Consider the following 72,089-nt stretch of genomic DNA (forward strand, 5'->3'; position numbering starts at 1 on the left):
ACAGCCCCAGCATTTTTAACCTGTCAGCGTATGAAAAATTTTCCATACCTTTTATCAACTTAGTCGCCCTCCTCTGCACTCCCTCGAGTACCGCCATGTCCTTCTTGAGGTACGGCGACCAGTATTCAACACAGTACTCCAGGTGCGGGCGCACCATTGCGCGATACAACGGCATGATGACTTCCTTCGTCCGGGTTGTGATACCCTTTTTGATGATGCCCAGCATTCTGTTTGCTTTCTTTGAGGCTGTCGCACATTGCGCCGATGGTTTCAGTGATGTGTCGACCATCACCCCCAGGTCCCTTTCCAGGTTACTCACCCCTAGCAGTGTTCCCCCCATTTTGTAGCTGAACATCGGGTTCTTTTTCCCTACATGCATGACCTTGCATTTCTCTACGTTAAAACTCATTTGCCACTTTTTTGCCCAGTCTTCCAGTCTCGTTAGGTCCCTTTGCAGGTCTTCACAGTCTTCCGTGTTTCTAACCCTGCTGCAGAGTTTGGTGTCATCAGCAAATTTGATAACCTCACATTTTATCCCTGTCTCCAGATCGTTAATAAATATATTGAACAGTAGAGGTCCCAGCACCGACCCCTGTGGAACTACGCTCGTGACCCATTGCCAATCTGAGTATTGGCCCTTTACTCCAACCCTCTGTTTCCTGCCCGCTAGCCAGTGTTTGATCCATCGGTAGATATCCCCTTGCACCCCGTGGTTCCACAGCTTTTTAAGTAGCCGTTCGTGTACCTTGTCGAAGGCTTTTTGGAAGTCAAGGTAAATGATGTCTATGGATTCCCCCTTATCCATCTGACTGTTTATTCCCTCAAAGAAGTACAGCAAGTTCGTGAGGCATGACCTTCCCTTGCAGAAGCCATGCTGGCTCGCCTTTAGTTGTCCATTGTTTTCTATGTGTTCGCAGATTGTGTCCTTTACCATTGCTTCCATCATCTTTCCTGGAACCGAGGTCAAGCTCACAGGCCTGTAGTTTCCCGGGTCACCCCTTGATCCCTTCTTAAAGATGGGCGTGACATTTGCTATTTTCCAGTTCTCTGGGATCTCCCCAGTTTTTAGGGAGAGGTTACATATTTGGCGAAGTGTCTCTGCTATTTCGTTTCTCAGTTCTTTTAGTACCCTTGGGTGGATGCCGTCCGGGCCTGGTGATTTGTCGCTCTTTAGTCTGTCTATCTGTCTGAGGACATCCTCTTTGCTTACCTCTAGTTGTACCAGCCTTTCGTCGTGTTCTCCGTTTATAATCACCTCGGGTTCTGGGATATTGGATGTGTCCTCTCTGGTGAAGACTGACGAGAAGAATTTGTTTAACCTTTCAGCTATCTCTTTTTCCTCCTTTATCGCTCCTTTCCTGTCTCCGTCGTCCAGTGGTCCCACTTCCTCTCTGGCTGGTTGTTTCCCTTTCACATACCTGAAGAAGGGTTTGAAGTTTCTTGCTTCTCCTGCCAGTCTTTCCTCATATTCTCTCTTTGCCTTCCTGACCTCTCGATGAAATTATTTCTGGTGTCTTTTGTGCTCTTCCTGGTTTTCCTTTGTTGGTTCCTTTTTCCATTTCTTGAAGGATGATTTCTTGTCACCTATCGCCTTTTTAACTGCAGTTGTTATCCATGCTGGGTTTCTAGTTCGATTTTTTTTTGCACCCTTTCCTAAACTTTGGGACGCACAGGTCTTGTGCCTCGAGCACTGTGCCTTTAAGCAGTGTCCAGGCTTCCTTTACAGTCTTCACCTTCCCTGAGCTGCTGCTGAGCTTTTTTCCTACCATTTTCCTCATGTCCTTGTAGTTTCCTTTTCTGAAGTTGAGTGCTGTCGTTGTGGTTCTTTTCACCTTTGATGTTCCCATGTTCAATTTGTACTGGATCATGTTGTGGTCGCTGTTCCCTAATGGAGCTAGTACCACCACTTCCTTTGCGGGTCCCTCTAGCCCGTTGAGGATTAGGTCTAGAGTGGCATCCCCTCGCGTTGGTTCCGTGACCAGCTGCTCCATGAAACAGTCCCTTATCGCCTCTAGGAATTTGGTTTCTCTCGTGCAATTTGAGTGCCCAATGTCCCAGTCTATTCCCGGATAGTTGAAGTCCCCCATAACCACCACCCTTCCACTTTTGCACACCTCCCTCAGTTCGGCCTCCAGGTCCAGGTCGTTTGCTTCTGGCTGTCCTGGTGGGCGATAGTACAGTCCCAATTTGATGTCAGCTCCTTCCCCTCCTGTCAGCTTAACCCATAGTGACTCCAGACTGTCTGCCCTTATTGTTGTTTCTGTTCTGGATGAGGGAATGGAGTCCTTTATATACAGTGCTATTCCTCCCCCCTTCTTGTGTGCCCTATCCTTCCTGTAGAGTTTGTACCCTAGTAGGGCCACATCCCATTTGTTGTCCTCTGACCACCATGTCTCTGTGATTCCTATTATGTCTATGTCCTTATTTCCGGCTATAACTTCTAGCTCTCCCATTTTGGTCCTTAGGCTCCTAGCATTTGTATATAGGCAATTTAAGTCCCAGTTTGTTACCTTTTCTTTTGGATCTACTCTTGATTTGTTGCTCCTGCTGGTCTCCTCACGTGTTGCCTCCTGTGGTGTGTCTATCCCGTCCTCTGCCCGCTTCTTTGTTCTTTGATAGCCCTCTGGATCCGGCTGTTTCTTCCTTGTCTTGCTCTTTAGCTCTAATTGCCTCTCGGGTCCCTGTGCTGCATCTTTGGGTTTATGTCCATAAAGTGTCCATTTTGTCTCTAGTCCATTATCGCCAATTCCTGTTTCAGTATCCTTGCTTGATACTGTGGTCCGATGTGTCGAGGTCAGATCGACTATTGGCTTTCCCCTTGTTGTCAGTTTAAAGTCATGTCTATGCAGGTCTGGATGTTACGTGCCAGCATCCTTGTCCCAGCCGTGCTCAAGTGCAGTCCGTCTCTCCTGTAGAGCTTGTTTTTCCCCAGGAAGGTTGACCAGTTCCGTACAAAGAGGAAACCCTCCTCGTCACACCATCGCCTCAGCCATCCATTTGTTGCTTGCAGCTCGGTCTGCCTCCTCGCATCTGCCCTTGGTACTGGCAGGATCTCTGAAAAGGCTATCTTCCCTGTCCTCAGCTTCAGCTTCCTCCCCAGGATCTTAAACTGCTCGGTCAGTGAAGTCATGTTGAAATTCCTTCTGCAGACGTCATTTGTCCCGATGTGGATTATCACTGCTGTTTCCTCTGTCTCAGCTCCCTCCATGATTCTCTCGATTCTGTCGGAGATGTCCTTTGTCCTCGCCCCTGAGAGACATGTCACCAGGCGATCCGTTCTGCCTCCCGCTATGTGACTGTCCACCTCTCTCAGGATTGAGTCTCCCACCACGATAGCAGATTTTCCTCTCCTCAGCTTCCTCCTGGGTCTCAGGTCTGTGTCGATGATTGGGTCCTCCAATCCTTCTTTCTCCTGATTGGTTCCTCCGCAAGGTTCCTCTCCCTCGGCTCCTGGTGGGTCCTGGTGGGTCCCGGTGGCTCCTAGCGGGTCCTGTCCTCCATCTGTTTGTTCCCTTCTGAGGAGCGGGTGATCCTGTGTTTCTACCATCTTGCAGGCCTCCTCGATGAATCTTTCGAGCTCTCTGACCTGTTCGTTGATGTGGTTTTCTCTGGTGGTGTCCTCAGCTGGTTCAAATTCCCTTGGTTCCTCTATGGAGCGGAGTCCCTCTAGCTCCTGTACTTTGATCTGCAGTCTCCCGACCTCCATTTTTAGGCTAGCCAGTTCCTGACATCGACTGCATATGTAGGCCTGCCTCCCGGAAGGGAGGTAGTCATACATGTGACAATCAATGCAGTATACTGGAAAGCTTCGCTGTCCTTCTGCTGTCTCCATTTTTCCTTCCCTGTGATTAAAGTTGGTGCACAGGAGTGTGCCCGACGTGTCTCTAGGTGGAGAAGTAAAGAGAGAAAAAATAATGAGTATAGAAGAAAGGGTATATATATATATATTTTTTTTTTTTTTTTTTATTTAAGAAGATTGAATTGAATTTGCTGCTGAGAAGCCTGGACTCCTGGCTCCTTCTCTCGGCTCCTTCGTAAAGGCGCTCTCGCTAAGGCGAGCGCCTTTACCGCGCGCAGAATGGCTGCGCACCGTTGGCACGCCCCCTTTTAAGGGGGAGTCTGGGCTTGCCGACGCTGCTGTGACGCTGGGGGGTAGGCGGAGCTTCCTCTCGCCGCTACCCCACACTGTCCGCCTGCCTTCCGACTTGCCTGCCCTCTCCAACGCTGCTCCTCTCTCCTCTCCGCTCGCCTCCCGGTGCCTACAACCACCCGCACCAGCTAGCTAAAGGAAAGAAAAAAAAAACCACTTAAATAACTTTCAAATGCAGTATATAAATACCTAAAATAAATAGTACGCTCATTTTACAGGAGATCCAACCACCACCTAAGTGATCCCATGCTAACTTTTTTCAAGTTATCCCCACAAAGGCGAACACTAGCACATGATCTGAAAAAGACATACTTGAAAATGCCTTATTTCCTGGGTACACTAGAAACAGGCTTAGCATGCTGGAAAGCAAGTGACTCTTACAAGTGAGTTTACTCATATCAATTTCTGCAAACCTGGGAAGGGGTAAAACGCAGAGGACCTCAACCACACGCCCTTAAAAATCTCCATTTATTGGCAGCTGAGGTTTCGGATTTCATGTCTGCAGGTCCGCGTTTTAGCCGCTCATTCCACCGCTGTAACTGTTGCCGTTTCTGACCCCCACGGATCTGTGCTGACAGTCTTATTAATAATAATTAATTTGAGGCTAAGGGAGGTCTGCGTTTTACCCCAGAGCTACGGCAGGAAAATGTATTTTTGCTTGGTTCAACTCGGTCTTGAATGCAGATCAACAGGGCCCAAGACAGCTGCCCTAACCTCTGGGCTACTTTCGTAGCTTGTGAAATAATAACGTTTTGCCACTTTTAGTCTCAGCATAGGGAGGGAGATGCATTAGGGTGCATCAGAGCTAAAGTGTCATGGAGGTCTGTCAGAGAGCCATGACCTATGCTGAGACTAAAAGTGACAAAACTTTATTATTTCACAGGCTACGAAAGTAGCCCAGAGGTTAGGGCAGCTGTCTTGGGCCCTGTTGATCTGCATTCAAGTCCGAGTTGAACCAAGCAAAAATACATTTTCCTGCCGCAGCTATGGGGGTAAAAGGCAGACCTCCCTTAGCTGAAGTGTTTCCTCAAATTAATTATTAATAAGACTGTCAGCACAGATCCGTGGGGTCAGAAACGGCAAGTTACAGCGGTGGAATGAGGGGCTAAAATGCGGACCTGCAGACATGAAATCTGAAACCTCGGCTGTCAATAATAAGTGAAGATTTTTTAAGGACGTGTGGTTGAGATCCGCGAGGTTCGTGTTTTACCCCTTCCCTGCAAGTCTCTCTCGCTGCTGTCTGCGCCAACGTTTTGTGTGAGACACAGTGAAACTGATCTGAACATCATCCTCCAGACTAGAGCTTCCAATTAGAGAATGACACGGGGACCGTTTACTGCGGTAAACCATGGTCACCGCAGTAAATCAGCAGTAATGGGGACATTTGCAACTGGTTTACCGCAGGAATGGGGACAAGACCTTTCACCGCCCCGTGGAAGCGGTGAAAAGTCTTGCTCTTGTGGTAAAAATAATTGCACCCATGTCAGACTTGGCATCTCCTCCCCAGCTCCTCCTATTTTACTTTCAGGAGCCAGCCATGCCACGATTAAGACAGAAGGAACCCAAAACCAAAGCCTGAGACCAATATAATTTGAAGAATAAAATTACCAGACAACAAAAGGTAGAAAAAAAAAATTATTTTATATTTTGTGATTAGAATAATTCAGATTTGAAATATGTATCACTTGCAGTCCAGTTACACACGACAACTTATATAGTGCCAGAGGGATATCAGATTACCCTCTGAGCAGCATAGCTCTGAAGGGTTACTTCCTCATCTTACCCGTGGGCACGTCTATTTTTTCTTCACTTTTATATATTAATCTTTCATTTTATAGATAATTTTCTTTTTCTTCACTTTTATATATTAATTTTTCATTTTAGAAATATTTTTTTTCAATAAATAGGTTATTTATTGAAAATAGCCTCCCCACTGCCTTGAAAAAGAGAGCGAAACGCGTTGGCTGAGGGGATTTCCAGCAATGGCTGAAAGCTAAGTTTAAGTGAATGATTTATAAAATAACCTATTTATTGAAAAAATATTTATTAAAATGAAAAATTAATATATAAAAGTGAAGAAAAAATAGACATGCCCACGGGTAAGATGAGGAAGTAACCCTTCAGAGCTATGCTGCTCAGAGGGTAATCTGATATCCCTCTGGCACTATTTAAGTTATCGTGTGTGACTGGACTACAAGTGATATTGAACTGATTAAAGATATTAAGAATAATAGATATTGTTTAAAGGAGAGCTGGTATGAGACATAACTGGGGGCTGCAAAGTCCAGGCTGTGCTTCTTTAGCTTCCAGCTGGCTTAGGGCTCTCTCTGACCAGGGAGCAGTTGCCCTAGTTGCACTCCCCTAACACTATTCTTGCCATGTGTGACTACAGTATTTTGTTAGCTTGATTTTTCTATGTAGCATTCTGTAGCAATTTGGTTTGTTCAGTTTTCACAATAGTGGAGGGGATATTTATGAAAGGGAGGGGAGACGGGGGTTTTGTTGATCCTTGCTCTGTATTATTTGTGTTTATAAAATGACAATTATACAGAATAGTATCTTTTTATACTTTAATAAAATAAGTTCAGTATAAAATCATAACTATTCGAAGCTTGTACGAGTGGGATCTGACAGTTTGCAGAATGGGGGCGGGGACGAAGCTCATGGGGCAGGGACGGGGACTGAGCTCATGGGAATGGGGCAGGGACGGGAACGGGGCAGGGATGGGACTGAGCTCATGGGGACGGGGCGGGAATGGTGATAAAATTTTTTCCCCCGGGTCATTCTCTACTGCCAATATTCTTTAGGGCATTGGTGTTCCCTTGAAGCTTCACAAAATATTGAATAATATCAGAGAAATGTAATGACAGCACACACAAGAGAAGCAGTATGAGTAGCTTTACTTCTGCTGCCTGGTGGGATCCAGGGACACGCATGTGGGAATGGTGCAGAGCACAGATCAAATCAACAGCCTAGGGATACTCATCCTTTTCGGAAGTGCTCATTCCGCTTTGGAGACAATGCTATGGACTAAATCAATAACTCAAGGCCACCGCTCCCACTCAGAAATGTGTGTGCCATCTGTAAGAGAGCGTGACGGTCCTGGATCGGAGCCACCGACGTCCTCGGCTGCAAAGGAATGCTGGGGAACCAGGAGGTGGGGATACGGAATAAGCCTATTCTTTGATCTGTGCAGCAGCTGGGCCCGGAGACACTGCCAGCTTGCATGCTCTGGATAGATGCGGTGGAGAGAAATACAGTTGATATAATTAAAGAATGTGTTTTGAGAGACGAGGCTAAGTAATGGTTTTGTAAGCAAGACCACAGGATGGGGCTTCTCCATCCTCTCCTGGGCATGAGCCCCACTATGAATGTTCACGAAAGAATTGTGTTCACCGAGGCTCCAGGGCGCACTCCTTGCAATGTTGTGCTCTGACAGAGACCAACCAGGATGAGCATGGGTTCAAATCCCACTAGCATGCCTTGTTAGCTTGCATAAATTCCTCTCTTCCATAGCCCCAGGCTTTACATGCAGGAAAAGCCTTAATAAAGTTATCCCCTTAGAGCAGTGGTTCGTAATAAGTTTCAAGTTTATTATAAATTTGTTGTACACGTAATGCCAAATACTTCAATGCGTATGACAGTTTAAAATTAGGGGACAAACAGTTTTTTTTTACAAATAAACGTACAGTGTATTCGTACAAAAAATTACTGGTACAAAAGGAAAGGAAGGTGAAAAAACAGCTTCGATCCCTTGAACGCAGGTGGAGAAAAAATAAGACCTTGAAAAATATAAAGAACACTCTAATCTATATAAACTAAAAATAAACCAGGCAAAAATGAAATACTATTCAGGTCTAATTTTGAAAGCAAAAAACGTCTCCGCGCTAAAATCAATTTCCAAAAAACAAAACCAAACAACTAATATCTTGCCCACTGCCCAAGAACTTGCTACTTATTTTACAGAGAAGATTAACAACATTAGGAAAAATCTTACTATAAATCTATACTCCGTATCGGTTCAGGATCAATCTGATTCAAGACTCTCACTATCTTCAAAATGCTCTCAGTTTAATCTACCAAATCTTCTAGAGATTGAATCTCTTATTAAAACCATTAATACTAAGGGCTCTCAAACGGATTCCATCCCCCCTTTTATTCTCAAGCGCTATTTTACCATTTTTGGTCCCTTCATTCTAACACTAATTCACGAAAGTCTTCAAAAAAGCGTAATGCCTGAAGCATGGAAAGAAGCAGTTATTCGACCCATTATTAAGGACCAAAAAATCAGTTCTGAGGAAAAAAATCTAATTATAGGCCAATCGCTAATATCCCCTTTCTGGCAAAATTGACTGTATTTAATCAAGTATCTGAGTTCATAGAAAAAAACGAACATTTTACATCCAAACCAAACGGGTTTTAGACAGTATCACTCTACGGAACATTCCTTGATTGGTTTATCCACTTCCATCCTTTACTTTCTTGACCATCACACATCCGTTCTTTTGATCTCTCTTGATCTCTCATCTGCGTTTGATACGATTGACCACAACCTTCTCTTAGATAGATTGCAATCTATAGGTATAACAGATCAGGTCCTCCTCTGGTTTCAATCTTATTTTGAAAATTGCACCTCAACTGTATCTTTCAATAATACAAATTCAGAAAGTTTTTCATTAACATATGGTATTCTGCAGAGGTCTATTCTTCCACCGTTATTGTTTAATATTTTCTTGCACCACTTATGACACTTTGCCAAGACATTGGCTTTACCGCATATGCTTACGTTGATGACATTCAGCTTTTACATCCATTTGACCCCTACAACCCCTCGGAAACATTAGCAATTAACAGGAAACTAGAGGAGATTCATCAATGGCTTGATTTGAACAGATTAGCCCTCAATATTAATAAATCAAACATCATGTTTTTCCCTTGGAAAGATAGCTCTAAAATTTCCTCTCCAATTTCTATTAAGGGTACCGCTTTACAACTGATAAGTAATATCAAAATTTTGGGGGTTGTTTTTGATGATAAACTAACTTACCATAACCACATTAGTAATATTGTCAAATCTACCTTTTACAGACTGTGTCAAATTTGTTCTCTATCCAAATTTTTATGCCCAAAGTCTCTCAATATTCTAATTCATTCCTTGGTTATCTCAAAAATTGATTACTGCAATGCTTTATTCAAGGGAATGGCCCAAAAAGAAATTAGACGCTTACAGATTGTTCAAAACGCCTCAATTAAACTTATAATGAAAGCAAGGAAATTTGATCATGTCACTCCTCTTCTTAAGAAAGCACACTGGCTTCCAGTTGCACATCGAATTCAATATAAACTAATCTCTAGTATATAAGACCTCTGCCTTCATTTATAAGTTATTAATTCCTTATACCCCATCCAGATCACTGAGATCTATCGACCAACATTTATTAGTTACACCCTCACTCAAAGTTATCAACACAGGGAGCATTTTATTTTTTCTGTTACAGCTCCTCAAACTTGGAACTCCCTTCCTATTTATTTAAGAGAAGAAAATAACTTAGATAAATTTAAAAGTAAACTTAAGAGCTTTCTTTTTAAAGATGCCTATGATGCTTAAGAGTCCGTACCTACCGCTATAAACTCTTACAAGGCTACTATTTTATTCCCCTCCTATTGTTCTCTACCATAATTGTTCCTCTTTCTATCATCAATATTGTATTTCCTTACCCATTCATTCCTTCTGTTTCTTCTGTTATTGTTTATATTGTTAGTTACTAATCTGTTATGTTTGCTTAGTGTCTACTTGTTTTTAATAACCCCAGTTTTAATCTGTAATTTGAAAGATTTGTTCGTCGCTTAGAAATTTGAGTAAGTGATTAATCAAATACACAATAAACCTGAAACTTGAACTACAATCTTTAAAGAAAATAGAGATACAATTAGGGAAAAAACATCTGGAGGGTAATAAAAATAATCTTAAAAGCATGGCTAAACCTAGAGGAGAAGGTAAAGGAGATTGCGACCTATACATAAAGTCTGATTAAAATTAGGTATTAGAGCATAAGCATTAATGATAGATGAATAATGCTATCTATGTCTCAAATGCATCCTTATGCAAGTAACTTTTTAAAGAGCTTTTAAATTTTTCTAGTGAAGATTCACCACGTAAGTAATTTGGTAGGTTGTTCCAGAGCTGGGATGCTATAACCGAAAAGATAGTAGATCTCCTAATACCTATTACTTTTAAAGAGGGGATAGTCAGCAGATGCTGTTCGGTTGATCTAAGTGTCCTAAATGAAGAATATGGTATCAGAAGACGATCCAGAAATATTGGTGCGTTAGTTTGTTGGATTTTAAAGGTTATCAGTGCGATTTTATAAATTATTCTATGCGAGATTGGTAACCAGCTCGCATAGAATTTTTGTAACAGAGGTATTTGGGGGAATTTCTAGGCAGTCGGGTTTTCAGGATATCCCTAATGGACATGCATGAGAGAGATTTGCATATAATGGAGGAGACAGGGATGCAAATATGCCTCATGCATATTCATTAAGGATATCCTGAAAACCCGACTGGCTGGGTTAAGAACCACTTCCTTAGAGCGTAAGCACTTCCTGGCAGGGACTAAGGGCTACATTCACTAAAGCCCCCTTTCCTGCCTGATCCTGTTCCGATCCGTTTCCTTGTCTTGCTGGGCGACCCATTCACTAAAGCAGGGGTAGGGAGCTCCGGTCCTCAAGAGCCGTATTCCAGTCGGGTTTTCAGGATTTCCCCAATGAATATGCATGAGATTTATTTGCATGCACTGCTTTCAATGCATATTCATTGGGGAAATCCTGAAAACCCGACTGGAATACGGCTCTCGAGGACTGGAGTTCCCCACCCCTGCACTAAAGGCTCCCCATGCAAATGACCTAATCGTAAACACGCCTACAACCGATCCCACAGATCGCTGAAGACCAATCGCGACGCATGCGCAGACCATCATTGATGGCTGTACATGCGATCGGTGCATGCGCTGCTCTCCTGCACCAGCGAGGTCAAAACAAAGGGGGGAAGGGTTGGGGAAGTACGGTAATCGCAGGCAAAGGCCATTGATTCAGTTGAGGCCAGAAGAGCTGCTGTATCACCCAGGTTGCAGGATTGGGGGACAAAAGGGAAGAAGATAGGGCAAGGCAGCTTAGATGCAAGGCTGGGTAAAGAGGAGACCCATGCAGATGCCCTAGCCAGAACACGAAACCCGCCCCAACTCTCCTGCTCTCTGCTGCCCTCCTCCGTGGTTTTAAAGCGGGGCTGCACAGCGTGGACAGGCGGCAGAGAGCAGGAGAGTCGGGGCGGTACTTTCCCCGCCCCCAGAGAAGCAGGCTTGCTGCTTAAACACACGAGGCAGGAAGGGTTTTCCTGGGCTACAGGGCTTGGTATTTCAGCACGGGAGAGCGCAGGAAAGGAGTGAGCGACCGGTGCTCATCAATCGCTTGGTTTTTGGATCGGCCAGCCCAGTTGGTGGGCCTGAAAAATCGCTGCCTTACTAGGTTTGCAAGCCATTTCCCTCATTTGCATGGGTGGAGCGGATCGGCCAGAAGGTTAGCCAATGCTTATCGAAATTTATTTTTTTTTAAGTTGATTTTAACTGATGTCTTATTTTAATATATTTTTTTTTTAACTCCCTGCCCTTTTGTACTTGCCATTAATGTTTCTTCCATTTACTATAGCTATTGTATTTCCTCCCTCTTTACCTTGTGTGTCCTTTGTTCGTTCGTCCACAATAACTTTGCATGTATTATTGTTCGCTTTGTAGTTTTTAGAAAGTATGTATTAACTGTAATATTGTTTGTCTAAAGGAAAAATTTTTTATTCTGTACAACGCTTTGTAGAATCGATAAAGCGTTTAATCAAATAATTAAATAAACAATAAACAATCGTCATTATATAGAGCTGTTAACACCTTAAAAATGCTAAGATTTATCAGACACAAATTGTTAACACTCCCAATATTGAATCCCTGCCTTCACTTTGTTCAAGGAGGGGCATTTTGAAGTTAATTTAGCACCCCCAATCCTTCTGAAAAGCTAGCTTCTATCCACACACACTTATGCTATGGAACTGTCAACAAAATCTTTTGGAAAAACGAGGTTTAATCTCCTGAGTATGTAAAATAGCTGAGGAACTTTGCTTGGTTGCCATTAACCAGATTTTTAATAATAATAATAATAATAATAATAATAACTTTATTTTTATATACTGCAGTACCACAAAAGTAAGAGGAAGAGACTGTATGCAGACTGCGATAATACAAAAAAACTTTTGAAATTACATTAGCATGTTAAGGTTAATCGCGTTTATCTGGGAGTGAACATAAGAACATAAGATTTGCCGCTGCTGGGTCAGACCAGTGGTCCATCGTGCCCAGCAGTCTGCTCACGCGACGTCCCTCTGAGACTAGCCCTACCTTCGTACGTTCTGATTCAGCAGGAACTTGTCTAACTTGGTCTTGAATCCCTGGAGGGTGTTTCCCCCTATTTGAATCCCTGGAGGGTGTTTTCCCCTATGACAGACTCCAGAAGAGCGTTCCAGCTTTCTACCACTCTCTGGGTGAAGAAGAACTTCCTTATGTTTGTACGGAATCTATCACCTTTTAGCTTTAGAGAGTGCCCTCTCGTTCTCCCTACTTTGGAGAGGGTGAACAACCTGTCTTTATCTACTTTGTCTTGAATCCCTGGAGGATGTTTTCCCCTATAACAGCCTCCGGAAGAACGTTCCAGTTTTCTACCACTCTCTGGGTGAAGAAGAACTTCCTTACGTTTCTATGGAATCTGACCCCTTTCAACTTTAGAGAGTGCCCTCTCGTTCTCCCTACCTTGGAGAGGGTGAACAACCTCTCCTTATCTACTAAGTCTATCCCTTTCAGTATCTTGAATGTTTTGATCATGTCCCCTCTCAGTCTCCTCTTTTCAAGGGAGAAGAGGCCCAGTTTCTCTAGCCTCACATTGTATGGAAACTTCTCCAGTCCCTTAATCATTTTTTGTCGTTCTTCTCTGGACCCTTTCGAGTAGTACTATGTCCTTTTTCATGTACGGCGACCAGTGTTGGACGCAGTATTCTAGGTGGGAGCGTACCATGGCTCGGAACAGCGGCATGATAACTTTCTCCGATCTGTTTGTGATCCCCTTCTTAATCATTCCTAGCATTCTGTTGGCCTTTTTCGCCGCACAGTGCATGGACGGTTTCATTGACTTGTCTACAAGTACTCCCCAAATCTCTTTCTTGGGGGCTCTCTCCACTGGCTCCATATGACCCGCCCCTTAGTGCCCCGCCTTGCTGTGGCCATCACAGGGAAGCCAATGACCAGGAAGCAGTTTTAGCCACCCGGTCTTCCTTGCACCCTCCATGGCTGCGCTATTCCTACAACCCTCGAAGTGACCCTGGACCCATTTCTACGATGAGCTTTAGAATGCTGCTCATTGTACTTTTCTGCTGCCCCCTAGTGTACAACCCTGGATTTTCATGAATGCTTAATCATTTCAGGGCTTGAAGAAACAAAGAACAGCAAGCACATTGCAGTTCTGTTTTCACGTTCTTAGAATTTCTATTTTCACTCATCTAAGAGGACTAAAATGCGACCACACTATGTTAGTGAGTCGAGATAACAGCTGGAACAAACTTCTGAAAACACAGCCCTCGGGGTTTGGCATTACATATTCACATATGCAGAAAAAAAAGCAAGCTCTGCTTTCTCCCGTTTTGTATTTCCATTATCGAACTGGTTCCTTGGCAGGTTATGATTTTTTTTTAAATTTTTTTATTGAAACAGTGCAAGAGTCGTATGTGAGATTTCAAAAACACACAAGAACCTTCTTCAGAGAACTGTTTTCATGGTTCGAAAGTTAGAGGAGCAAATGATTTCTTGTGTTGCTTTGGAAATGTAAATAATTTGGAATAATAAACGCACGTTGCCAGGCTCAGCTAGTTGCATCAAGCCTTGAAACTGAGCATGGATCACTCACTGTCCTAAACCGCAAATGTTTCGAACACTTTGGATTTTACAGTGTTTGAGCCTTGTGCAAAAGAGGACAGAACTAGAGGTCTGCACAAGAACGGGGATCGCGGGAATCCCACGGGTCCCGCGGGAATCCCCCCTAACCCACGGGACTCCCACGGGGAACCCCCTCTGGCCCACAGGACTCCCATGGGGACCCCCCTCTAGCCAATGGGACTCCCACGGGGATGGAAGGCTTTGGAAGCAGGGTTCGTCCATATAATATAATGGACACGTCAGCCATAGTAAAAGAGGGGGTTTATAAGTTAATTACCTGAACAGAAAACAAAAAAAGGGTTCCACCAAAGAGATTCCACAAGAAAAACAGCAGCGCAAACACAAAAGAAACTGTGGAATTGATGATCCTTCAGAAGTAATTGCTGCTTTTTATGGGGACGGACGGGGATGGAGGTAATTCCTTGCGGGGATGGGTGGGGACCGAGAGGATCCTGACGGAGACGGGTGGGGACGGAGAGGATCCTGGCGGAGATGGGTGGGGACGGAGAGGATCCTGGCGGGGATGGGTGGGGACGGAGAGGATCCTGGCGGGGACAGAGAGGATCCTGGCGGGGATGGGCGGGGACGGAGAGTATCCTGGCGGGGATGGGTGGGGACGTAGAGGATCCTGGTGGGGATGGGCGAGGATGGAGAGGATCCTGGCGGGGACGGGCGGTGATGGGTGGGATTTCTGTCCCCGTGCAACTCTCTAGACAGAACTTGCTGGAATGGGGCAGGGATAGGGACAGCGACAGCGACAAAACTCACGGGGATGGAACAGGGGAATTGAGTTTCCGTGGGGATGGGGAAAAATTTGTCCCCCTGTCATTCTCTATTTCCCATTTTGCTAGGGTTACCAGACATCTGGGTTTCCCCGGACATGTCCAGGGGTCCGGACGGCTTTTCAAAACCTGGCACTTAATCTGGCAAAAGTGCATCCGTGCATGTGCGGATATGACATGATGACATCACATGCAGGTGCGTGTGATGTCATTGCATCGCATCCACGCGTGCATGGATGCGCTGCCCGACGAGAAAAGGCAGCGGGTGCGGGGCTGAGGCGGGATTAGAGACGGGGCTATTCTGGGGCGGGATCAGGTGCATGATGGGGTGGGATGGGTGGGTCTAGGGATCCGGGTTTTCCAGACAGAAAATCTGGTAACCCTACATTTTGCAAGACAATGAGTGAACACTGAACAGCTGTCAAACTGTTGGCTTTCACAGCCTCTGTTTGGATCTCTAAGAACTCTCGCTAGAAGCAAGATCTACCTCAAAGAATAAAACAGCCCAGGAATAAATGGGTCACAGTAGGCTCAGGAAGACTGCGACATATAACACAGAAACATCCACCTTCACTAATATTACCTCTACAGAATTCCTTCGCTCCACTAGTGCACTGCGATACTCAAGAAAACAGAAGGGAGGTGGGACTTGAACCAATGAAGGAAACTCAAGAGAACAAGAGCACCCTAAGTACAAATAAAAAAGCCAAAAACAGAAAACTATTACTGTTGGGGGATTCCATCATCAGAGGCATTAACCTTGGAACACAGGGCGAGGAGACCAAAATAATGAAATGTCTTCCAGGATCCTCAGCTACCAGGAGTTCCAGGCAAATACTGACTATAATTAAGGAACAAACTAAGGATTTTAACACTGATGTTGTTATTTATCTGGGAACAAATGACCTGGCCAACAACTCCACACTTGCAGCACAGAAAGCTTTTCGGGAGCTTGGTGAGGGCGTGAAACCTTTTGTAAAGACTTTAGCTTTTTCTGAAATACTGCCTGCATATGGAAAAGGAGAGCAAAGAGTGAAAAACACAGAGGACTTTAATAGATGGCTCAGAGCCTGGTGTCATCAAGAAGGCTTCAGGTACATAGGAGGATGGGGAAATACATGGAAGGACAAGAAGCTATATTGCACTGATGGGCTACATATTACTACAGCAGGAAAAAGAAACCTTGCAGAGAAATTTAGACAATATTTTTCTAGGCATTTAAACTAGAAGGTGGGGGTGGTGTATGTACGAAGGACAATTATAGAGACCACCCCCGGCAAAAGAAAAGATGTGATAGTAGTAAAGGCTGCAACATAAGCAATATCAGCAACTCATTTCTTAGTATTGCAATGGAAAGTGAAACGACACAAAAATCCATACGAAAAAGGAGATTATTGCTGAAAAATAGCTGGAAAGCGATGACCACAAATGCTCGCAGTCTAAGCAACAAAGTTCATGATCTGCAAGCCCTGATATTAGAGGCAGATCTAGATATTGTTGCTATCACAGAGACATGGTTCAGTGAATCACATGGATGGGATGCAAACATACCGGGATATAATCTTTTTAGGAAGGACAGAGATGGTCATAAAGGTGGAGGAGTAGCTCTCTATGTAAAGATCAATATCCAAGCGACCGAAATGCAAGGGACCTGGGGAGAGGAAGAAGCGATATGGATTGCTCTGAAAAGAGAAGATGGAACTTCTATCTACGTGGGTATAGTCTACAGACCTCCGACTCAATCGCAGCAAATTGATAAGGATCTGATTGTGGATATCCAAAAGTTTGGAAGGAAAGAGGAGGTTCTGCTTTTGGGAGATTTCAACCTGCCGGATGCGGACTGGAATGTTCCGTCTGCGGAATCGGAAAGAAGTAGGGAGATTGTGGATGCCTTTCAAGAGGCTCTGCTCAGACAAATGGTGACGGAACCCACAAGGGAAAAAGCGATATTGGATCTGGTCCTCACAAATGGAGAGAGTATCTCTAATATTCGAGTGGGTGCTCACCTGGGTAGTAGCGATCATCAAACGGTTTGGTTTGATATAACGGCTAAAGTGGAGAGCGGCCGCACGATACTTAAAGTCCTAGATTTCAAACGTACGGACTTTAATGCAATGGGAAAGTACCTGAAGAAAGAGCTGTTAGGATGGGAGGACATAAGAGAAGTGGAAAGACAGTGGTCTAAGCTGAAAGGAGCGATAAAAATGGCTACGGACCTTTATGTGAAGAAAATCAATAAAAACAAGAGAAAAAGGAAGCCGATATGGTTCTCCAACCTAGTGGCTGAGAAAATAAAGGCGAAAGAGTTGGCGTTCATGAAATATAAAAAAACCCAAGAAGAGGAGAGCAGAAAGGACTACAGGGTGAAACTGAAAGAAGCCAAGAGAGAGATACGTTTGGCGAAGGCACAGGCGGAAGAACAAATGGCTAAAAATATAAAAAAGGGAGATAAAATTTTTTTCAGATATATTAGTGAAAGGAGGAAGATAAAAAATGGAATTGCTAGGCTAAAAGATGCTGGGAACAAATATGTGGAGAGTGATGAGGAGAAAGCAAATGTGCTAAACAAATACTTCTGTTCTGTGTTCACAGAAGAAAATCCTGGAGAAGGACCGAGATTGTCTGGCAAAGTTACACGAGAAAATGGAGTAGATTCTGCACCGTTCACAGAGGAGGGTGTTTATAAGCAACTTGAAAAACTGAATTTGGACAAAGCGATGGGACCAGACGGGATCCATCCCAGGATACTAAGGGAACTCAGAGAGGTTCTGGCGAGTCCTATTAAAGACTTGTTCAACAAATCTCTGGAGACGGGAGTGATTCCTGGGGATTGGAGGAGAGCGGATGTGGTCCCTATTCATAAAAGTGGTCACAGGGATGAAGCAGGAATACTCCCGTGGTTGGTGGTGACCGTCGATATTCAATTCTGAATCAATTCTGTTTCTTTACCCATGCCCTTTTTATTTTATTTATAAATTGTATTTAATCTTTTTTTTTTTTCCCTGTTGTGCTTGGTTGGCCAAAAGTTGCATTATTGTCTGGTGCAATTAATGTGTTTTTATTTACTCTGATTTGATTGCTATTTGTAAATCGCATTGGATTAATATTTTTGCAATTAAATCAAATTTTTAAATAAACTTGAAACTATGCAGTTTTTATTTTTGGCCTTCGTAAACTTAGCCAGCCTAGTTGATATTCAGAGCTGGCTGGTTAAGTTTATAGTGGCCAAAGATGGGACTGCTACTTGCGTTGCCCAGTTTGGCTCTAAACTTGCCCGGTTAGTACTGAGAAATGGTCAGTTATTCTGCAATATAGCCGGTTATCTCGTGCTGAATATTTGGATTTAGCTGGCTAAGTGCTCTTTAACTGGTCAGCAGCGTGAGGTTTTGCATTTAGGCGTGATTCCCAGGCATAAGTACTGTTCTATAAACCAGGCCTAACTTAAAGCATTGTTTATGGGATACAGGTTTTATTTAATACTAGCTGATGCCCCGGCGTTGCAAGGGTATTTAATTATAGCAATAACACTGTAAATGGATTCAAATAAAGATACTTTATAGTGGTGAATGAAAATATTTTTTTACAGCTTAATAAAAAGTAAAATATTCAAATTATAATGTGAAATATTTGACAAAATGAATACAATACAACTAACGCAAAACGTGATTATAAACAACATTTTTAGTTTCACCTCCTGGAGCAAGAACATATAAATTCTTGGGTGAAGAGACCCCCAGAACATATCACCCCAGGTAGTGAGGGATCTGCATACCAAGTTTCGTTCAAATCGGTCAAGCCGTTTTTGAATTACTGTGAAATTGGCAGCTTTTTACATTTTTTCCATTGACATGAATGGGTGAAATCTGATTTTATGTTTGTAGCTCCGCCCACGTGTGCAGGTGGGCCGCGAGACCCCCAGAACATATCACCCCAGGTAGTGAGGGATCAGCATACCAAGTTTTGTTCAAATCGGTCAAGCCGTATGTGAATTACTGTGAGAATGGCAGCTTTTTACATTTTTTCCATTGACATGAATGGGTGAAATCTGATTTTCTGTTTGTAGCTCCGTCCACGTGTGCAGGTGGGCCGCGAGACCCCCAGAACATATCACCCCAGGTAGTGAGGGATCTGCATACCAAGTTTCGTTCAAATCGGTCAAGCCGTTTTTGAATTACTGTGAAATTGGCAGCTTTTTACATTTTTTCCATTGACATGAATGGGTGAAATCTGATTTTATGTTTGTAGCTCCGCCCACGTGTGCAGGTGGGCCGCGAGACCCCCAGAACATATCACCCCAGGTAGTGAGGGATCAGCATACCAAGTTTTGTTCAAATCGGTCAAGCCGTATGTGAATTACTGTGAGAATGGCAGCTTTTTACATTTTTTCCATTGACATGAATGGGTGAAATCTGATTTTCTGTTTGTAGCTCCGTCCACGTGTGCAGGTGGGCCGCGAGACCCCCAGAACATATCACCCCAGGTAGTGAGGGATCTTCATACCAAGTTTCGTTCAAATTGGTCAAGCCGTTTGTGAATTACTGTGAGAATGGCAGCTTTTTACATTATTTCCATTGACATGAATGGGTGAAATCTGATTTTCTGTTTGTAGCTCCGCCCACGTGTGCAGGTGGGCCGCGAGACCCCCAGAACATATCACCCCAGGTAGTGAGGGATCAGCATACCAAGTTTCGTTCAAATCGGTCAAGCCGTTTGTGAATTACTGTGAGAATGGCAGCTTTTTCCATTTTTTCCATTGACATGAATGGGTGAAATCTGATTTTCTGTTTGTAGCTCCGTCCACGTGTGCAGGTGGGCTGCGAGACCCCCAGAACATATCACCCCAGGTAGTGAGGGATCAGCATACCAAGTTTCGTTCAAATCGGTCAAGCCGTTTGTGAATTACTGTGAGAATGGCAGCTTTTTACATTTTTTCCATTGACATGAATGGGTGAAATCTGATTTTCTGTTTGTAGCTCCGCCCACGTGTGCAGGTGGGCCGCGAGACCCCCAGAACATATCACCCCAGGTAGTGAGGGATCTGCATACCAAGTTTCGTTCAAATCGGTCAAGCCGTTTTTGAATTACTGTGAGATTGGCAGCTTTTTACATTTTTTCCATTGACATGAATGGGTGAAATCTGATTTTCTGTTTGTAGCTCCGCCCACGTGTGCAGGTGGGCTGCGAGACCCCCAGAACATATCACCCCAGGTAGTGAGGGATCAGCATACCAAGTTTCGTTCAAATCGGTCAAGCCGTTTGTGAATTACTGTGAGAATGGCAGCTTTTTACATTTTTTCCATTGACATGAATGGGTGAAATCTGATTTTCTGTTTGTAGCTCCGCCCACGTGTGCAGGTGGGCCACGAGACCCCCAGAACATATCACCCCAGGTAGTGAGGGATCAGCATACCAAGTTTCGTTCAAATCGTTCAAGCCGTTTGTGAATTACTGTGAGAATGGCAGCTTTTTACATTTTTTCCATTGACATGAATGGGTGAAATCTGATTTTCTGTTTGTAGCTCCGCCCACGTGTGCAGGTGGGCCGCGAGACCCCCAGAACATATCACCCCAGGTAGTGAGGGATCTGCATACCAAGTTTCGTTCAAATCGTTCAAGCTGTTTGTGAATTACTGTGAGAATGGCAGCTTTTTACATTTTTTCCATTGACATGAATGGGTGAAATCTGATTTTCTGTTTGTAGCTCCGCCCACGTGTGCAGGTGGGCCGCGAGACCCCCAGAACATATCACCCCAGGTAGTGAGGGATCTGCATACCAAGTTTCGTTCAAATCGGTCAAGCCGTTTGTGAATTACTGTGAGAATGGCAGCTTTTTACATTTTTTCCATTGACATGAATGGGTGAAATCTGATTTTCTGTTTGTAGCTCCGCCCACGTGTGCAGGTGGGCCGCGAGACCCCCAGAACATATCATCCCAGGTAGTGAGGGATCTGCATACCAAGTTTCGTTCAAATCGGTCAAGCCGTTTTTGCGTGATCGCGGCACATACACACACACACACATACATACACACATACATACCTTCGATTTTATATATATATAGATACCATAATTTCACCATACAGAGAATATAAGCAGTTTACGATATAATAAAGTTTGAAGTTTATTAAAAGTTTTGATTAGCTTGGGTCACTGTGGTAACTGCCCCGAAGCCCATGAGGATTTAAAGAGGGGGAGGGTGGAAAAGAACACCAATAAATAAATAGAAAACCCCCTCAAAAAACCTTCCCAGGAGACACAATAAATTAATTTGGCGCTCAGTGGGGGGTTTTCAGTGCCATTTCTTTTTAAGTATCATAGAATAGTTAAGCTCTGGAACGCGTTGCCAGAGGTTGTGGTAAGAGCAGATAGCATAACTGGTTTTAAGAAAGGTATGGACAAGTTCTTGGAGGAAAAGTCCACAGTCTGTTATTGAGAAAGACATGGGGGAAGCCTCTGCTTGCCCTGGACTAGTAGCATGGAATGTTGCTACTTTTTGGGATTCTAGAATCTTGCTATTCTTTGAGATTCTGTATGGAATGTTGCTACTCTTTGGGATTCCGGAATCTTGCTATTCTTTGAGATTCTGTATGGAATGTTGCTACTCTTTGGGATTCTAGAATCTTGTTACTCTCTGGGATTCCGGAATCTTGCTATTCTTTGAGATTCTGTATGGAATGTTGCTACTCTTTGGGATTCTAGAATCTTGCTATTCTTTGAGATTCTGTATGGAATGTTGCTACTCTTTGGGATTCTAGAATCTTGTTACTCTCTGGGATTACGGAATCTTGCTATTCTTTCAGATTCTGTATGGAATGTTGCTACTCTTTGGGATTCTAGAATCTTGCTATTCTTTGAGATTCTGTATGGAATGTTGTACTCTTTGGGATTCTAGAATCTTGCTATTCTTTGAGATTCTGTATGGAATGTTGCTACTCTTTGGGATTCTAGAATCTTGCTATTCTTTGAGATTCTGTATGGAATGTTGCTACTCTTTGGGATTCTACAATCTTGTTACTCTCTGGGATTCTGGAATCTTGCTATTCTTTGAGATTCTGTATGGAATGTTGCTACTCTTTGGGATTCTGGAATCTTGCTATTCTTTGAGATTCTGTATGGAATGTTGCTACTCTTTGAGATTCTAGAATCTTGTTACTCTCTGGGATTCTGGAATCTTGTTATTCTTTGAGATTCTGTATGGAATGTTGCAGCTCTTTGAGATTCTAGAATCTTGTTACTCTCTGGGATTCCGGAATGTTGCTATTCTGTGAGATTTTGTATGGAATGTTGCAACTCCTTGGGTTTTGGCCATGTACTAGTGACCTGGGTTGGCCACGTTAAGAATGGGCTACTGGGATTGATGGACCTTTGGTCTAACCTATTAAGGCTATTCTTATGTTCTTATCACATATATAGAATCTAGCCTTGCTTACCTGAACCAAAAAAAACCAACAAAAACTAGTTTCCTGTATTGACTCCAGCGTATCAACAAAACAAACCCCATTTACAAGTTGCAAAATGAATGTGAATAGTCCCTGACTGTGTTTAGTAATTGGCACGAATACACCCGGCCATGCTTTTGATGTTAGCGCCGGTGTGGAGAGGCAGGCATGGCACAAGGCTTAGAGCAAATGCACCACGCCTTGTGTTGTGACCCTCCCTAATGTCAGATCCACTGGCATCCACCCCCACCTGCTCAACGAGTCAGCTCTTTCTTAGGCAGACATGAAGCCTGTGTCTCTTAAGAGAGCAGGACTAGCTAGACTCAGCAAAGGATCAAGCCATTCTTTGATGTTTCATATTTCTCTGCTATGATCTTATTCCCATGTTTATAATTGTTTTGCGCGTCAATATATCCCGTATCTTATTTCTTTATTTTTTTCACTTTTAGAAAGCTTCTGTTTCCGTTGGGTTCGATATTCAAAGGACTACTTTTCTATTGTCAAAACGCCTTTGCCAAATTATGTTGGAGCTCACAGTTTTACCGTATATACTCAAATATAAACCGGGATTTGTGGGCCCAAAAATGGGGGTCCCGGTTTATATTCGGGCCAACACCCCCTCCCAGAATATTTTAGGCCACCACCAGGCTCTGCCCCCTCCTCCTCTCTGCCCTATCATACCTCTGCCGATCCCTGGTGGAGGTGCTGTGGGCAGGAGCAAGCTTACCGAACTCCTAGCCCGCTGCTAACCGGCTGCGTGGATCTAGTTTCTTCAGCTGAGTGGCACAAGCAGCAGAGCGATTTGGCGCTGCTTCTCGGCACTGAGCTGCTTACTTACTGGCTCTCGCGAATTCTTGCACTGGCGAAGATTAAGAGGTACGGGGGAGGGAGAGCGCAAGTGTGGAATGGGGGGCAGGAAGGAGCGGGGTGAGTGGAAGAAATGGGAGCATGGAGAGGAGGGCATGGGGCCATAGGGAGGGGGAGGTGTCATCTCCCTGGGTGCCTCCTACCCATACTATGCCACTGACTATGCTCATCTTTTGTGAACAACCTTGGATGAAATTAAGAGGTGATAGGCTCAGGAGTAATTTATGGAAAAACTTTTTTTTACAGAATAGTCTCCCGGTAGAGGTGGTGGAGACATAGACTGTCTGAATTCAAGAAAGTGGGATAGGCACATGGAATCTCTTGGAGAGAGGATGAGGAGATAGTAGATGTTGCAGATGGGCAGGCTGGATGAGCCATTTGGCTTTTATTTGCCATCATGTTACAATGTTTCAATAACCATAAAGTTATGACATCACAATGCAGATGTAAAGAGCCTTAGCCTATAGGAAGAGGAGAAGCAAATGTTAAGAGCCTTAGCCAATAGGGAGAGGAGGACATAGTGGGTGCTGCGGATGGGCCATTTGGCCTTTATCTGCCATCATGTTACAATGTTACAATAACCATAAAGTTATGACATCACAATGCAGGTGTAAAAAACCTTAGCCAATAGGAACAGGAGATGCAAATGTTAAGAGCCTTAGCCAATAGGGAGAGGAGGAGATAGTGGATGCTGCGGATGGGCCATTTGGCCTTTATCTGCCATCAGGTTTCTATATTTCTATAATTTTTCTGGATTTAAACACTCATATACTTGTGAATTTTTGGATGAACACAGAGAAATGCAATTCCCACCCCCACCCTACCTTCTGGAACCCACCTCAGACAGCAGAAGAACGTAGAGGCAGAATGAATGTAACTACCTGCGCATTAGACAGAAATGTTCTAAAAGCCCATTTCTAGGAAAAATACTTAAAAGGTACCTGCAGAAATTACTTTGAAAATTAACCACCCTTTAATTAATAAAAAAAAATAGACTGGCAAAGTACAAATACCACATCAAAGGAAAATGCAATCATGCTCGCATCTGATGCATTTCATTCTCTTGTTCCAGGTGTCAGGTTATTTTAATTACTGCGTGTAGGTGCAATGGAATAGAGACTGGCTCATCTCGTCGTAACTATTTCAGGCCATGTGCTAAGGTTTCTCAACATCTCTGCCAGCGCTGAATCTGGTCTTACCCGAAGGAAGTGGGCTAGGTGCCAGCTATGGAGAAGCCCTTTCAAATGGCGTGGGCAACACCTTCCGATAAAGGCTTTCTAATTTCTCCATTACACATCTAACAAGAATAGAGCCGATGGTTACACCTAGGCAGATATTGTGTGGGAGTGGCCTTACTCTGCTCCTTTCCAATGCATGGTTATTTTGCAGTAAAGAAGTCTGATACCTGGGTCAACTATTCCTTCCAGATCTTCCCATGCTTTCATCTAATATGACTTTTGAAGAAAGGGCCCAGGTGGTCAGAAAAAAAACTCACTTACAATAGTTTCTGATTTGATTTTATGCTAATGGAATAGTTTTTATGATTTTAGAAGCTGGTTGCTGTTGAGGCTGAGCTAGGGTTGCCAGATTTTCCATTTGGAAAATCCAGACCCCCCTAGACCTTCCCCCAGGCCCGCCCAGTTCCGCCCTGTAAACGCCTTAATCCTACCTTAGCCCCCCCCCCCCCCCCCCCACTGCCTACGCTTGTCGGGCGGGGAGGAAGTCCGTGCATGCGTGGATGCCACGCCATGACCTCACTCGCATGCCCGCGTGCGCGTGGACGTGATGTTATCGCATGGCATCCGAGCATGCGTGGACTTCCTCCCCTGCCTGACGTGATTTCAGGAGGCTTTTTGAAACTCGGACAAAGTGCCGGGTTTTATAAAGCCGTCCAGACCCCGAAATCCGGACATCTGACAACCCTAGGGCCTAGACTGAACCATGTGTAAACTCATTTGGGTCTCTTCTATGAGTGAAGGAGGGCTTGCTTCCCTTACATTATGTAAGTGTAATCAGGGCAGGATTAATTCGTCGAGGGCCCCTAGGCACACAAGTACACTGGGCCCCCTGCCCTGCCCCACCCCACCATGCGCCCAGGCGGAAACAGGAAGCTGCGTCAGAGGGAAGCTTTGGGCAAGCAGTACCGCTTGCACAATTACAGTTCCCGTTGCCTTTCTTACCCGCGTTGCTTGCTTATCTTACTTTCCGTCGATGGGGAAGTTGCCGATCGGGGTGGGGCCCGCTTGCCGATCGATGCTGGAGGGGCCCATCACCGTTTAGAAAAAACAATGTTGATGCCTTCCTTCATCGGGCCCCCCTGACCATTTCGGGCCCTAAGCACGTGCCTATTTGGCCTATTGGTTAATCCTGCCCTGAGTGTAATATTATCAGCTCTGTCAGATGGTTTCTCACAGTCTGACTGATAAATTCAACCACCTCCGCGACCCTGTCTCCCTGGCTCTGTCGTCGGCACACTGGTTGCCCGCAGCCAAACGTTGTGTCTTCAAGGGCCTGATGCTAGCGTTCAAATATTTTGCACAATATGGCTTCTTCCGTACATGCCAAACAGATCCCAAACGTACCAAGCCTCTGGAATCAACTGCCCCCACAGATTAGATCCCTTGAAGGACTCCTCAACTTTAAGAAAGTAATAAAAACACATCTCTTCACCTAACTTCCCCGCCCACGACCGATAGATTACAAAGAAATATATAATAAGAACATAAGAACATAAGCAGTGCCTCCGCCGGGTCAGACCATAGGTCCATCCCGCAAAGCAGTCCGCTCCCGCGGCGGCCCAACAGGTCACGGCCTGTCTGAGTCACCAGAAGGGGCTCCCTTGCCACCTTGGTTTCCCATTGAGTCCTATCTTCCCATCAAAGTCCTAACCCTCTGGTCTTGCACATGCACGACCTGGTTGGGTTTCTATACTTATTACCTGGTTGGCTTTCTATACCTGTGTTACATCCCAGCACCTCTCTCAGTATCCTACGATCCCTTTATCCCTCAGGAATCCGTCCAATCCCTGTACCGTACTCTGCCTGATCACTTCCTCCGGTAGCGCATTCCAAGTGTCCACGACCCTTTGGGTAAAAAAAAACTTCCTTGCATTTGTTTTGAACCTATCTCCCTTCAGTTTCTCCGAATGCCCCCTCGTACTTGTTGTCCCCTTCAGTCTGAAGAATCTGTCCCTATCCACCCTCTCTATGCCCCTCATGATCTTGAAGGTCTCTATCATATCTCCCCTGAGCCTCCTTTTTTCCAGAGAGAAGAGCCCCAGCCTATCCAACCTCTCGGCGTCCTCAGTATGTGTCGTGTTAGGACAAAAACTTGTACTGAAAATTCTTGCACTGCAACTATGACAAAGTTATCCAGTGCTCCCCCGTGAATTCGCGGTCCCGGTCATTCGTGGTATTTTCCGACTGCCCAGGCAGGAGAGGGCAGCCGGAGCGCCGGCGAGTGCAGGAAATCACTCGCGATATGCTCCGACCGCCTCTTCCTGTGCTAAAGTCGGGCCTCACCAATCAGGAGCTGCATGTCAAAGCAGTTCCTGATTGGTGCGGCCCGGCTTTAGTACGGGAAGAGGCGGTCGGAGCATACCGCGAGTGATTTCCTTCGCTCGCCGGCGCTCCGACTGTCCTCTCCTGCCTCGCCTGCTAAAAAAACCGTATTCGAGGTTTTTCAACATTCGCGGGGGTTCCTGGAACAGAACCCCCGCGAATATCGGGGGAGTACTGTATTAGATCCCTAGTATGTGTTGAGTTAGGACAATAACTTGTACCTCTTAACTGTACATTGTGTATGCTGACCTGTGACCTGTCCTGAGCTCTTTGAGCAGAAAACAAAATAAATAAGACAGCAATAGCGTGATATAACAAGATTGCATGTGTCCTTGGTAGAATCAGCTTACTGAGGGTTATCACTACGGAAAGGCACAATGACTTGATAGGTTCTCAATAGATCCGAGCCCTCCCTTGCCCCTCGTTGCCAGCACGGAGTACTTCCTTGCTGTCTGGCAGAATCAAAGTGCTTCCTGTTCTAACCAGGCGCAGGATAGAACAGGTGAAACAAAACCACAAACACAAAAGAACAAAAAAAAGTGGAATTGACCCAATCAGAATGGTGCGCACTCAAAAAAAGTGTCCTTCAACTCATCTGATAAATCCAATTGCCTTTATTCTTCCAAAGCCTCAGAAAATTCATCCAATGACTTCATGACTCATATGACTCGAAATGCACATGTTTCGGCCCAACCGGCCTGCATCAGGAGTCTACAAATACATACATGGATATAAATTTAAAAAATTAAAAACATACAATATTTAATTAATGTATAAATAATAATTTTTTTATATTTTTTTTAAAATTTTTTAAATTTATATCCATGTATGTATTTGTAGACTCCTGATGCAGGCCGGTTGGGCCGATACATGTGCATCTCGAGTCATATGAGTCATGAAGTCATTGGATGAATTTTCTGAGGCTGTGGATGAATAAAGGCAATTGGATTTATCAGATGAGTTGAAGGACACTTTTTTTGAATGCACACCACTCTGATTGGGTCAATTCCACTTTTTTTTGTTCTTCTGATTCCAATGGCCTCATCTTAAACTTTGGTTCCAAGAAAATGCTGCAAGCTTTGCTAATTGATCTGGAGTTCACAATTATTTTTTTTTTTCTTGCTTTGGATCAAATCTACTCCTAATCATTTCTGTAGTGCTACTGGATGTAAACGGTGCTGTACACATTATATACAGGTAATTTTTGCGTCCCTAGTGGGCTCACAACCTAAGGGCTCCTTTTACGAAGGCGCATTAGGGCCTTAACGCGCGGAGTAGCGTGCGCTAAATTGCCGTATGCGCTAGCCGCTACCGCCTCCTTTAGAGCAGGCGGTAGATTTTCGGCTAGCGCGCACTAAAACGCTTAGCGTACCTTCGTAAAAGGAGCCCTAAGTTTTTATAGCTGGAGCAATGGAGGGTCACAAGGAGCCTGCGGTGGGGCTTGAACCCTGGACTTTTTCTGCAATGTTCCCTTATTGCAGAAAAATATCCAGATCATAAGTCCACCCTTAATCCCGCCCAGAACATGCCCCCTTGAGATTTAGATGCACTTCAGACAAACAACATAGAAAACTGTCTATAAAAAGTGTTTTGAAAATGGCAATTTGGACCTTTTTAGCAGCAAAACGTCCAAATGCCACTTTTTGCCATGTTTCTCTTTTGAAAATGAGCCCCTTAACTCACAACCTTGTCCAGTGCTGGGATACAGATTAGTTTATTGCCTTTTTGAAGTTTATATAAAAAGTGTTCTTAAAAAAGTGGCTTGAAAATACTATTTTGAAAAACAGAACTCTTTTTTTTTTTTTTAAATAAATCTTTATTGAATTTTCGAAGCTGCTAAAAAATGCAATACAATATACATACAACTAATAATAATCATATATGTACTTATAAACTATCAGTATCCATACAATAATAAAACCCCCACCCAACTAACATTTTCATCTGGGAATAAAATCACACACAAGATATACCCCCCTCCCCTGGATGTGTGGGTACTAAAACAACGGGAAATAAAGATGTAAAGACAACTATAATGAATCCACAAAAAATGTCAAAAGAAAAACAGAACTCTTTTGACAATTGTAATTTCCATTAAAATGATTTTATAAAAATGTATATATAGCTCCACTGGTCGATGGTTTTTCACCGGGTTTAGCAGAGGAGAAATGAGCCACCTAAGTGTAAGACCTATGACAGATCCTACGACCCTAATCATGTCTTATCTGATGTCCTCTTATCACATAATACAAAATATTTATATTTCTTTATTTATTCATTTTTCTATACTGTTCTTCCAGGGGAGATCAGAACGATTTTCTTACATGAATTTATTTGTGGCTTAGGATCACAGATGACTGTTTTCCCCTTATGTGCTTTTCTGTTTAAGAACTTTTCAGGAAATCTAGACCGTTGTTCTTCTTGCATTAGCCACATGTAAAAAAGAAGGACTTTTCTTGATGGGATACAATGTTGTTTTAATATTCGTCGCCTTACAATTGTGAATTCAGTTCTTTTAGTGCTTTGAACATTACACACGGATAGTGACTTTTCAAAGCAATTAGCCCAAGTCCACAAAGTTCAAAGTCACTAAACAGTTAAGAACATAAGAATAGCCATACTGGGTCAGACCAAGGGTCCATCAAGCCCAGTAGCCTGTTCTCATGGTGGCCAATCCAGGTCACTAGTATCTGGCAAAAATCCAAACAGAATCTGAAAGAATAACAAGATTCCAGAATCCCAGAGAGTAACAAGATTCTAGAATCCCAAAGAGTAGCAACATTCCATACAGAATCTCAAAGAATAGCAAGATTCCGGAATCCCAAAGAGTAGCAACATTCCATACAGAATCTCAAAGAATAGCAAGATTCCGGAATCCCAGAGAGTAACAAGATTCTAGAATCCCAAAGAGTAGCAACATTCCATACAGAATCTCAAAGAATAGCAAGATTCCGGAATCCCAGAGAGTAACAAGATTCTAGAATCCCAAAGAATAGCAACATTCCATATAGAATCTCAAAGAATAACAAGATTCCAGAATCCCAGAGAGTAACAAGATTCTAGAATCCCAAAGAGTAGCAACATTCCATACAGAATCTCAAAGAATAGCAAGATTCCGGAATCCCAAAGAGTAGCAACATTCCATACAGAATCTCAAAGAATAGCAAGATTCCGGAATCCCAGAGAGTAACAAGATTCTAGAATCCCAAAGAGTAGCAACATTCCATACAGAATCTCAAAGAATAGCAAGATTCCGGAATCCCAGAGAGTAACAAGATTCTAGAATCCCAAAGAGTAGCAACATTCCATACAGAATCTCAAAGAATAGCAAGATTCCGGAATCCCAAAGAGTAGAAACATTCCATACAGAATCTCAAAGAATAACAAGATTCCAGAATCCCAGAGAGTAACAAGATTCTAGAATCCCAAAGAGTAGCAACATTCCATACAGAATCTCAAAGAATAGCAAGATTCCGGAATCCCAGAGAGTAACAAGATTCTAGAATCCCAAAGAATAGCAACATTCCATATAGAATCTCAAAGAATAACAAGATTCCAGAATCCCAGAGAGTAACAAGATTGTAGAATCCCAAAGAGTAGCAACATTCCATACAGAATCTCAAAGAATAGCAAGATTCTGGAATCCCAAAGAGTAGCAACATTCCATACAGAATCTCAAAGAATAGCAAGATTCCGGAATCCCAAAGAGTAGCAACATTCCATCAGAATCTCAAAGAATAGCAAGATTCCAGAATCCCAGAGAGTAACAAGATTCTAGAATCCCAAAGAGTAGCAACATTCCATGCTACCGATCCAGGGAAAGCAGTGGCTTCCCCCATGTCTTTCTCAATAACAGACTATGGACTTTTCTTCCAGGAAATTGTCCAAACCTTTCTTAAAACCAGCTATGTTATCCGCTTTTACCACAACAAGTTTCAAGTTTCTTTAAACTTTAATATACCGACCATCGACTATTCTCTGAGTGAAAAAAATATTTCCTCCTATTGGTTTTAAAAGTATTTCCCTGCAGTTTCATCGAGTGTCCCCTAGTTGAATGATCATGATCGTGTTTGCTGAAATATTCGTCCTTTCATGACTATAAAGAAGAGAGTACAAACTTGTTTAAATGTAGGTACTTTGTCAGGAAAAAATTCACATGCTTTGGTTGCATGGTATCTGTGTTCCAGTAATTAAAAAAATGATGGATCCATGTGAACTTTTCATAAAGACCACATTTGTAGCAGGATAATAACATTGAGGTCTATTTTTTTTTTTTCCATCTCAACTGTTCAAAAGAAAAATAGTTTCAAGGGCATTGTTTCTCTTGGTCTCTTGGGTGGTCTCTTCAGCAAGGTTTACGATACAGAATTTTTTCATGAACAAACATGTATGCACAAAACAATGTCTGGAGCCAGAAAACAACTAAGTGACAACATATTCTGACCTTTCGGTGGATCAGGTTGGAAGCTCAGGGGTGGGAGAAGGGAGAGGATTTGGGGATCACGACACAATGACACATGCCTATCATTTGTCTTTTGGAGAGATGCCAAGACATTTGCAAGTTATGCCCACTGAGAAAAAGGCATGAACCTCTCCAAGAAAATTGCCTTTCAGGTGACCAAGAAGGAGGGGAAAAGGTTCTGATATACAGAGTGGAGAACGAAACTTGTGGTTAGGGCAGTGGGCTGAGAATCAGTGAAGCCAGGGTTCAAATCTAGAATCAGAAAATAATCTAATCTAATCTAAGGCTTGGCTTTATATACCGAGCCATTATTCTAAGAAAGCTCGACTTGGTTTACAATAACTAACTTAAATAAAAACCATGAAAAATAAGACTAAGGGCTCCTTTTACGAAACCGCCTTAGCATAATACCGCGTGCAAATTTGCCAGCCGCCCTAGCCACTGCCGCCTCCTCTTGAGCAGGCAGTAGTTTTTCGGCTAGCGCGGGGGTTAGCGTGCGCTAAAAAGTTACGTGCGATAAAGCCGCCAACGCGGCTTCATAAAAGGAGCCCTACATTTCGGGAAATTAAAGTGTTTAGCAAATAAAGCAGTTTTTAAAGATTTGCGAAAAAATTGAAGGGAGCCGGAACTCCTTAAAAGAAATGGAAGATCATTCCAAAGTTGAGAAAACTTAAAGATCAGAGATTGACTAAAAAATCTTTGAATCCTTTAATCCCTTTTTTGGAAGGAAGAGATCATTTAAATTGTTGATTACCTCTTGCAAAGGAGAATCTGTAAGCGTTCCAAGATAAAGGAAGGAGAGGAGTAAAGATACCGCATAGGATTCTAAAAACAACACAAGCATATTTGAATTGAACTCTAAAATAAACCGGGAGCCAATGGAGACTCTGGAGCAACGGAGTCACGTGATCAAATTTACGTTTCCCAAAGATCGATTTCGCAGCAGTATTTTGAATCAGTTGCAATCTATGAAGCCAAGTTTTTGTGGTACTGAGGTAGATCACATTGCAGCAGTCGAGGCGAGATAATATAATTGACGGAACTAATAATAGTAAATAGTGAAGAACTAAGGCCAGTACTGGACAGACTTGCACGGTCTGGGTCTGTATATGGCCGTTTGGTGGAGGATGGGCTGGGGTGAGCTTTGACGGAGAGACTTCATCAGTTGGAACCCAAGCGCAGTACCGGGTAGAGCTTTTGGATTCTTGCCCAGAAATAGCTAAGAAGGAAAAAAAAAATGAAATTGAATCAGGTTGGGCAGACTGGATGGACCATTCGGGTCTTTATCTGCCGTCATCTACTATGTCACAAATTCCACTGGCGCTCCTTGCGATCTGGGGCACGCCACTTAACCCTCCATTGCGTGAGGTAGAAAGTTAGATTGTGAGCCCTCCGGGCAACCTTGAACTACCACTGAAAAGACGAGCTACATCCAAATAGAATTGCCAAAGATGCAGGGCTAGTGCATGCAGATGATTCTAGAACAAGGCTTCTGCTGGGACCTTGTTCTAGAGTAAAGCAGGGACCTACTTTTTTTTTTTTTTTTAACAGAATACTAACATAACTGGGTATCCACATACGTATGCACTTAGTTCTAAGCCGTTACACCAGCTACAAAATGGGCTCAAATACTCAAGCCTAGTTTCAGAAGATACATGTGTAACTTTTAGCATTAAGAACATGAGACCATAAGAATAGCCTAACTGGATCAGACCTTAGGTCCATCTAGCCCAGTATCCCGTCTTCACAGAGGCCAATCCAAGTCACTAGTACCTGGCAAAACCCCAAATAGCAGCAGCGTTCCATGCCACCGATCTAGGACGAGCAGTGGCTTCTCCCATGTGTGTCTCAACAGCAGTTTATGGACTTTTCCTCCAGGAACTTGTCCAAACCTATTTTCAAACCAGTTACATTAACCCGCTATTACCACATCCTCTGGCAATGCATTCTAGAACATAACATAAGAAGTGCCATCTCCGGATCAGACCCTGGGTCCATCAAGTCCGGCGATCCGCACAAGCGGAGGCCCCGCCAGGTGGATCCTGGCATAGTTTTAGTCCTCATATCACTCTATGCTTCTCATAAGGAGATGTACATCTAATTTACCCTTACCCGTATCACTCTATGCCACTCTTAAGGAGATGTGCATCTAGTTTACCCTTAAATCCTAGAACAGTGGATTCCGCAATTATCTCTTCTGGGAGAGCATTCCAGGTGTCCACCACTCGTTGCGTGAAGCAGAACTTCCTGATATTTGTCCTGGACTTGTCCCCTCTCAGCTTCAGTCCATGTCCTCTTGTCCGTGTCACATTGGACATTGTAAATAATGTTTTTTCCTGCTCTATTTTGTCGATTCCTTTCAGCATTTTGAACGTCTCGATCATATCCCCTCGCAGTCTCCTTTTCTCAAGGGAGAACAATCCCAGTCTCTTAAGTCGTTCCTCGTATTCCAAGTTCTCCATACCTTTTATTAGCTTCGTTGCTCGTCTCTGCACCCTCTCCAGCAGTTTTATATCCTTCTTTAGGTTGGGAGACCAATGTTGGATGCAGTATTCCAAGTGAGGTCTGACCATCGCTCTATAAAGTGGCATTATTACTTTCTCCGATCTACTCGTGATTTCCTTCTTTATCATGCCTAGCATTCTATTTGCGTTCTTCGCCGCTGCCGCACCTTGCGCCGACGGTTTCAGGATCCTATCAATTAGTACACCCTGGTCCTTTTCCTGTTTGGTTTTTCCCAGAGTTGCACCTGACATACTATACTTGTGTTCCTTATTCTTTCTGCCTAAGTGCATCATTTTGCATTTTTCCACATTAAACTTCATCTGCCCATGTCTCCAATCGACTCAAGTCGCTCTGGAGTTCCTCACTGTCCTTCTGCGATTTGATGGCCCGGCATAGCTTTGTGTCATCTGCAAACTTGATGATCTCACTGGATGTTCCATCCTCTAGGTCATTGATGAAAATCTATATAATAAAATGCTAAGCATGCATGCGCACTCTTACCGCGTGCTTCCCTGATCCCTGATCTATCACGCTGTGGCTGGTAGGAGTGCACATGTGTGCCAGACTAGCCTCCCTGCTCTCCACCTCGCGCCGCTGCAGTGGGTCCTCTCACAAGACGCACCTGCGTCAGGGAAGGATTCCGACGAAGGCGGCGATCGTGAGGGGAGCCGCTGTGGCACCTTCAGAATTAATAATAAACTGATCGGGTGTGTCGGGGAGACAACCAACTTCAGGGGGCTGCCTCTCTCCCGTTGGCTTCAAGCACACAATTTTAATGAAAGGTGCTTGGTTTTGTTTTCAAACCAGGAAGATACATTTAAGCACAGCTTACACAGGTATTTCGACATGATAATGGACACTCCACTAACACATATCATCGGTTCTCACAACAGAGCGTAGTAAACATACTTCTTTAATGAACAATATGGCTCTTCCAACCATTAACATCACGTGTCCAAGGCTTTTTTTTTCCCCCTCCCTCAATTTAAAACGCACTATCATATACCACTACCACTTTACAAACAAAACGTGCTCCTTACAATAAAGGGTGAAAACCAAAGCAAAAACACAGCCGCTGAAGGAGACCAAGACTGAAGGATACTTGGCCCACTTCTCATAACTGTACAATGCCAAATTTAAAAGTTGTTATAATAAAAAAAAACAAAACCCAGTAAGGACTGTGAAAGAAACATAGAAACATAGAAATTGACGGCAGATAAGGGCCACGGCCCATCTAGTCTGCCCACCCTGATGACCCTCCCCTACCTTTGCCTAGTGAATAGAGCCCACGTGTCGATCCCATTTGGCCTTAAAATCAGGCACGCTGCTGGCCTCAATCACCTGCAGTGGAAGATTATTCCAGCGATCAACCACCCTTTCAGTGAAAAAGAATTTCCTGGTGTCACCTCGTAGTTTCCCGCCTCTGACTGTGAAAGGTCTGGGGTGATTGTCTTTCCCACCGCACAAGCTTCAGCCTGAACATCCAACGCCAATAATCAAATCTTTTCTGATTTTGCATCAAGTTGAGACAGGATATTCAGAAAATGTTTTGTGTCTTTCATATATTAATCTGCCAAAGGTACCAAAGGACAGAGGAAACTATCTCCATATTTGCATACTCTCTCTAACAGGGAGTTTCTTGCGGACACTAAAGGACAGCCAATGGGTTGTTGAGCAGCACACATTTCTTCTCTCTCCTCCACACATTAGGTATAATACTGGTGGGGATGCCAGAGTCCCAACAGTCAAAGAAAGGGAGCCAGCCAGACCGCAGGAAGGGGGGGGAGGGGGGAAATGCTGCTGCACAGGGACGTAGGGGGGGGGGGAAATACCACTGCTGCACAGAGAAGTGGAGGGGGAGGGAAATACTGCTGCTGCTGCTGTTGAACAGGGAAGTGGCTTCGGCTTCTGCACAGGGAAGTGGGAGGGGGGGGGAATACTGCTGCTGATGCACAGGGAAGTGGGGAGGGACATAGAAAAAAAGGAAGAAAGACACAAAGGCAGGGAGAGAGACAGAAACACAGACAAACAAAGGAGGACAGGGAGAGAGACAGACACAAAGAAAGACAGCGGGAGGAAGAGAGACAGAAAGAAAAAGACAGGGGTATGGGTATGGAGAGAGACAGAAAGAAAGACAGACAGACATATATTCTAGCACCAGTTAATGTAACGGGCTTAAAGACTAGTATTAAATAAGATGGGCCCAAGTACCGAGCCCTGGGGCACACCACTAGTCACATTCTCCCAGTCTGAGAACTTCCCATTTGTGCCCACTCTCTGCCTTCTGTTCTCCAGCCATTTGCCTATCCATCTTAGTATATCTCCTTCTATTGCATGACCTGAGAAGTCTTACATGTGGAACCTTGTCGAACGCTTTCTGAAAATCCAAGTATATAATATCCACCGGTTCTCCATTATCAATTTGTCTGTTCACTGTCTCAAAAAATTGAAGTAGGTTCGTCAAACATGACTTCCCTATGCTGAATCCATGTTGGCTGGCTCTCATCAGGTTGTGTGTGTCTAAGTGCCGGATTATGCTATCCTTAATCAGCGCTAATCCTTAATCTTCCCAGGGACTGACTTGAGACTCACAGGTCTATAGTTGCCTGGCACTCCTCTCGATGAACTATTCTCTGAGTGAAAAAGTATTTCTTCCTATTTGTTTTAAAAGTATTTCACTGTAACTTCGAGTGTCCCCTAGTCTTTGTCATTTTTGACGGAGTGAAAAATCGATCCACTTGTACCCGTTCTACTCCACTCAGGATTTTGTAGACTTCAATCCTATCTCCCCTCAGCCGTCTCTTTTCCAAGCTGAAGGGCCCTAACCCTTTTAGTCTTTCCTCATGCGAGAGGAGCTCCATCCCCTTCACCATCTTGGTCGCTCTTCTTTGAACCTTTTCTATGGCCGCTCTATCTGCATGCAATACTCAAGGTGCGGTCGCACCATTGCGTAATACAGAGGCATTACAATATTCTTAGTCTTGTTAACCACCCCTTTTCTAATAATTCCTAGCATCTTGTTTGATTTCTTGGCTGCCGCCGCACATTGGACGTAAGATTTCATCGTAATGTCCACTATGATACCCAGTTCTTTTTCTTGAGCGCTGACCCCCCCAAGGTGGACTCTAACATCCAGTAACTGTGATTTGGGTTATTCTCCCCAATGTGCATCACTTTGCATTTGTCCAAATTCAATTTCATCTGCCATTCGGATGCCCATTCTTCCATTCTATAAGTTGTGTGTGTAACTGTGGACCCTGCCCAGTGTACACCCATCATCTCTGTGCCACATAAACGAACCAAATATGACTTATACATTCCGCAAATCGATCAAAACCACCCTATTCGCTAAATTCATTGACTAAAACGGTCCCCTCCCCCACTAAGACCCCCCTCATGGATGTTCTAAATCTTTCAGACACTCATTACCCTTAGATCTCCAATTAATATGTAAGTTTACCATTTAGACTATTGTACGGCATCTAGACTCTTTGTTCGGTACGGTATTTAAACTTATTGTATAGTATTGTATTTAGACTTACTGTATTGTATTATATGTGGACTTATTGTATTGTATTAGCATTGTACTGTACTAAGACCTTTGTTATTCGCTGAATGTCCAGCCTTCTTACATTGTAAACCGCCTAGAAGTCGCCTGACTATGGCGGTATAGAAAAATAAAGTTATTATTATTATTATTATCACATTTAGGTGAAGAATATTGTGATTGGAATATAGGTATTTACATGCCTAAGGGCGCACCTGTGTACATACAAAGGCCTGCTGTATAGTTCTCAGCCCAACCAAGAAGAGAATAATAACAGTTTATATACCGCAGGACCGTGAAGTTCTATGCGGTTTACAATGATTAAAAGATGCTACAAATTGAGTGGAATTAACAAAGTTAAAAGCTAGTGATTAACAGCTCTAGGGATCAGTTATTGTGGAATAAGATTGTACGGGTCAGTTGCCTAAATACTTCAGGAACAGATATGTTTTTAGGCGTTTCCTAAATTCCCCATAAGAGAATGATTTTATGTTTATGTTTATTTATTCATTTGATGAATCGCTTATCCAAAATTTACTAAGCGATTTACAATAAGATACATGAGCATTTTAAAAACATATTAATAATATCAAGTACAAGATAAAAACGGACTCATGAGCTGACTGACACATAAACATTTTAAGACAAATATAAGCATTTTAAAAGACATATTAATAACTAGTCTTTAAGCCCGTTACATTAACGGGTGCTAGAAAGCAGCCCCCTTTCCCTCTCCCCCTCCAGTTCCTCCCTAACTGTCTCTCCGTAGCCCCCCCCTTCTGTCTTCCCCCCTAAGCAAAATGATCTGCCTCCCAGCTCACCCCTCCCCCTGAAGCAGCCCCCTTTCCCTCTACCCCTCCAATTCCTCCCTGACAGTGTCTCCGTGGTTCCCCTTCTGTCTCCCCTCCCAAGCAAAGCTGTCTGCCTCCCAGCACACCCTTCCCCCCCAAAGCAGACCCCTTTCCCTCTACCCCTCCAATTCCTCCCTGACTGTATCTCCGTGGCCCCCCATTTTGTCTCCCCCCCAAGCAAAGCTATCTACCTCCCAGCACACCCCTCCCCCAAAGCAGACCCCTTTCCCTCTGGCCCTCCAGTTCCTCCCTGACTGTGTCTCCGTGGCCCCCCCTTCTGTCTCCCCCCCCCAAGCAAAACTGTCTGCCTCCAAAAACACCCCTCCCCCAAAGCAGACCCTTTCCCTCTCCCGCTCCAGTTCCTCCCTGTCTCTCTGTGGTCCCCCTTCTGTCTCCCCCCAAGCAAAGCTGTCTGCCTCCAAGCACAGCCCTTCCCCAAAGCAGGCCCCTTTCCCTCTCCAGCTCCAGTTCCTCCCTGTCTCTCCGTGGCCCCCCTTCTGACTCCCCCCCCAAGCAAAGCTGTGTGCCTCCAAGCACACCCTTACCCCAAAGCAGGCCCCCATCCCTCTCCAGCTCCAGTTCCTCCCTGTCTCTCCGTGGCCCCCCTTCTGTCTCCCCCCCCAAGCAAAGTTGTGTGCCTCCAAGCACACCCTTACCCCAAAGCAGGCCCCTTTCCCTCTTCCTCTTCCTTCTTCCCAGTTCCTCCCTGTCTCTTCGTGGCTCACGCGATTTTCTCTTCTCGCGGTCTGGCCAGCTCCCCTAGTCCCTTGCTGCCGCCGCCACCCCCTTCCCTTTCCGCGGTCGACAAAACTCTTGCCTCCAGCAGCTGCCGCAGCACTGTAAACACGCTGCTTCGCGGCCTCTACTGCCCCGATTTGCTCTTCCGTGTCCTTGATGACGTCATCAAAGAAACGGAAGAGCAAATGAAGGCAGTAGAGGCCGCGAAACAGCGTGTTTACAGTGCTGCGGCGGCGGCTGCTGGAGGCAAAGGACTAAGGTAGCCGGCCAGACCGCGAGAAGGGTGGGCTGAGAGGAACCCGGGACCGTTGCAGAGGCTCGTTGCACAGTGTAAATACAGTTGCTCAGTGTGAGGCTTCCTTCGCTCTTCCGGGTCTGCATTATGACTCCTCAACGCGCCATCTAGCGCATGCGCAGTCGTGCGGCCACATCCCGACAGAAAAGGGATCAGGGAACACGTTTCGCTACTGCGCATGCGCGGGCTAGCATTTTATTGTTTAAGATATCAAGTACTAAATAAAAAACAGACTCATAAACAGACAAACACGAAGACACATAATGATAAAAGGGGAAAAGTTACATAATAGATGTTTCGAGAAGAAAAAAGGGAACATTCAAGGGAAAGACATAAGGTAGGGATGACTTAACTACAGTAATAAAAGTATTTCTATTAAAGATTAAAAGCATCTTTAAATAGGAAAGTTTTTAATTTATTTTTAAAAAGACTGAGTTCCTTTTAACATAGTAACATAGTAACATAGTAGATGACGGCAGATAAAGACCCGAATGGTCCATCCAGTCTGCCCAACCTGATTCAATTTAAAATTTTTTTTTTTTTTTTTTTTTCTTCTTAGCTATTTCTGGGCGAGAATCCAAAGCTTTACCCTGTACTGTGCTTGGGTTCCAACTGCCGAAATCTCTGTTAAGACTTACTCCAGCCCATCTACACCCTCCCAGCCATTGAAGCCCTCCCCTGCCCATCCTCCTCCAAACGGCCATGCACAGACACAGACCGTACAAGTCTGCCCAGTAACTGGCCTTAGTTCAATATTTAATATTATTTTCTGATTCTAAATCTTCTGTGTTCATCCCACGCTTCTTTGAACTCAGTCACAGTTTTACTCTCCACCACCTCTCTCGGGAGCGCATTCCAGGCATCCACTACCCTCTCTGTAAAGTAGAATTTCCTAACATTGCCCCTGAATCTACCACCCCTCAACCTCAAATTATGTCCTCTGGTTTTACCATTTTCCTTTCTCTAGAAAAGATTTCGTTCTACGTTAATACCCTTCAAGTATTTGAACGTCTGAATCATATCTCCCCTGTCTCTCCTTTCCTCTAGGGTATACATATTCAGGGCTTCCAGTCTCTCCTCATACGTCTTCTGGCGCAAGCCTCCTATCATTTTCGTCGCCCTCCTCTGGACCGCCTCAAGTCTTCTCACGTCTTTCGCCAGATACGGTCTCCAAAACTGAACACAATACTCCAAGTGGGGCCATGAAACTTACAAGTTATTCCACACTTTTCTTGACACTTTTCACTTCAATGATATGAAATGAACTGAAAATTGTCAAGGAAAGTGTGGAATAACTTATAAATTTCATGGCTCTACATCATTCTCTTCTTGATTGGGCTGAGAACTTTTCAACAGCCCCTCGTATATGCCAGTATTTAGGTAATTTGCCAATGTGTCCGGTGCCTACATTGTGGCACAGTGGTTAACGCTACAGCCTTATCACCCTGAGGTTGTGGGTTCAAACCCATGCTGATCCTTGTGACCCTGGGCAAGTCACTCAATCCCCCTGTTGCCCCAGGTACATTAGACATGCATGAGATCTATTAGCATACAATGAAAGCAGTGCATGGAAATAGATCTCATGCATATTCATTGGGGAAATCCTGAAAACCCGACTGGATTGCGGCCCTTGAGGAGGGACTTTGACATCCCTGCTGTAAATGGTTCTGGTATAGAAAATTGAATAAATAATAAAATAAATTTTAGCGTCCACATTATAGAATTATCCCCATTATTACAAAGCTGAGCATACAGGAGCAACGACAAAGCAGGGGTATTAAATAATCAGAGAAGACATCTTGGAACACCTTCACCTATCTGTCAGCATTGGGGAAACTGGGTAAAAAGCCAGCTCTGGTGACTAATGATTGGCCTTGGAGCCTTCAGTAAACCTCACAAAAGTCTCCACCAAGCTGCATGTTTCAACTCAGGGAGAAGCCTTAGGAAATCCGACCTTTGGCCTCTTGGCTTTTGGTAGAGCGAGGAAGCCGGATCAGGACCTGTCATTCTCACCACTCCTTTGCTCTAGGCAGACCCATCAACCTCTCGCTCATAAGCACGCAGCGGTGGAAGCTGAATACACGGCTGTCTTTCTTTTGGCACTGGATGAGAGATTTATTTGACATCAAACAGTGACTTAGATCTGTGTTTCTCAATCTGGCCCTGGAGAACTCCCTAGGACTGATTTTCATGATAGCCACAATGAATATTCATGAGCTAAATGCTCCTTGCATATCTACTACGACTACTAATTTCTATAGCACTGCTAGACATACAAAACACAGAAGAGACAGTCCCTGCTCAGAAGAGCTTACAAACGAGTCAAGACAGACAAACTGGACAAGAAGGTGTATCAATACACAGTGCTCAGGTGGGGGAATTACAGAGGGAAAGATAAGACAGCTATCGGGGCTTAGAAGGTGGGCTGGAGTTTGGAACTGAAACATCTTCAAAGAAGTGGGCTTTGAGTCTGGATTTGAATAATGCCAGAGATGGAGCCTGATGTATCGAGTTGGGATTCTGGCAGTGTCAGGTCTTTCACAGAATAAAGAACTATTCGTCCCGGTTCTGTTGGCGTGTCCACATCTTTGTGGGCCTAATTTTCAACACCATTTATAGAATAGCACTTAACATTATTTTCTCAGCGCCATTTATAACATCTCCCAGTCCATAGAGACAGAGAACAACGAAGGCAGATAAAGACCATATGGCCTATCTAGTCTACCTAACCATGGCATCTACCATGCCATCCTCGGTCGTAGAGACTCCTAACGTACTAATCCCAAGCTTTCTTGAACTCAGATACACTCTTTGTCTCTACCACCTCCACTGGGAGGCTGTTCCATGCATTCATCACCCTTCCCATGAAAAAGCATTTTCTGAGGTTTCTTCTGAATCCGTCCCTTTTCACCTTCATCCTAGGCCATTTTATTCCAGAGCTTCCTTTCAATTAAAAGAGACTGGACGCGTTCATATTTATGTCACATAGGTATTAAAACGTCTTCATCCCCTCTCTCGCCTTTCCTCCAAGGTATACAGATTGAGATCTTTAAGTCTGTTCCCATATGCCTTAGGATGAAGACCACGCACCATTTTAGAAGCCTTCCTCTGGACCGACTCCATCCTGTTTAGATCTTTTTGAAAGTGCGGCCTCCATAATCTTTGTTTGATTTCTTTTTTTTTTTTTTTAAATTAATCTTTATTGATTTTCAAACTTTGACAGTGCCATATAATTAATTCAGATATAAACACTACAAAGAAGGCACTTTAAATACACAATTAATACATAAAATAATAATTTTCCCCTCCCCATAACTTGTTATATTAATTAATCGTTGTTCATTTTTAAAGCTCCCAGTAAGTGTAACATATAACATATATCTTATTTATTTTTATTTATTGTATCTTTTAATGCATTCATTTTTGTAAACCGTTTAGAAACCTCACGGTTATTAGCGGTATATAAGAATTAAATTAAATTAAATATAATACAATCATTTATACTTAAATCACACTTAATATATCATCAAATTCTAAACTATATTGAATAATCCCCCTCCCTTATATCCTATAGTTGTTTGATTTCTTATGATTCATTTACTGCCTTTTTGAAAAAAGCAACCAAGACAGAGTACAACACGAATATTATTCAAACATAGGGAATAGATAATTACAGCAGTAAAAATATCAACATAGTACATAGCATGGCATACATACCGTGTTACTTACAATGGCAACGCAATACAGAATGAAACATCATCGTAGACAGAATAGGGTGGCACATATGAACAGATAAGATAGAGTAACAAGAGTTAGATAGAGAATAAAGAGCTAGATTCACTGAGCTCACCGATCGCGTCCCGACCAGTTTATGAGCCTTCTCCGCCCCTGACCCAATTCACTAACCTTCTGCCCGATCCCATCCGCACATGCAAATGAGGGGAAATGCATGCATGCATGCATTTCTTTCCTGCTTCATTCACGAACTTGAGAGTCATCGAGCAGTGCGGTTCCTGAGGAAGGGGGTTCACCCCCGAAACGGAGTCCGTTGGACATTTACTTCATTTACTGCTTATGGATCACCATTTCCATTACACACGGAGAAGCTAAGTTCTTACAGCCTGTGTATTTTTGAGCTTGGTTGGATTTGGACACTAACTTTCCAGTTTGGCCCCCAGCTTAGGGGTAAGAGATGAATTCCTTCTTTATTTTGATAATGTGTGTTTTTTTCATTTGAGTTTTTTCACACATTGCACATTTTGCACTAGTTAAGCACCACAAATATTATCCGGAGCAAGCCCGGGGATGTTTCGCAGTTAACACCTTCCTGGGTGTAAATCCGCGACAGCTTTTCCCTGGAGTTTCCAGAGGTTGCTGTGTGACTGAGGGCTTGTCCGGTTAATACTCTTAAATTAAATTATAGAATTATTTTCATTCTTTGCTCAGTTTGGAGTTGGACTTCATCTCTTTTCCTTAATCTTTGTAGACTTCTTGGGGTGAGGGAGGTTCTTTCATTTGTTAGCTTGTTGTTGTACCTCCTCCATTTAGGGTTCTATTTTTTGCATAAATAGGAAGGCAGCGATTCGCTAAACAGAAGAAGGAACGCCGACTGGGCTGGCCGATCCAAAAAGAAGCGACTGCTGAGGGCCGGCCGCTCACGTCCTTGCCGACTGTCCTGCTCTCTGCCGCCCTGAAATCCCAGCCCTGCCGCCCTGAAACCATCAAAATAAAAAAACATCTCCCTTGTGCAAAAAGCGCCCTGCTCTCTGCCACCCTACCTCTCTGCAAGCCTGTGTTTTTAACCCATGGTTTTATCGTGCGGCTTTAAAGCGGGCTACACTACGGCGTCTTCTGCTTAATTGTTCCAGTCTGGCTGCAAAGCATGTTCTGTTCCCTTGAAATGATTCTCGTGGGGCCAGCGAGTGCAGCCCCCCCTCCCCCACCTTCAAGCTTGTGTGGAGAGCATGTGCATGCGTGGATTGAATCTCCAGTCAGAGAAGATGGTCTGCGCATGCGTCTGGATCGCTCTGCAGCGATCCATGGGATCGCTTGTGGGCGTGTGTCCGATCAGGGCAGGATTAACCAATAGGCCAAGTAGGCATGTGCCTAGGGCTCGAAATGGTCAGGGGGGCCCGATGAAGGAGGGCATCAACATTGTTTTTTCCCAAACAGCGATGGGCTCCTCCAGCATTGATCGGCAACGCGGCCCCCCCCCATCGACAGAAAGTAAGACAAGCAAGCAACGCGGGTAAGAAAGGCAACGGGAACTGTAATTGTGCAAGCGATGCTGCTTGCCCAAAGCTTCCCTCTGATGCAGCTTCCTATTTCCGCCTGGGCGCATGGTGGGGTGGGGCAGGGGTCCCAGTGTACTTGTGTGCCTAGGGGCCTTCAACGAATTAATCCTGCCCTGTGTCCGATCAGATCATTTGCATGGGGACTCTAGTGAATCAGTTGCCTGGCAAGACTCGGACATGAATTGCCCCCAAAAAAGAGTTTAGGGAATCTAGCCCAAAGGGCCTAATTTAAAGAAAGTTGTATGTGATGGATGGATCACACCATTGAGTTGGCCTTTGACTTATGGCAGGGGTATGGAACTCCGGTCCTCGAGAGCCAGAGTTCCATACCGAGGTCCCATACTCAGGTCCCATTTTATCCAGGTCACTGTAACAGATTGATTCAGTTTTACCCCTCCACCGGCATCTGAAGGCTTGAAGTTCCAGTTTCCTGAGAAAACAAAGTACTGCTAGTCCACAGATAACATAGGGAAAACCAGAATCGGATCAGCCTGTCAGGACTGACTTAAGTGGGGTGGCAACGTTACAGATGACTTGAGGTCATAAGGAGACAGGACCCATCCAGTGCTCCTAATATAAAGAAATACATCAAAGCCCAAAGGAAATAAGGTGATACCTTTTTGATTGGACTAACTCAGGGGTAGGCAATTCCGGTCCTCGAGAGCCGGAGCCAGTGCATGCAAATCCATCTCGTACATATTCATGGTTGAGATCTTGAAAACCTGACCTGGCGCCGGTTCTCAAGGACCGGAATTGCCTACCCCTGGCATAGGAGGTTGTCGTACAGCTTTTTTCATTTGATGTTTTTGGTAGGTATAGTCCAGGGGTAGGCAATTCCAGTCCTCGAGAGCCGGAGCCAGGTCAGTTTTTCAGGATCTCCACAATAAATAGTCATGAGATGGATTTGCATTTCAAGAAGGCAGGGCCTACAAATCCATCTCGTACATATTCATGGTGGAAAACCTGACCTGGCTCCGGCTCTCGAGGACCAGAATTGCCTACCCCTTGGCTAACTCGATGCATTTTATGATGAGCTTTCAAAGGTAACCCTTCTTCTTCAGATCAGAAAGGGTTACCTTTGAAACTCATCATAAAATGCCTTGAGTTAGTCCAATTGAAAAGGTATTACCTTATTCCTTTGGGGTTGTTTCTTTTTAATTTCTATATATTACCTTGGAAAGTGGACTAACATGGCCACCATACCTTTTCACTCAAGTGCTCCCAATGAAAGCAAGTCTCTGATTCCCAGCATGCAACGAGGCAGAATTAGGATGGGTTCTAGCGAAGCCATCTGGAGTACAGACAACTTCAAACATATGTGAGTGGGCAGAGGCTCATGGGAAAGGAGGAGTTAGGAACCCACAGTGATGCTTGAGGACTTCATACCAGGGGGAAACCCCCCCTCCCCTTGATTAAAACAAAGTGTTAACGTGAACCACAAAAGCATTCTTTACAGTGTGGGAATGAGAACGAGATATGATAATGCTGGTAATTTCTGCAGTCAGCTAGTGTAATGAACCTTAGAACATTTAACTGGTGCCTGGGACTCCGGCACTTTTCTCCTGGGAAAGCTGATAACTGGGATGCCTGTGCTTTTACACCACAATAAACCTATACTTAAGTGTGATTATATTGCTCTCTGGAAAGGAAATGCCCTGCAGTTTAAGCAAACATGGGGCATCCTTTCTTCCCTGGCCGATGTTATGGCAGTTTGTGTGGCACACTGCATCTGTGACTGCGCCCAAGCGAGTTAGGGGAATTTTCAAACTATTTTCTCATGGCATCAAAGGTCTGCAGAAAGCGCCAATCAAAAACCCAGGGAAAAAAAGTGCGGAATAATAATCCTCTCTGATCTTGCAGAGCCAGGTCTAGGGTTCTCACACGCTGCTGTGGCATCACACCAATGATTCACCAGCAAGGGATTGTGCCTTTAATCAGGATCAAACATAAACACATCTTTGGTTCATTGATAAAAGACTCGTTGACCGGCACCAAGATCTCTAGTTTTGAAATGCTGACTGGCCAAGAAAGTATTTTTGCTTGACCCCAGTTGTGTATCTTATTTTATAAATATGGTATTGGACAGCTTCTAGCTTAGCTGTGCCAACTTACACTAACTCACAAACAAAATGCAGCTTTACATACATCAGTCAGAGAGCACCAGTCAACTAAAGTAAAATCTTCCTACTGTAAATATGTCAAGGTATGTTTTTCTTGTTGTTCGGGATATTTGGACTTGCTTTTAGACCAAGAAGGTGCCTGTTTTATAATGGCTCAAAATGTGAAATCAGCTACCTACTCAGATCAGGTCACTGGACTCGCTAATGGCCTTTCAGAGAGCAACAAAAACCTTCCTTTTTGCCAAAGATACTAAACTAAACTAAGCCTTAAGTTTATATACCGCATCATCTCCACAGAAGTGGAGCTCGACACGGTTTACAAAGCTTAAAAATACAAGAGAGAGGGGAGAGAGAATTTACAAGAGCAAATGAAAAGAGGGGAAGTAAGCAGGAGATGATTATATATTAGAGAAAAAGCCAGGTTTTCAGTTGTTTTCGGAACAGTTGGAGGGAGCCCAGGTTCCGCAGCGGGATAGTGAGATCGTTCCAAAGGCCCGTGATTTTGGAGAGGAGGGATCTTCCCAGTTTACCTGCGTGGAGGATGCCATGTAGAGAGGGGAAGGATAGTTTATGTCTGTGGGCTGATCTGGTGGTAGCAGGCGTTAGGGCGAGGAAGGATAGAGGGATTAACGGCGGAAGGATGCCATGAATTATCTTGAAAGCCAGGCAGGAGCATTTGAAGTGAATTCTGGAAAGTACAGGGAGCCAGTGAAGATTGGTAAGTAAGGGGGAGACGTGATCAAATTTGCGTTTAGCAAAAATCAGTTTGGCCGCAGTATTCTGGATGAGCTGGAGTCTGTGAAGACTTTTTTTTTGTTAGGCATAGGTAAATGGCATTACAGTAATCGAGTTTGGATAAGATGATGGATTGTACCAGGACGGTAAAGTGTTTTTGGTGGAAATAGGATCTAACTTTCCTCAGCATGTGAAGGCTGAAAAAACATGATTTTGCCAAGGAATTCAGGTGATCGTTGAGGGAGAGGGAGGAATCGATAATGATGCCGAGGACCTTGCTTGAGAACTCAAGGTGAAGAGCAGGACCTGTGGGTAGAGTGAAGAGGGTGGGCAGGTGTACTAACTTTGGGCCGAGCCAGAGTAGTTTTGTTTTTGATTCATTTAATTTCATCTGAACAGAGAGGGACCAGGCATGAAGTCTCATTATGCATGAGGTGATATTTTCTTGGAGGTTTGTAAGGTTCTGGTCTGTTTCGAGGAGGATAAGGATATCGTCTGCATAAGTGTATATTGTTTCAAGGGGGGATAGTTTGAGAAGCTTCAGGGAGGTCATATACATGTTGAAGAGAATAGGGGATAGGGGAGAACCCTGTGGGATCCCACAGGATGGTGTCCACGAAGCGGATTTGGAGCCGTTTGCGTTGACAGTGTAGGAACGTGTGCGAAGGAAGTTTGAGAACCACTTTAGGACAAAGGAGTCTATTCCTATCTCGGAAAGTTGGTAGATTAGTATGTCGTGGTGCACGACGTCGAAAGCTGCGGAGAGATCGAACTGTAGGAGAACAGCAAATTTGTTTCGGGCGTGTAGTTGTTGCACCTTTGAGATTAAGGAAACTAGGAGGGACTCGGTGCTGAAGTTGGGCCTAAATCCGAATTGGTAGTGTTGGAGGATGGAGAATCTCTCTAGGTAAGAGGAGAACTGGGTAGCGACTATGGTCTCCAGAAGTTTTGTTAAAAGAGGGATGTTAGCTATGGGGCGGTAGTTCGATGGCAAGGAAGGGTCAAGATCGGCTTTTTTCAGAAGAGGGGATAAGGCAATGTGACCCATTTCTGAGGAGAACAGGCCCGATAGTAAAGCTTTGTTTATAAGGTTTGTAAGGGAAGAGATGGCCTGCGCTGGGATGTTTTCGTAGAGGTAAGATGGGAAAGGATCTAGGATGCACTTGCAGGATTTAAGTTTGAGGCAAAGTTTAGAGATCTGGGGCTCGGATACAGGTTCGAAAGTAGTCCATGATCTGTCAGCAGGGATAGGGTCGGAGTCTTTCAGAGGAAGAGAGTTGTAAGAGATAGCTGGGGGGAACGAACTCTTTATGGTAGTGATCTTCTCGTTGAAGAAATTGGCTAAGTCATTTGGAGATGGGAGGGTGGGGGAGGGGGAAGAGTCGTTTTTAGAAGTTAGGTTTCGCCAGATGTGGAAGAGTGTACTGTTTTGGTTTTTTGATCTGGAGATTTTATCTCCATAGAAGATCTTCCTAGCTTTTTTTAGTACGGAGTTGTAGAATTTGATGTTTTCTCTCCAGGATTGCCTATCTGAAGGGGATTTCGATTTTTTCCATCTTCACTCTAGTTCTCGACATTTCTGTTTTAATTCCCTGTGGTATGGGAGATACCAGGGGGCCTTGTGAGAGTAGGAGATGGATTTAGTGGCTAGAGGGGTAAGAGCACAGTACGTGGTTTCGGAGAGAGTCACCCAGTTGTGCCAGATTGCGTCTGGGTCCGTGTGATTGGGAAGAGGAGGGAGTTTGTTGAGGAACTGGGACCAGAATAGTTCACTAGTGATTTTTTTGCGGTAGGTGATGGAGTTTGAGGCTCAGGTAGGGGTACCAAGGACTGACATGAAGACAGGGAGGCAAAAAGAACCTAGGAGGTGATCAGACCAGGGGACAGGTTCCCAACGGGTCTCATAAGTGGAGGTTTTGTGCTCAGTCAGGTCAAGAAAGCTGATGATGTCGATGGAGTGCCCATTTTCGTGGGTAGGGGTGGGCGGTGGGGCGGTGAAGCCTAAAGAAATGAGGAAGTCTTTGAAATCAGTTGTGTCCTTGTTGGTGTTGTCCTCTAGGTGAAGGTTTATGTCGCCAATGATCAGTAGTCTTTGGAATTTTAGATAGGCCCTTGTTATGGTCTCAAGAACAATTTCAGAGGATACTAAATGAACCGACTCCATGTAAACTGATTAGAGGTTGTGGTAAAAGCGGATAGTGTAGCTGGGTTTAACAAAGGTTTGGACAAATTCCTGGAGGAAAAGTCCTTAGTCTGTTATTAAGACATGGGAGAAGCCACTGCTTGTCCTGGATCGGTAGCATGGAATGTTGCTACTCTTTGGGATTCTAGAATCTTGTTACTCTCTGGGATTCTGGAATCTTGCTGTTCTTTGAGATTCTGTATGGAATGTTGCTACTCTTTGGGATTCTAGAATCTTGTTATTCTCTGGGATTCCGGAATCTTGCTATTCTTTGAGATTCTGAATGGAATGTTGCTACTCTTTGGGATTCTAGAATCTTGTTACTCTCTGGGATTCTGGAATCTTGCTGTTCTTTGAGATTCTGTATGGAATGTTGCTACTCTTTGGGGTTCTAGAATCGTGTTACTCTCTGGGATTCCGGAATCTTGCTGTTCTTTGAGATTCTGTATGGAATGTTGCACTTCTTGGGTTTCGGCCGGATACTAGTGACCTGGATTGGCCACTGTGAGAACAGGCTATTGGGCTTGATGGACCATTGGTCTAACCCAGTAAGGCTATTCTTATGTTCGTATGACCCCCTTCGATAGCTACTTCTGTATCCTCTCGTGCCTATATACTGTAGTTAGTAAACTATCTCCATGTATGCTTCTATAGGTATCATCTCTTCATTTTATAGTTCTTTTGTCCTCCGTAGTCCCTGTCTTTAGCTTCATGTCCTCTTCCTACACTGTGAACGTCCTTTTGGAACCCGTTCTGAGCTGTTGGATGGGATAGAAATCTCAATCAATCAATAAAACGAGGACTAAAAAGTCCAACTATGAGATCGAAACTAACCTCGGTAAATCAAAGCATATACTCATAGATATCATCCAGTGAAAATGATAGCATAAGAACAGCCATGCTGGGTCAGACCAATGGTTCATCTAGCCCAGTCTCCTGTTACCAACAGTGGCAGAAACCCAAATAGCAGCAATATTCCAGAATCTCAGTGTAAGCAGATTCCAGAACCATTAACGTAGTAAGGGGTTGGGGGGCAGCCTTGTAATGGACTGTCCGCATAGACTTGCCAATAGAGCAGTGGAACACCTTAGAGGGCACTGCGGTGAACTTCACATAAAGGGTGCCACTTATACATCTCACCATAACCCCTTATAATTTATGGTAATCCCGCCCAAACTCCCCCCAATCCTACTATGCCCACCTGTCTCCACCCCAATAACCCTGATGGCTGAAGGTGGCACTTATAGGGCAGTATAGAGGGATTTTGGTGGGTTTTAGTGAACTTAAACTTTCCACCATAAATGTAGTGTTTAGAGTGGCTTCTGGGCCTTCCTCTCTCTGGCTCTCTAGCCCCCCCACCAGGCTACTTAAGACACTTGTGTGATGCTCTACTAAGCTTTCCCATACCAGGTTCTGCTGTTCTAGAGACAGGTATGTACTGTTTCATTCATATTTTTTTTTTTTGGGGGGGGGGAGGGAGGAGGGAGTTCACGAAACCCACAAAAATCCTACTATACTGCCGTATAGGTGCCACCTGCAGCCATAAGGGTTATTGGGGTGGGAGAGAGCTGGGCATAGTAGGTTTTGGGGGAGATTTGGAGAACTCACCATAAATTATAAGGGGGTTATGGTAAAACGCACATTTGGCACACTTTATGTGATGGGATAAACATGTGGGTTCACTCAGGGGAATTGCTTAGAGGGATTGTTCTTTTAAGAATGAATTGTAACTTTTCCCTCTTTTCCCACTTATTCATGTTTGTCTTTTTCCCATTGTTTAAAATGTCAATAGTTTGTTTTAAAATTTAATGTGTAAAAATTATATATGTGACCACCATCTGATGGTTTTTAATTTGTACATCGCTTAGAAACTTTGTATAGACGATTCATTAAATGCTAATAAACTTGAAACTTGAAACTAAGGGGAGGGTTCCTTTAAGGGGAGGGTTCTTTTGAGTGGGCAGACATGTTGGGCCGACGGCCATTTTCTGCCGTCATACTCTATGTTTCTGTGTTAATACAGTACTGGAACCTCCCATGTCTAAATGGTGCTGATGTGGCCGTTTCTAACTCGGATGTTTCTGTGGTTGAAAACGGTGAATGGTTTAGGGTTTTTTTAAATTTATTTCCCACCCTTACCCCTAGGCGGTTTACAAAATTACATACATGTAACATCAACAACCATACAAAACAAATTACAAACAATAAAAATTAGATAGTTGACCAGTACCCCACTTTCGTCCTAAACTCAGAAATCAGGCTCCATATGACGTTTGAGTAATCGCTTAAAATTCTGCAAATACTATGCTACTACTATGAATTATTTCTCTAGCGCACAGGTGTCAAAGTCGGTCCTCGAGGGCCAGAATCCAGTCGGGTTTTCAGGATTTCCCCAATGAATCTGCATGAGATCTATTTGCATGCACTGCTTTCAATGCATATTCATTGGGGAAATCCTGAAAACCCGACTGGATTCTGGCCCTCGAGGAGGGACTTTGACACCCCTGCTCTAGCGCTACCAGATGTAGGCAGCACTGTACAGAGTCATAAAGAAGACAGTCCCTGCTCCAAAGAGCTTACAATCTAAACAGACAAGACAGACAAACAGGATGTCATGGATACAGGTAAGGGGAACGGTTAATCTGCTGGCTGGGTTGGAGGGTAGAGGGGAGTACAGGAAAATGAAGCCATTGTGACATCATTCATGAGGTAGGTTCTTATTGGTAGAATTAGGCCTTATGACATCACAAGCTCAGCTCTGCTTCCCAAAGACTGAAACTCTTCCCACTACTACTATTACTATGAATTATTTCTATAGCGCTACCAGACACACGCAGCACTGTACAGAGTCACAAAAAAGACAGTCCCTGCTCCAAAGAGCTTACAATCTAAACAGACAAACAGGATGTTAAGGATACAGTTAAGGGGAACAGTTAATCTTCTGGCTGGGTTGGTGGACAGTGGGGAGTAGGGTTATGGATTGAAGGATATATCAAAAAAGGTGGGTTTTCAGTCTGCTTTTAAACAAGGGAAGAGGCTCGGCAGATGGGGGGGATTAGTTGTACATCAGCGGCGGTCGGTGGACATCTGGTGGCAGGAGGGAGTGGACATACGTCCTGCCATTTGTGGGTCACGGGGGGGGGAGGGGTTGCGTTTGTTGGGGGGAGGTGGCAGTTTTTTTGACAGGTCTGCCTGTCTTTTTTTTTGGGGGGGAGGAGATAGTTTGCCTGTGTAACACACGCAAAATATCTGTGCCATGGGGGGGGGGGGGAAGATAGGCAGACCTGTCAAAAAGACTGCCAGGTCTGCAGCAGTCGGATTTTAGAATAGTAAAATCCGATTCAAAATAGCCAAGCAATTGTTAGTGAAGCAATCGTTTGGCTATGTTGCATGGGATTTTACTAATTTGCATGGGTTAGAACATAAGAATTGCCGCTGCTGGGTCAGACCAGTGGTCCATCGTGCCCAGCAGTCCGCTCACGCCGCGGCCTCTAGATCAAAGATCAGCGCTCCAACCAAGACCAGCCCTACCTGCGTACGTTCCGGTTCAGCAGAAACCTGTCCAACTTTGTCTTGAATCCCTGGAGGGTAATTGCCCCTATAACAGACTCTGGAAGAGATTCCAGTTCTCTACCACTCTCTGGGTGTCATGTCCTCGAAGCCTTTTCCGCTGATTATTTGAGCACAGCACATGATGGTTTCCATATTTCTATTTGTGTTTTCAGCAACACCTTCAAAATCTTCAAAGTCTATTACATGGTCTGGCCAAACTTGTTTTTCCAACAATTGTTCAAAATAGCCTGTGTGATGATGCCATCCCAGGCTATGCCAACATAGTCTATTACACTGCTTACTGTCACTCTCTTCCAGTAATCAAACATGGTGGTTCCCTGGTCAGCATATAAACCAGAAATGTCCAACCTCGGCCCTCACCAGGATGGGTTTTTCAGCATTTCTCAAATGAATATGCATGAGATCTATTTGCATACAATGGAAGCAGTGCATACAAATAGATCTTATGCAAATTCACTGGGAAAATCCAGAAAACCCAACTGGATTGTGGTCCTCAAGGACCAATGCTGGACAACCCTAAAGTTTCACAGGCCTTGCTGTACAGCTCTTGCATGTAATGGCTCTTGCAAGCCTTTAATATTCCCTGATCAAGGAATGTTGTGTTCGTTTGGATCGGATCACATCATTAAGTGAATCGATTCGGGGTCAGGGAACGATCGCAAAACCAGTAAAACTGGTTTTGCAATCGTTGGTACAGGAACGGAAGGTTTAGTGAATCTAGGCCAAACGGGTAATTTATTCCAGGCATAGGCTAGAAGAAAGGAACAAAGTCTGGAATTGGCAGTGGAGGAGAAGGGTACAACTAAGAGCGGCTTATTTGAGGAATGGAGTTCTCTGGAAGGTGTATAAGAATAAAATTAGATGTTCTGGCGGTCTAGACGTTTTTGTAGCCAAGGTATTCAAGTAGGGGATTTTTGGGGAAAAAAAAAAAAAATTATTTGAACGTCCCATTTGAAAATGGCCATTCCTCTGCCTCTGACTTTGGATGTTTTGCGGGAAATGTCCATAATCCAACTTAACGTCCTATTGAAAATGGTCCTCCACGGGTACCTGATTTTAAAACTTGCTGTACACCGCCTTGGGTGAATCTCTCTTCACAAAAACGGTTGATAAATCCCGATCAATCAATAAATAAATGCATATAATAAATAATAAGTTGCACTCCTTTTGAAGTGACGGATAAAGGAAAGAGACTCCAGGACACACCATTTACTGTCCGTGCATTACGAGGACGCAACTGGATCGGAAGCCAAGGACAGGGCTCAACGACAAGACGAAAGCGCACAACGAGGGAGTCTTGAGAGCAGGATGTCAAGAGGTCAGCCAAGGGTGTATTGTTCAAAAAGGTCACTTTATTGATGGATATGCCCCAATGGCTCGATAGACTCGACACTGGCAGTGTTTCGGCGTCTGTGCCTTCCTCAGTGAGACGTGCTGTGGATATGTCAATGAAAGTGAAACTGAAAGCTAGTGTCTGAATTGAAGATCAGTGATCCTGAGTAGAGAATGACACGGTGACAAAATTCATCACCATTCCCGTCCCCGCAGATAACCGCGGGAAATAATCCCATGTCATTTTCTAGTGTCTATTTCAACCTCGGTCCTTCTACACCAGCATTCTTCAAAGCAAAGCTTGCGGGTCAGTGGTTGTGGCCATTCATACTCTGATTCTTATGGGAGCCAAGGATAATGAAGCCATTGTGACATCACTGATGTGATTGGCTCTTAGGCACTGGTGGAATGAGGCATTATGACATCACAATATCTGCTCTGGATATCAGAGACTGTCATTCTGTAGTGTCTGTTTCAACCTCGGTCCTTCTACACCAGCATTCTTCAAAGCAAAGCTTGCGGGTCAGTGGTTGTGGCCATTCATACTCTGATTCTTCCCTCTCTCCTTAAAGAATGACATGAAGATGGTTTCCTGCGGTTATCCGTGGGGACGGGAACGGTGATGAATTTTGTCACCGTGTCATTCTCTAATCCTGAGTCTCTGGATCCACTGAGGCATATCCACCAATAAAGTGGCCTTTTTGAACAATACACCCTTGGCTGATCTCTTGACAAGGAAGCAAGCCATCACTCGCTATTACCGAATGAGCACTCGCAGGGGTCTCAAAGTCCCTCCTTGAGGGCTGCAATCCAGTCGGGTTTTCAGGATTTCCCCAATGAATATGCATTGAAGTAGTGCATGCACACATATTCATTGGGGAAATCCTGAAAACCCGACTGGATTGCGGCCTTCAAGGAGGGACTTTGAGATCCCTGATAAAGAACATGTAAGAGACGTAACCTATACATCAAGGATCCCCAAAGTCCCTCCTTGAGGGCCACAATCATAAGAACATAACAACATAAGCAGTGCCTCCGCCGGGTCAGACCACAGGTCCATCCTGCCCAGCAGTCCGCTCCCGCGGCGGCCCAAACAGGTCACGACCTGTCTGTATCACCAGAAGGGGCTCCCTTGCCACCTTGGTTTCTCATTTAAGTCCTGTCTTCCTATCGAAGTCCTAACCCTCCGGTCTTGCACATGCACGACCTGGTTTGGTTTCTATACTCATTATCTGGTTAGCTTTCTATACTTGTGTTACATCCCAGCTCCTCCCTCAGTATCCCATGATCCCTTTATCCTTCAGGAATCCGTCCAATCCCTGTTTGAATCCCTGTACCGTACTCTGCCTGATCACTTCCTCCGGTAGCGCATTCCAAGTGTCCACGACCCTTTGGGTGAAAATCCAGTCAGGTTTTCAGGATTTCCCCAATGAATATGCATGAGATCTATGTGAATGCACTGCTTTCAATGCATATTCATTGGGGAAAACCCGACTGGATTGCGGCCCTCAGGGAGGTACTTTGAGATCCCTGCGTGACAGAGAAGGTCTGACTGCTCACCCTGCTGTTAATTTATGGCATCAAAGACTGAGAAAATTCCACGGCCTTTAAACATTCGACATCCGGTGCACATTGTTTAAGAGTTTGGCAAAGGTTCCCATTATCATGTTTATTGTTTTTTGAGTAATCTTCTACAGGTTTGATTGTTTGCTAATTTTTCCTCTGGTCACCAACGATATTGCTTTCTCTCAGCCCTGTTGCTTAAATAGGAAAATTAACACAGAATTTCCCCTTCAGGGATTGTTTGTTAGCAAAGAGCCTTGAAGAAACAGGGTCTTCAAAGCACTTTGCCTTTTGATTTTGGTTTTGAAGTGAGCTTTCTGAAGTTGTTGAAATGAGAAAAAGGGCCCCAAATAAATATCATTTGAGAAACTCAGTTGGTTCTTCCAGAGTATTGTTTTTACGGAAAAGGATGACCGAGAGTAACATGTGAGGTTTGTATATACCCAGGGTCAAATCAGCTACTACTAGGATTAAATTACACTTTTCATTTTGTCAACAGAGAAGGGCAGAAAGACGTTCATTAATCAAACCCATAGGGTCTGGTACACATAGTGGTTTCTCTGTTTTGGGGATCGTTTTATAAAGCCTGTTTTGTATATAAAGCATTTTTCACACATGGGAAAGGGCTCTTATGAAACTGCACAACTGAATATGCACATTTGAGTACAATACTCCCCTGAAATTCATGGGGGTTCCATTCCAGGAACCCCCGCGAATTTTGAAAAACCGCAAATATGGTTTTTCGCCTGTCAAAAGGCAGGGGAGGCAGGAGAGGGCAGCTGGAACACCGGCGGGTGAAGAAAATCACTCGCGGTCTGCTCCGACCGTCTCTTCCTGTTGTAAAGTCGGGCTACGCCAATCGGGAGCTGCTTTGACATTGAGAGGACGGGTAGCAGGTCTCACTACATTTATGGTGGAAAGTAAGAGTCCAAAAAACAAAAGGAATTGACCCCAAAATATCCACAAAGAAGAAAATCCAGAGAAAACCAAAAAAACTCTGTGGAGTGACGATGTTCCCAAATGGACTTTATTTGAAAGTATCAAAGTTCCAAAGGTACACTAAAATCATCCACATAAAATGCAAGCAGTGTCTCACTTCCGGTTCACCACACAATTGTTTCCCACGTACTCACCTTTATAGGACCCCCAGGGACCCCTGAAGAAGACTTTTTGTCGAAACGCGGACCGTGTTGGGTCCTGTATCCCTAGCGGACTAGGTCCTTTAAGGCTCTTATGTGGATGATTTACTTTTATGTGGATGGAATTATTTTATGTAGATGATTTTAGTGTACCTTTGGAACTTTGATACTTTCAAATAAAGTCCATTTGGGAACATCGTCACTCCACAGAGTTTTTCTGGAAAGTAAGAGTCCAACAAAACTCCCCAAAACCCTACTCTAGGTGCCATCTGCAGACATAAGAGCTATTGGGGTAGTGCATAAGTGGATACTGTAGGTTAGGGGGGCGTTTTGGAGGGCGCTTCATACACCAAAAGGGGGTTCTGGTGAAATATGTACCTGGCATTCACAGCAGTGCCCTCTAAGGTGCCTCACTGCCCTTTTGGGATGTCGGCGTAGCCGGTCCATTAAGGCGAAGGTCCCTCCCACGTCCAAATGGGCTTGATTTGGACTTTATGAACATGGACTTTTTTGTATTTGAAAATGGCCCAAAAGGCTGGATGGCCTAAGGACCAAAACTTCCAAATAGGTCATTCCCCCCAAAAAAAAAAACATTTGGACGTCTAGTGGTTTCGGAAATGAAAGTTTCTCCACCCCAAATTTTGGACATCTTGCAGGAAATGTCCAAAGTCAGACTTAGATATGCCTAACTTTGAGGGCTCCTGTAACAAGGAGCGCTAAGCGTTTTAGCGCACGCACCGGATTTGCGCGTGTGCTAGCCGAAAATCTACCACCTGCTCAAAAGGAGGCGGTAGCGGCCAGCGCACGGGGCAATTTAGCACACGCTATTCTGCGCGGTAAGGCCCTAATACGCTTTTTTAAAAGGAGCCCTGAGTTGTTGTAGGTGCAAGGATTGGGAGCCAGTCCTGTACTGAAGAAGCCAGTGGCGAAACTCATACTGTGTTGAGGAATATAAGAACACTAGTCTTATAGCCCGTTACATTAACGGGTGCTAGAATATATGTGTGTGTGTCTGTCTTTATTTTGTTTTCTCTCTCCTTAGCCGCTTTCTGTATTTCTGTCTTTCTTTCTTTCTTTCTTTTTTTTTCCTTGGCTGTCCACCGCCACCCCTTGCCTGTTCCCCCTGTCCATTCTCCCTTCCTTTTACCTCCCCTGTGTCCTCCACCACCCCATCACTGCTCACCTTATCCAGCAGCAGCCCTTCTCCCTTTGTTTTACCTCCCCCCCTGTCCATCATCACCTCCTTCCTGCTCCCCCTGTCCAGCAGTAGGCCTGCCTTAATTTTTCTACCCCTCCTGTCCATCAGCACCTCTTCCCCTGTCCATCAACCCCTTTTTCCTGCTCCCCCTGCCCAGCAATACGCCTCGCTTCCTTTTTCTGCCCCTCCATTTCCCTGTGCTGCAGCATTTCCCTCCCACCCCACTTCCCTGTGCAGCATTTTCCTCCCCCCCATACCTTCCTCCTTTCCTCCATGCCCTACCATTCTCTCCCTCTCTGCTCCCTTTCCTCCTTCAACTTCATCGGGCAGCAGCAGCAGCATTTATAATTAATTGCTGTTGCCGGCTTCAGGTCTTCCTCTCTGGCGGGTCCTATCTACTTCATGAAAACATGAAGTAGGCAGGACCCGCCAGAGAGGAAGACCTGAAGCCGGCAACAGCAGCAAATTTTAAATGCTGCTGCTGCCCAAAGAAGCCAGGTCTTAATCACAAAGCTGGGGGGGGAGGGTTTTAAAAGGTACAGCAGCGGCGGTGGTGGTGGTGGTGGGGGGTTGAAAAGTCATCGGCCGCGAAATATGCCGCCTGCATACTTCACGGCCGACGGCTTTTCAGGACTTTAAAAACTTGCCTGTTTTATTTTTAAATGCCGTCCGGGCTCGGCCACCGCGGCCGACATCCGCCTCGGGGGGGGGGAGGGGGAGAGAGCTTCGCGCACATGCACACTCCTACCTGCGGTGCCCTACAGCGCATGGAAAACAGAACACGCAGATGGAGTGCGCATGCGCGGCTAGCGTTTTATTATATTAGATAAGAATTGCCATACCGGGACAGTCCGATGGTCCATCAAGCCCAGGATCCTGTTTCTCAACAGTGGCCAACCCAGGTCCCAAGTACCTGGCAGAAACCCAAAGAGCAGCAACATTCCAGAGCTGAGATTGTGACCTCATAATGCCTCATCCCACCAATGTCTAAGAGCCAGCCTCAGCAGTGATGTCACAATGACTTGATTGTCCTATACGTGACTCACATAAGAACATAAGAAATGCCGTACTAGGACAGACCGTAGGTCCATCAAGTGGCCAACCCAAGTCCCAATTATACATGTAATTGCCAATTATAGACTTCTTTAGGCAACCTGAGAATTACCCACATTATGTCTTCTTCAGAGCAGATGTAAATTTGTGTGAGAGAATCTGTGTGCTTCTAGGGTCATTGTATGAACCTATTGTACAAAGATGCATGCACCTATGTTGTCTTTTTAAAACAGGAAATAAAAAGGCACCTTTTTGGCTATTTCACTTTGGATCCCTGTTATGATTTTACCCCTCCACTTCCACTCCCAACGAGTTTGCAGGGGAGATTCCTGCAAACCTACTTTGCTTCCATAAAACAATTGCAGATGGGACACCGGAGAGACCACCCTAACTAGGCTGATACCGTGGGGAGAAGAGGCAAGATTCCCCTTCTGCCTTGAGTCATTTGAGAACTGGAACAACTGCTGAAATCCTGAGAACAAGCCCATTCTTCGGTCTGCACAAAAGCCCTGGGAATATACTAGTTGCCAACCAGTTCTACACAGAAATCAAAGAAGAGCCGGCTCTCGTCACTTCTCTGTGCCTGTGAATGGTGAGAGCCGCCGAAGGCTGAGCGCATGTGACTTCAAGGAACTTCAGTTGGGGTCACTGAATGCTCACTCCTTCCATGAAAAGAATTATAGGTTCTGTTTGGAATGGTCGATGGTTTTGGTGATGCCCCATGCTTTCCGCATGATGTAAATATCTGCTAATTATTTGATTGTATGTTATTCTTTCACTGGGATCTCTCTTTCTCTGTGCCCTGAGGAAGCGGACTTTCCCACGTAGAATGCTGCCTATTCCACTTAGAAGCACAGAACTAAAGGTCAAATAACGAGTTCTAGGTGAGACATTTTGAAAAGGCTATTTTATAAAGTGTATCCAATCCAAAGATCTCACTTGAAACTTTGATGTAATATAATAATTGTATTTTTATAGCACTACTATACATACTCTGTTTCCCCGAAAATAAGCCCTATCCCAAAAATAAGCCCTAGCATGATTTTTTAAAGATGCTTCTAATATATGCCCTATTCCCAAAATAAGCCCCAGTTATGATCGATGTAGAGCAGTGGTCTCAAACTTGCGGCCTGGGGGCCACATGCGGCCCACCAGGTACAGTTTTGCGGCCCGCAGTCTGTACTAGTGCTGCCCGCTCGTTGCAGCGTCCTCTGGCTTCCCCCCCTGGCCTCCCTCTCTTACCCTCAGATAATAACCGCAACCTACTGAGAGGATTGCCGGTGCTGTAGCGATCCTTGAAGGCTGCTGTCGTCCTCAGCATCACGTTCCCTCTGCTGCGATCCTGCCCCTGATGTCAGAGGAGGGGCGAGACTGCTGAGTAGGAAACATGCTGCGGAGGCCAATGGCAGCCTGCGAGGAACGCTACAGCACCAGCAATCCTCTCTGTAGGCTGCGGTAATTAGCTGAAATTAAGACCGGGAGGCCAGGGAGGAGGTTGGATGATGCTGCAAAGAAGGGGGGAACTTGCAGGCCTTCGGGGAGGGGGAAGTTAAATTTATAAACTATACCTTATGCAAAATTGTCATTTCTTTAATAAGACATTAACTATTTTTTCTGCGGCCCTCCAAGTACCTACAAATCCACAATGTGGCCCTGCAGAGGGTTTGAGTTTGAGACCACTGGCCTATAGGAAGAGGAGATGCAAATGTTAAGAGCCTTAGCCAATAGGGAGAGGAGGAGATTGTGGATGGGCCATTTGGCCTTTATCTGCCATAAAGGTCTATGACATCACAATGCAGGTGTAAAGAGCCTTAGCCTATAGCAGTGGTTTCAAACCCACAGCCCGCCAGGTCCTATTTTGAGGCCCTCGGTCTGTTTATCATAATCACAAAAGTAAAATAAAAGTTTCTTGATCATCTGTCTCTTTAGCTATAATATTATTATTAAGACTTAGCCAAAAGGAAAGATTTATAAACTATAAAGAGTTTTACCTCATGCAAAATTCTCATTTCTTTAATAAGACATTAACTATTTTTTCTGCGGCCCTCCAAGTACCTACAAATCCACAATGTGGCCCTGCAAAGGGTTTGAGTTTGAGACCATTAATGTAGAGGGAAGGCCACAAAGCAGCCCATTCAGAGTGCTGTCGCCGCTGCTCTTTTTTGAGGCCTTGGAGCGGAAGTATGTCAGTCTCATGGTTGATGGGGCTCTGCTGCACAGGGGGATGGGAGGGAGGCATAGAAAGATGCTGCATAAGGGGGGTGGGAGATAGGGGAATAATTGGGGTGGAGGAAGGAAGGGAGAGATGATTGTTGTACATGAAAAAAAATAAGACATCCCCCGAAAATAAGCCCTAATGCTTTTTTGGTCCCCAAATTAATATAAGACACTGTCTTATTTTCAGGGGAATACGGGTACTACAACAAACTCCACTGGTTAAAAATTGAGAATCAGGTATTTTTAAAATTCGGCTGTCTCTTCTATAAGGCCCTATATGGTTTATTATTACCTGATTACCTCACCAATCATTTCTTATTTTCCAGACCCAGACGGACTTCTCGACCCCAGTCACTCTTTTCCTTCCCATCAGTTACAGATTTCTCGCATATGAGATTCATCAATAAATTCTTTTCCTATCAGGCAGCTTCTAAAGATCCAGAATGGAGTCATCCGGTCCGTTCTTCTACATCAGGGGACGGGAATTCCGGTCCTCGAGAGCCGTATGCCAGTCGGGTTTTCAGGATTTCCCCAATGAATATGCATTAAAAGCAGTGCATGCAAATAGATATCATGCATATTCATTGGGGAAATCCTGAAAACCCGACTGGCATACGGCTCTCGAGGACCGGAGTGCCTTATCCCTGTTCTACATCATACATGCATTTTAGGAAGCTCCTGAAAACACACCTCTTTCCCAAACCTGACGACCCAGTTTTAAATGTACCCATGTTGTCTCAAGACTAGACAACTTTCATTCATCATCTTACCCCATCGCAAACCTCGGTTTTTTGTTTATTGTTTTTTATGCGTTTGTAAAACTGTATTATTCTAATTTGTTAAAAATTATTGTTCCTGATGGTTTTTACTACCCTGTACACCGCCTTGAACTGAAAGGCTCATACGGTATATAAATAAATATCTATATCATTTTTTTTAAAAACCCTAGCTGTGCCTCCACACACACAGTAGAGCAGGGGTGTCCAATGTCGGTCCTCGAGGGCCGCAATCCAGTCGGGTTTTCAGGATTTCCCCAATGAATATGCATTGAAAGCAGTGCATGCAAATAGATCTCATGTATATTCATTGGGGAAATCCTGAAAACCCGACTGGATTGCGGCCCTCGAGGACCGACATTGGACACCCCTGCAGTAGAGGAATCCACCGAGAAGGGAAGCCGCCAAGCAGGGAGGAACCGCCAACCAGGGAAGCGTCTCAGCACAGTGGCAGCAGTCCTGACCTGCCAACCCCCCATTCCTTACCCAAAGCAGCAGTGGCAGCGCTGTAAACAGGCTGTTCGCGGCAAGCCCTTCAGGGCCTTTCCTCTGCCGCATCACTTCGGATGCATTAGAACAGGGGTCTCAAGGTCCCTCCTTGAGGGCCGCGATCCAGTCGGGTTTTCAGGGATTTCCCCAATGAATATGCATGAGATCTATGTGCATGCACTCCCTTCAATGCATATTCATTGGGAAAATCCTGAAAACCCGACTGGATTGCGGCCCTCGAGGAGGGACTTTGGGGACCCCTGATGTATAGGTTATGTCTTTTACATGTTCTATATCAGGGGTCTGAAAGTCCCTCCTCGAGGGCCGCAATCCAGTTGAGTTTTCAGGATTTCCCCAATGAATATGCATGAGATCTATTTGCATGCACTGCTTTCAATGCATGTTCATTGGGGAAATCCTGAAAACACGACTGGATTCTGGCCCTCAAGGAGGGACTTTGAGATCCCTGATATAGAACATGTAAGAGACGTAACCTATACATCAGGGGTCCCCAAAGTCCCTTCTTGAGGACCGAATCCAGTCGGTTTTTCAGGATTTCCCCAATGAATATGCATGAGATCTATGCATGCACTGCTTTCAATGCATATTCATTGGGGAAATCCTGAAAACACGACTGGATTGTGGCCCTCAAGGAGGGACTTTGAGATCCCTGCATTAGAAGAAAGGCCCTGTCGGGGATGGCTGCGAACAGCCTGTTTACAGCGCTGCCACTGCTGCTTGGAGGGTCAGGATGCTTCCACTGCTACTGATATTTGGGTGGGGGAGGAAAGAGATGCCTGATTGGGAGTTGGGGCCTGGGTTAGTGAGGAGAAGAGAGACATGGGATAGCCACTGGAAAGTGAAAGCCACAGCTGGATTGAGGAAAGGACAAGGGGTCCTTTAGCTGGCACAGCTGGAAGGCGGCTTCAGTGAGAGTCTGGGTAGGGAGAGAGAGAGAGAGGAAAAGAAAGAAAAAAAGATAGATGGGGCAGGGAGAGAGACAGAAAAAAAAGTAAGACAGACATCTATTCTAGCACCCGTTAATTTAACGGGCTTAAACACTAGTTTATCTTATCTTATGTTATGTTATATCCAGCACTGTCCAATGTGATAAGTATCTAGATTTGATAATTCTTGACCCAAAACAATTAATAATTTTGAGTGGGAGCCAGAAGGTATGGGAGATGACTGGACCTAAGGTCACAAGGAGTGTTTGTGAGAGAAACAGGATCTGAATTGCGGTTTTACTGGATCCAAAACTTATTCTAAGCACTAGGCTATTTCTCCTTGTCCTTGTTCACCATGTAGGAAGGAACCTCAGAGAGTTGGCACAGGAACAAGTTGTTTCAAAAGTGACGTGGTTAAGCAGCTTCTCATCCTCCTTTGATGAGAAAGGACTGCAAACATATATACGTATTCCGTGGAAACACATTTCGATTGCCCTCCCCGGGCTATAAATCCAGTGCCAGGTTTTCAGCTTTGACATCAAAGGTTTTTTCACCGTCGGAAACTCTCACAGCGCTTTGAAAAAGCAACTCCACGGTGAGCTTCGGGGTTTACGCTGCACTAAATGAAAACCATCTCTTCCGCCTTCCACACGCAAGTGATTAACGATAAAGGAGGGCTTCTGGAAGAATCATTTCATGTGATGAAAGAGAGAGACACGGCAATTATCTATGAGTAATGAAAAATCATTTGGAATGAAAAGTGGGAAACGCGTTTGTTTTGTCTATGAAATTAATTATCAAAACACTTCGCTGGTGCAGGTGTGTTACATATTTAAATCTGCAGCATTGCCTGAAGCGAGTTAGTAGCTGGCATTTTCACATGAGAAACACGTCCCTTTCTTGCCACTTCTCTAACCACAGCTTACATCTCCTAATGATTCCCTGAGGATGGAGGTCGCGCAGCCTCTCAGTGTTCAACCTTTGGTGAACCTTCCACCGTAGGAGTTCCACGCAAAAAAGTAAAAAAAACTTGCACAATTTTATGAAACTGATGGCCATTTCTTTCAAAGGATGAAGCCAGTCTCGAGATTGGGTAAAACGTGGACCTCATGGAGCCCATGAACCTTGTCCCACAGCATCTCAATGGGATTAAGATCAGGGCTTTGACTTGGCCACTCCAGGACTCTCCATTTCTTAGTTTTCAGCCAGTCCTTGGTGGATTTACTGGCATGTTTTGGGTCATTGTCGTGTTGCAGGGTCCAGTTCCGCTTCAGCTTTAATTTTCTTACAGATGGTCTCATATGTTACTCAAGCACCCTCTGATACACGGTAGACTTCATGGTGGATTCTATGATGGTGAGCTGGCCAGGTCCTACTGCAGCAAAGCATCCCCAAACCATGACACTTCCACCTCCATGCTTCACAGTTGGTATGAGGTTCTCTTCCTGGAATGCTATATTTGGTGTACGTCAAACATGTCCTCTTTTCTGGTGTCCAGATAATTTAATTTTAGACTCATCTGTCCATAGGACACTATACCAGAAGTCCTGGTGTTTGTCTATGTTTTCAAACTTCAGTCTGGCCTTGATGTTTCTCTTAGAGAGTAAAGTTCTCCTAGGACAAGCAGGATGAGTCAGCCACATATGGTTGTGTGGCTGACTATCCTGCTGTCCACAGAGAACCTATGTAACAGGTAAGTAACTACACTTTCTCCTAGGACAAGCAGGATGAGTCAGCCACACAACCATATGTGGCTGACTATCCTGCTGTCCACGGAGAACCTATGTTACAGGTAAGTAATTACACTTTCTCCTAGGACAAGCAGGATGAGTCAGCCACACAACCATATGTGGCTGACTATCCTGCTGTCCATGGAGAACCTACGTTACAGATAAGTAACTACACTTTTTCCTCTTTGCATACATCCCATGCAAGTTAAATTTGGGCAATTTCTTTCTGATTGTAGAGTCACATCCATAAACATCTGTTCACCTCAGGGGTGAGTGGGATCCGTGAGGTCTGTGGGAGTTATGGATCTGTGAGGTCTGCGGGTGTTAAAAGGAGGATGCCTGCGGACCCGATGCCACGGCCGCTTTCTTTACAAGGCCGCACGCTTTAGTATTCAGTACCACCAACAGAAAAGAAGCCAGCAAAGGTACAAGTTAAAAAGAAGATCTTGCGGACTCCCAAGGATTTTAAAGTGCATGCCTTTAAAAAGAAAGCAATCATATACACATAAAGATCTATGACCCGTATCAATCCTCTAAATCCAATCTCTTATAGTACCATTTTTCAGAACGTCATCTTGATTAACTTCTTTATGTTTGACCAACCAAAGCCATCAGAAGTGACACTCTTTTGGGTATCAAGCACAAGCTGACAAAGAGTGCATTTAGCCACTTACGCTTACTCATAAGAACATGAGAATTGCTGCTGCCGGGTCAGACCAGTGGTCCATCATGCCCAGCAGTTCACTCACGCGGCAGCCCCTAGGTCAAAGACCAGCTCTCCAACTGAGACCAACCCTACCTGTGTACGTTCCGGTTCAGCAGGAAGCTGTCCAACTTTGTCTTGAATCCCTGGAGGGTGCTTTCCCCTATAACAGCCTCCGGAAGAGCGTTCCAGTTTTCTACCACTCTCTGAGTGAAGAAGAACTTCCTTACGTTTGTACGGAATCTATCCCCTTTTAACTTTAGAGAGTGCCCTCTCGTTCTCCCTACCTTGGAGAGGGTGAACAACTTATCTTTATCTACTAAGTCTATTCCCTTCATTATCTTGAATGTTTCAGTCATGTCCCCTCTCAGTCTCCTCTTTTCAAGGGAGAAGAGGCCCAGTTTCTCTAATCTCTCACTGTACGGCAACTCCTCCAGCCCCTTAACCATTTTAGTCGCTCTTTTCTGGACCCTTTCGAGTAGTACTGTATCCTTCTTCATGTACGGCGACCAGTGCTGGACGCAGTACTCCAGGTGAGGGCACACCATGGCCCAGTACAGTGGCATGATAATCTTCTCTGATCTGTTCATGATCCCCTTCTTAATCATTCCTAGCATTTTGTTCGCCTTTTTCGCTGCTGCCGCACATTGCGCGGACGGCTCCATCAACTATGGTGGATATTTTTGACCGACTTTTCTCTAATTTTTTAAATATAAATCTTTTCATAGATTAGACTTGTACTTATCTTGTCGGTATAGTAAAGTTTAATACGATCCGCTGATCGTATTAAACTTTACTATACCGAAAAGATAAGATGGAAAGATTTATATTATTTCTCTGTTTGTTTCCTTTTCTCTCCTTGACCACATTGATATCAGAATTTTGGAAGGTTTATTTCTGATAATTGTGCTTGTCATGTGTTATCAAACCTCCACACTTCTTGTTATATTGTCTTTCCCATGTTTTTGTTTGGTATTTTGCCAAAAATTTTCAATAAAGTTTCATGGAAAAAAAAATAATGTTATGGTCATACTTTTGAAATTGAAACCTGTGATAACGAATAGAAATGTGGAAGGGTCTTTATCATTTCTCCAGGATTGATATCCCCTGAGGAAGGCACAGTGATATGTCGAAACCTGGATCCTTGTTGGAACAAAACATCTAAGGAATAAAAATACTGTTGGTTGAAAGGATAACTCCCTTGCCTTTCGTGTTGTTCTGTTAGGATTCATGACACAGATAACTTGGTTTGTGTTTGTGTAGGCATATAATTTGTCCAGTTGACTTATCCGGATAAGAGCTGACCATCATCTTTGAACTAGAAAAGTGCTGACTCCACCCTCCAGACCACCCACAAAATAGCTAGGTTTTATTTTCATGGTCAGGGGGAATATTCACTGACGCTGAATATCCCCAGATAGACAGCTGAGCGCCATTTAACTGGTGGTGGAATATTACACTCATTGTAGTGCCTCAAATGTTAGATCTGTTTCTGGGTATTTTTGACGTGCTGATTCCCAAAATGGCGATGATGAACCAGAGAGGCAGATTAAGGGTTTGATTGAGGGTCTTCTGAATCCTGCACTGAGTTTAAAGACAATAGACTGTTTTCAGTCCAATTCTTTATATGTGAGTTTGCAAACCATTGGACCCCTGAGGAAGGTGTGTTTGCCGAAACTCGGACCGTGTAGGGTCCAGTTGGATTTTTATCACTGTATTTTTTATCATTGTACCTTTTTAATTGAATTTTCATGGTTTTATATGTCAGTGTTTAATAAATTATCTCCAGAACATCTGTATCCACAGTTTTTTGTTTTCACTGTCGATTGTTTTCACTGTGGATTGTTTTCACTGTGGATTATTGGGTTCCCTATTTTTCTTTGTCGGACAGACTAGATGAGCCATTTGGCCTTTATCTGTCATCATGTTACAATGTTTCTATAACCATAAAGTCCTATGACCTCACAATGCAGGTATAAAGAGCTTAGCCTATAGGAAGAGGAGATGCAAATGTTAAGAGCCTTAGCCAATAAGGAGAGAGATAATGGTTACTGTAGATGGGCATTTTATTTGCTACTTCAGCTTGTCTGTGGTGTTCTTTGCTCACATGTTTAAAGACAATAGACTGTTTTCAGTCCAATTCTTTATATGTGAGTTTGCAAACCATTGGACCCCTGAGGAAGGTGTGTTCGCTGAAACACGGACCTTGTAGGGTCCGGTTGGATTTTTACCACTGTATTTTTTATCATTGTACTTTTTTCATTGAATTTTCATGTTTTTATATGACAGTGTATAATAAATTATCTCCAGAACATCTGTATCCACAGTTTTTTGTTATTACTCTCGGTGGATTGTTTTCACTGTGGATCATTGGATCTCCCCATTTTTCTTTGTTGGATTCCAAAAATGGCACCAGTTTTCTCCTGTCAGCTCTAGCTTTTGAGATACAGAAGATGTGCCATATACCAGTCTTCACTCTGCTTGCCCATTACAAAATCAGGATATTTTAATGTAGTGTTTAATATCTTTTAAGCATGAAGGAAACATTAACAATTAAAAGAAAAGTGAGCAACATGAAAATCTACGTATTTTATACCAAAAGCACAAGTTTATGATACAAACTTTCCAGTCATTTGACACACAAGAAGCTCCTTTTGTAAGACTTCTGAGAGGGGGATCTGCCAGGACAATCCTGCATATGATTCCAACAATAGTCTACCATCACGTGTGCATCCCATCTTCCTTGTTTTTATATCCTGGGGAAATCTTTCACCTTGCTCTTTGCTTAAGTCACCAAGGTTTTTTGGAAAGCAATCTAAGTGACTGGACTTTAACACTCATGTTACAGCCAAGCCTGTTGAAATGAAAGAGCATATCCTCTACTAATTGTGTGTGGTTGTCTGCTTTCTTGTTACCAAGAAAGTTTTTCACACATGATTCAATTTCATTCATTGATGCAACCATGTGTGGGTCATTAATAAGTTCTCTGATCTGTGCCCATCGAAAATTCCTTTTAATATAGGGATGTTGGGTCATTTGTTGTTCTATTGTCCATTGATACTTAATTTTTGGAAGTCAATTTGGGGACAAATCAATGTTATACTTGGGTCATCGATACCAATGACTTATGAAGCCATAATTTGTGGTACTCTATTACATATTAAACCTTTTTGGATCGACATAAGAGCCGGCTTTTCTTGATAATGACGGGAATAGCCTTCCAGATGGTTACACGTAACTGGAAGAGTTATGATCGACTGAATTACACTTTCTGGTGGGCAAACCTACGTTCCAGTTACAAGTATGAAAGAATGAATGCGGAATGTTTGGGATATAGTAACGCATTCAAAATGGCGTGGAGCCCATTGACCGTATTTAATGAGTCACAATACCTTTCCTTTTATTTGACTTCCTTACACATCCAGGATGGGGAATGTATTATTGTTTGCTATACTTAATTATCCATATTATTGAAATTAAATATTTACTACTTCTATTAATTATGGGGAAGAGGGGGCAGAAAATGATTGTTTTTTTAATTAGTTGTGTATTTAAAGTGCGTTCTGTGTAGTGTTTATGTTTAAATTCATTGTGTGGCACTGTTAACATTTGAAAATTAATTAAAAAATTATAAAAATTATTAAAAAATTATTAAAAAATTATTAAAAAAATAAAATAAAATTCCTGCCTTCAGTTTTTCCATGGTATGTCCAGGTAACATATGCGCTCTGTAGTCGATGCACGAACCGTCTTTATTCAAAAAACTATCAGGCCTAGCTTTATGTATAATCAATTTTTATTTTCAAAAATATACAAATACAATCAACCATGGAATACAACCAACTGCAACCAAGATACAAACGATACAGATCCAACACCCCAACCCGAGGCCTAACTTTATATGTAGGGTTGGCAGTAGGATTGTATCTCGTGCTACCAAGGGTTCACTGGTTACATTTTGTCTTCTGACCACCATATATTCCCTCGGAGGCCAATCATTTTTTTGCCCAATGTTCATGTTTGGCTCTACTATCCCAAAGGCAAAGTCTAAGTCGGTGGTTCCCAACCCTGTCCTGGAGGACCACCAGGCCAGTCGGGTTTTTGGGATAGCCCTCATGAATATGAATGGAGCAGATTTGCATGCCTCTCACCTCCATTATATGCAAATCTCTATCATGCATATTCATGAGGGCTATCCCAAAAATCCGACTGGCCTGGTGGTTCTCCAGGACAGAGTTGGGAACCACTGATCTAAGAAACTAGAGCCGATGCGATCTATCCAATGCAATTTTCTGAATGAGCGCCCCAAATAACTCCAGGAACAGATCAAAAACCCAAGAAACGTTGTTGTTTTTTGGCCTGTGTTATTTATTAACTGCCTTTTCTTGAAGAGATTCACCCAAAGTGGTTTACAATATATTGAATAGTAATCAGGTGCTCTTAAGTATTTTCCCTTTTTGTCCTGGCAGGCTCACAGTTTAACTGTATTACCTGGGGGGTGTTAAACGACTTGCCCAGGGTCACAGGAAGTGGGCTAGGATTGAACTCACAACTTCAGGGTGCTGAGGCAGCAGCTGTAACCACCAGGCCACCCCTCCGCTCCATGTCCCATAGTATGTGCTAAAACTAAGCTAATAATATACATGGTAAAATGAAACAATATAGATCGAAACATTTAAGTACCTCACGGGACGTGTCGAAGTGGAAGATTATATTTTCTTTTCAAGGGACCCTCGGCCACAAGAGGGCACCCGCTCAAACTCAGGGGCAGAAAATTTCATGGCGACACCAGAAAGTATTTCTTCACAGAGAGAGTGGTTGATCATTGGAACAAGCTTCCAGTGCAGGTGATTGAAGCAGACAGCATGCCAGACTTTAAGAATAAATGGGATACCCATGTGGGATCCCTACGAGGGTCAAGATAAGGAAATTGGGTCATTAGGGCTTAGACAGAGGGTGGGTAAGCAGAGTGGGCAGACTTGATGGGCTGTAGCCCTTTTCTGCCGTCATCTTCTATGTTTCTATGTTTCTATGATGGGTCATTTGGCCTTTATCTGCCATCATGTTTCTATGTTTCTATAATCAGAAAGTTCTATGACATCACAATGCAGGTGTAAAGAGCCTTAGCCTATAGGAAGAGGAGATGCAAATGTTCAGAGCCTTAGCCAATAGGGAGAGGAGGAGAGAGTGGCTGCTGCAGACACCAGAAAGTATTTCTTCACAGAGAGAGTGGTTGATCATTGGAACAAGCTTCCAGTGCAGGTGATCGAGGCAGACAGCGTGCCAGACTTTAAGAATAAATGGGATCCCTACGAGGGTCAAGATAAGGAAATTGGGTCATTAGGGCATAGACAGGGGGTGGGTAAGCAGAGTGGGCAGACTTGATGGGCTGGAGCCCTTTTCTGCCATCATCTTCTATGTTTCTATTTATTCAATTTTTTATACCGTTCTCCCAGGAGAGCTTGGAATGGTTTACATGAGTTTATTCAGGTACTAAAGCATTTTTCCCTGTCCCGGCGGGCTCACAATTTATCTAATGTATCTGGGGCAATGGGGGGATCAAGTGACTTGCCCAGGGCCACAAGGAGCAGCTGTAGCTTTAACCACTGCGCCACATAAGCAACTGGATTGGAGCTTTTCCTTCCCAGTTCAATGATTTTGACTATCAGCCCCACTATTTCTGTCTGGTAAACCCCCCCCCCCCCAAGAAAAAAAAAAAAAAAATGCCTACTCTATTTTCAAATGAACCGGGAGCCTATCTTTAAAAAAAAAATGCAAGAAATCTAGATATCCAATAATCCAAAACATTTTTCTTCAG

Source organism: Geotrypetes seraphini, chromosome 10 (assembly GCF_902459505.1).
Source record: "Geotrypetes seraphini chromosome 10, aGeoSer1.1, whole genome shotgun sequence".
NCBI lineage: Eukaryota > Metazoa > Chordata > Amphibia > Gymnophiona > Dermophiidae > Geotrypetes > Geotrypetes seraphini.